Genomic DNA, 72,089 nt, shown 5'->3' on the forward strand with positions numbered 1-72,089 from the left:
GATGTTCAAAGATGTTGACCTTGTAGCTTTGCTTCTGTCACAGCCTGCAGCTGTGTGTACTGCAGTAGGGAAACCTGTCTAACTGGCTTTCCTTATGCTAAATCTTATTTCACTTCAGCCGTGGCTTTCGGCAAAAGTAAACGGTCTGTTTCTAGAGGGACCTTGCCTTGGAGAGCTGGTAACCAGCATAGCACAAAACGTGATGAGCATCAGTGACAACGCTTGCTTATCCAGTAACCTTTGAATGAGGTTCTAGCCTTCTCTTTCCCAGTTTCTCCAAAGACAAGTCAGGAAAAGTTGTCAGTTTTTTTCTCATTGTCTATGTAGAAATACTGGTCAAAAATGGTCCCTACCTGCTGGGATCACCAACTGGTGGCTTTCAAAACTGAAGCTATAGGCTGGGTTTTACAGCACTGCAGGTTGCACAGTCATTTGTAGCTATGCGATATGATCAGCATGCTGGTACTCTACTAGAGTGCTTAGAGAGCGCTTTTAACTTTTGCTTTGTATGTGACCGTGTAAGACAACATAGAACAAGACTCTGAAAGTCTCTGTTTTTCATGTAACAGACTGAGCTGCTTCTGACTTTTGGCATTTATGCAACAGAGCTGGGGAAATGCACAGCTACTGCAGGCTTCCAGGGAGGATCAAGGCCCCGGCGCTTGTGTGCCTACAGGGAATGTCCTGGAAGGTCATCTGAAAGGGTGAACGTATCGCTACAGAAACTTAACCAGAGCAGTGCCTATAGTGGTGCTATGTCCAGACACTGAAATGACTGTGACATGAGGTGAGAGTACAGAAACTGGGGATATTCAGCCATTTTGGGCATCAGGTTGAACAAAAGCTGAGGAAGAAGCTGGAAGCGCAGTCTGGGTTATTCTGGGGTCTGTCTTGTTGCAGAATTCCTTTCGTGCTCTCTGCTCCTCGGTGTGTCTCGCCCTGCGCTCCAGGGCTATCACCAAGGTCTCCCTTGTGCAATCCTGGCCTTGAAACAGTTCAGCCTCCCAACTCTTAGGGAACTAATTTCCTACTAATCTATTTGTTTAAAATTAGTATCTACAAAGTGAACTCCTTGAACAGCCCGGACTTTGATTTGGGGAGGCTGGGGACACAAGCCCTGGAAAACTGTAAATGCAGGCACTGCTTTCCTTTGCATCCAGAATTGAACAGAGCCGTCAGATAACACATGAGAGATGGTTAATAATAAATTAAAAACATTGCAGCCACAGGGAAACTGCATCTCTCCCTTCCCCCCAAACTCCCCCTCTCTCTTGCTTTTTTGTACCCCATGGGCTTAATCAGCATCAAAGAGTAACAAATCCAATAAAATGTTTCCCTGAGCCAGGAACCAGCCTGAGCTGGATACGCGCGCACACGCCAGCCTCACTCCCTCTTCCCCTGCCTGCCAGCCCCTGTGCAAAACAGCTGACAGTCGAGGTGAAGATAGAACAAAGGAAGAGACGGGGAATGGTAAATCACAGAGACACCCCCCATCTCTCATCTGGTGTTAGAGAGTCCTCCTGTGCTTTTAGGGTACCGGTTCAGAAAGAGCTTTTCCAGCTCCGACTTCATTTTTATCCCACTAAGATCAGAGATTTAGGGGGGAGAGCGAAGAGGGAAAAGCTTACGTTTATTTCTACTGATTGCCCCCTTTTAAAAGTGGAGTTCAAACAAAAGCAGTTCTGACAAATTGCAGCGGGCCGTAAGTACACCTTGATGGCTTTATGGCCGTGCTCCACAAACACCTGCCAGTGCCTGAGAGCAAGTAGTGCTGTGCGGTGGTCCCCTGCCCATGCAGCCTCTTTCTGTACAGGGACATCTCTTTTCAGAGCTGGAGGAGATGTAGGTTGCTCCTGAGCAGAACAAGAAGGTGCTGTTGGGCTGGGTCTTCAGGGGTGAAAACTGACATGGGTGTTATTTGAAGTCAGTGGGCTGACGTTGCTTTTCCGTAGCTGATGGTTCAGCCTAAGGTACCCCCTGTCTAACAGCAGTGTGTGAGTGCTCAATAGTGCTTATAGCATGAGGAGATTAAAAAAAAAAAATTAAAGGGTTAGCAGGAAGAACTAAGGAGAACGTAGGCTCAGCAAGTTCTTCATTCTGTGCTGCCCTTTGTGGATCACTGCTCTGGGTATGTCTATGTCCCCCGAAGCTGTAATATCTAAGCACTTCCTAGTTATTAATATTGTGAGTGCATCTACTCTATAGCCTTGGAGAGAGAGTTGCCGTCGTTTCTGTCTTAGAGATGAAAACTGGAGCACAGAGGAAGGAAGGTTTTGCTCATGGCCATGCAGAAAAGCCTATGGCAGAGTTAAGAAATGAATCCACATAGCTCAAACTCTGCTATATCAGATCGTAGCTGGAAGAACATCCTTGCCTTTGGCCTGTGTGAGCTGTAACACTTTGAGGTGAGCTCAGGCATCGAGTCTGCTCTGTGCTGAGTCCAACTTTCTAAACCAGCTGTTCTGTGCTGGAGTGTAACGGTGCTAAAGGCAGAGATTTCAGGTAGCTGACAGACAGCTCCATCTGCCAGTGTCACGGACATCTGGACTGTGTGCGCTTTATAACTCGGAGTTTGACTTAGCCTTCCAAGTAAGAGGGGCTGGCTGTGCATTTTGCCTGGGCACGTGTCTTTCAAGTGAGATCCCAAAGCCTTGATCCTGTTTGATGTGCATCACAAGAAAGATCCCTTGGTATTTTTCGTAAGAGTAGATATTCTTCTGCTTTTCCTGTTCTGTAATAATTCTTCCTGTGTGTTGCTGTGCTGTGAGTGCTGTCACCCTACTGAAAACCTGTCTCCCAAGAGATAGCTACTCTGTGAGTGAGAATTGCTTCGTTTGGACAGGCCAGGTGTAGGCTAAGAGGAGGCTGTGGCTCCTGTGCTGAGCCACTGTAGAGGGCTGGATCAGATCTATAGCATATATAGTATTAGTCATGAGAGGCACTGTAGGAGTCTGAGGTGGTGCTGCTGCTGAAGTCGTTCCACCATAGCACTAGAAAATATTATCTTTCTTAGAGAGAAAGTGTCTTGGATAACTTTCTCTATAAGGAGGTGCAAGTCTCCCCATGAGAGGCCGTAGCACAGCTGGCACTGTGAACTAGCTGGGCTTTAATGAATGAATTAGAAAACTACAAAAGAATTCCTATGGAAATACAGATGACATCCGCATTACGGCCATAATTAATTAACCAATCAATTATCATGATGAATGCTATTTTAATGAATCGGTTGCAAATCATTTTCGGTTCCTACGGTTTTCATTGGGAGCACATTAATCACAGCAGACTCTTTGGGTTGCACAGGAATGTGGGATGTAAATCCAAGAACTGAGTACATCCTTAACATAGGTGAGCCAAATTCTCAGTGATCAGATCCAGATGCAGGTATGGAAAGCTCTCCTGAAGGTCAGAGGCTCTTCAAATTTGGAAAAATGGTGCTGGCACGTTATAGCGATTGGCCCAGAGCATGAAAGAAGCAGATCTGAAATGACCCAGGACTGGAATGGGACTTCCAACACTGTCAGATATGGACTTCTCTGCTAATTCTGTTTGTACTGGGAAGAAGGTAAAATAATGCGTAGTAAATGGTTGTGAAATTTTGAATCAGCCATACTGGTTTTGTTTTTTTGAGTTTGTTTGGTTTGTTTTTTTTTCCTGATGTTAGATTGAGATTCTTGTATCTTTGTACAAATACGATTGACTTTGGTGGTACCTGCACAGCCGAAGTGGCTGAATGGATCCGTTAGAGGCTGGGGTTAAATCCGTAAAGGCTGTTCTTGAACGGCTGCTTGGATATTGCACTTTTTTCAGTTCAGGGTTCATTTACTCCTGCAGAGCACTTGCTTGGTTCTCCCCTCTCAGAATGCTTCCAAACAGTGTGATCAACAGAAGCACCAATTTAAGTTAATGATTAGACTTAAACCCTTGGATGTAACATTTTTATTTTGCTGAGGTGTTGCCAAAACTCACTGATTGCTCCTGGAATTAGCCCGGAGGCATACGGACTGCCTTTGGGTGTTCTGTACAGCTATGCCTAAAGCTCCTTGGAGTTGGAACTGCTACAAGGCATTGGGGTAGATACATCGCAACACTGGTAGCATTGATGTGCGATGACACAGGGAGCACAGGGGTTTCTACTGCAGGAAATAGTGGATTTGTGATGTGGCTGGGGATTTTTTTTTTTTTTAAATGAAGAGAGAGCTTAGGGAAAAAAAAAGTGGGGAGGGTTGACTTGAGGTCTTGAGGAAAAAAAAATTCTGAACTGGCTTGAGGACATTGACAGGCTCTGCATTTCAGGGCTTTGTACTGAATGAAGAGGATCAAAATGGAAAAAACCTAAACCTGTTAGAAAATATGTTAAGTAATCCACTATGTGAAGCTTGAGCCTGAGGTAGTTTTATAGCATACATAACCATATAAGCGTTAATTTAGGAATTGATCTCTCTAATGTGCCTATTATAAATGGCTTATTTAACTTGCAGCTAAGAGATACATAGATATCCCTCTTGCATAGCTGAGGGAACCTGCTCGTCACAGGATAGAGTTTGTATATTTTATTATGGAATTTCTACTGCCGTTGTTGGTGTAGCAGGTTGGAATGCAGTACGAAGTAGTATTTTTAATGAATTTAATAATATGGGTAGATAGAGATCACTGGAAACTTTTTTGTAAACACAGATATTATAGTTCACATAATATGTTTGTCTTTAGTGTTTATTATATGTTGCAGTCTAAAAGGCACAGTTTTGGCAAATGTGAGCCTAATATTTGTTTCCTAAAGCTATACAAAAGTATCTGTTGACTTTTGGAAGCCCTTGGAAACCCCTGTCTTCTGATGGGATGTGGGCACCCAGTTCATGTAACAAATACAAATGCTTGCGAGTAGTCCTGACATGGCTATATTAAAAAATGTGGGGAAATATTTGTGGGATATTTTTTGGAGTCTTTGTACTACTTTACTGGCAATCACATGAATTTTATATCTGTCATGAAATCTCCTGACATTTCCACCAATATGTTGCAAGGAGGTCATTAGAACAATTACTGAGATGTGGGAAAAGAAGTAGCATTCCATAGCATCAATTGCCAGCACTGCCATCTCTAAGCAATTAAAAACCATGAGAACAAAAATTTGACGTTTTTCTGGCGTGGGTATCAATAGGGTGCACTTGCATTTGTTTTTGAGGTTTTCTGCACTGCTATAGCACTAGACTTATGTTCTTGAAAAAGATGAAGCTGTTTTGGAAAAATTAAAGTCAATTGAAAAAAATCTCAAGGAAACTTTTTTTTCCATCCATTAGAACTCGCTGAGTTGATACATTTAAAGATTTTATAGAAACTATTCAATTTCGAGAACTTCCCGTGGGAAACAAACAAGTTTTGTTAGAAATCAGTTTGTTTTCTGAGGTTCCATGAGATTTTGTTTCAATTATTTGTGAACCTGGAGCAAAGACTCAGTCCAGTCCAATACTAACAGTTGCCCAAGCCACTGGGCCACCCAGCTCAGGTGGGCGAAAGAGGAGCGAGTGCGTCTGGGAACATCGGCCTGATGGAGGGCACTGGAGCTGGGGGGATGGTGTTTCTGGGCTCCCAGCTCCTCACCCACCCGACGTCTTGCTGGCGACCCAGGGGTTTCACAGCCTTTTGGTTCTCAGAGGTCTTTAATTGCCAAATGGCTGCGACAGATTTGAAAATGAATGTGACGCTTTTCAGTACGGGGTGGTAATGGCAAAATGACTGAGATGCTGTTTCACCCCTGCTTGGCAGTGATGGGCAATGCTGAAGCCAACAAAAATTTTGTTAGGCTTGGGCTGTAGCGACCAAAGCTGTTTCACACTCTATAGTCCTCTAGGAAGGTATTTAGACATCTGAGAGATCATAATTCATTCTGGAAATGGCATATTTCAATGTTAAAATTGAATTGCACTTCCATGACACAGAGCTGATTTCTGACTCCAGATGGAAAAAATTCCCAAACTTAAATAATTGAATGGAGCTGATATCTGGTTTCCTGACCAGCTCTATTTTTCGTGCGGCAATAAGCTAGAGTTCTTGAGAAAATCGTCAAGTGTTGAAACAGACAAGGAATGAGAGTATCGACAGGCTCAGCCAGTCTCCCACTGTCAATGCAAGTAGGATTATTTCCCTGGAGACTCAGAGCAGAGCCTGCTGACGGGGTGGCCATTAACAAAACAGGGAAAATATTAGTGAGGTTTATCCGAGACCTGCTTTGAGTTTGTGGAAACACCTTTTAGTCTTCCTGGATCCAAATATGTGATTTAATCCCCTTTTGTCCTAAATTTAGCAGAAAATAAACCAGACCAGGCTTTCCTCACTCAGGTAAAGAATTTCAGTATGTTTAGTTGCTGGACCTCGGTTTTGGACGGTAGGAACACGGATTAGTTTGTTGATCAGCAAGACTACATCTTCATGTAGTGAAGGACAGGCTGGAGAGCTGGGCGGAGAGGAACCTCATGAAATTCAATAAATGCAAGTGTAGGGTCTTACACCTGGGGAGGAATAATCCCATGTACCAGTATAGTTTGGGAGTTGACCTATTGGAAAGCAGCTCTGCAGAGAAAGACCTGGGAGTTCTGGTGGACAAGCAGCTCACCATGAGCCAACAATGTACCGTTGGGGCCAAGAAGGCCAATGGTGTCCAGGGGTGCATTAGGAAGAATGTGGGCAGCAGGTCAAGGGAGATTCTCCTCCTCCTCTACACTGCCCTGGTGAGGCCACACCTGGCGTGTAGTTCTGGGCTCCCCAGTTCAAGAAAGACAAGGAACTACTGGAGAGAGTCCAGCGGAGGGGTACAAAGATGATCAGAGGACTGGAGCATCTCTCTTACAAGGGGAAGCTGAGGGAGCTGGGTCTGTTCAGCCTGGAGAAGAGCAGACTGAGGGGGGATCATATCAATGCTCACAAATACCTTAGGGGCGGGTGTCAAGGGGATGGGGCCAGACTCTTCTCAGTGGTGCCCAGCGACAGGACACGGGACAACGGGCACAAACTGAAACATGGGAAGTTCCATCTGAAAACGAGGAAAAACTTCTTTCCTTTGAGAGTGCCAGAGCACTGGCACAGGCTGCCCAGGGAGGGTGGGGAGTCTCCTTCTCTTGAGATATTCAAACCTGCCTGGACGTGACCCTGTGCAACGTGCTCTGGGTGACCCTGCTTTGGCAGAGGTGCCTTCCAACCCCAACCAGTCTGTGATTCATTGCCCTACCTCTGCTTAAGGCCAGGTACACCCACCCTCTTACATGCCTGTTTTTTTCACTCATGTGGGAGCATTAAGTTGATAGTCTGGACAATTTATAAAACTGCATCTGTGTTGTAGAGGATGGGGTCTGCGATGGGTTTGGTGTCTCCTGTTTAGGCACAGCCAGGATGCAGGGCAGGAGGCTGATGGAGGGAGAGGGCTTTGTGGAAGCACCTGCTGGCCCTGGTTGGGGTGAGCCCCTTCTGCCTTCAACTGAGCAAATTGGTCCTGAGCCTCCAAGCCCAAACCCCTGGGGACTTCACTACTGTTGGGAGAGGTGATGGCTTGCACTTTCCCAAAGAAAGCACAGGGATGTTTCCTGTAATTTGAAACAAAGGGACAACTTGCTGCTTTGTAAGCTGTGGGTGGGGGAGGCTCTGTTGAGTCAGGAAGCCCCCAGAGGGTACTGGCTTTACTGGTTTCAGCTGTGAAATCAAAACATATGCATGAGTCAGGCCAGTGGTTAAGTTCTGCTCACTTTGAGGCCCTGGCTTTGATTAAATTCATGTGTCATTTTCAAAGGTCCATGTTTACCTTGGTTTTAGATCATGCTTGCATAATTAGTTTATTTAAACTATGTCTCATGTTAAATCACATTTTGCCTGTGGACTTAAGTACAACTATGTAATAAGATATACCTATTAAACAGATGTTTAATCTTAATGACTATGTTCTTGACAATCAATTGAAATTGAACATCTAATAACTACACTGCAACTAGACATATCTCTTTGCGTTTAATAAGATATTATAGTAATATAATTATAGTAATATAGGATATTATAAATAACATAGTCATGACAATATACCAATGTTTGTATAATACACATAATATATATAAAAATCATCTGAGAAATGAGGAGGTTTAGCTCAGCTCAACATTTCCATGATGGGAGAGAACGAAAAAAAACCCACCCCAAATGTTATCCTTTTACAGAGGAAACAATTTGTATTGGCACCCTGCAGTGTGTGTCCTGTAATAGCATGGTGTCCGCAGGTCATCACCCCAAGTAGTTACTCACCCCAAGTAATGTCTAAAAGCAGTGGTGTCGCAGAACAAAGCTCTACATTTGCTTAAAAAAAAAAAAAAAAAAGACGACAAGTTTGTGTTCATGTGTATAGTGACTGTTGGGATATTTTTGTCAGATTCAACAGAAAAAAAAGGAACTAAGAAAATTAAAGGAGGAACAAATAGAACAAATATAGGTGAGGAAATACTTGTGGAAAAAAGCGCCAGCCAGCTCTGTGTCGGTCCTTATTGCATTTGGGCTCCGAGTTGTATTTAAATATGATACTTCTGCTGTTTGACACCCGAGTCTCTGATTTGTGATTGTAACCATACCAATAAATGAGCTATTTCATTACCTTATCCCACAGAATATCTGATTGTTCCATCAATTTGATCTCATATTCCTGACTCCAGAGCTCTATATTCTGCTGTTAAGACATGTACAAATGATTTGGTTTATATCCCTTTGTTATGCTTCTGTACCGTAAGTGTATATTGGTGGCCATTTAAATAGGAAACCAAATAACAGATTCATAATGTTCTATTCAGAATTAGCAAGTGTGTGACAAATAGCCTATTGAAACTGTTGAATATTTTGGTAGATGTGCAGTATTTAAGGATTTTTTTTTAGCTTTTTTTTTTTTTTTAGGCCCTAGTTCGAGGAGACATTTAAGCCCACGCTTAAATCAACCTTCTCAGCAAATCTGTTGCACACGTGTTCATTATTAAGTGCATGGTAACTAGAAATAAGCTGATTAACTCTTGTCTTATGGTTGGACCTAGTATTCGTTGGACTCTATAGAGAATTCTCCATTGAATCCAATGAGCCATGAGCTGAACAGTTCAAAGATGTGAAGGAAAGGCAGGGAGAGAGGGTGGGAAACAGGTGGGTTGAAATTAGACTTTGGGTTATTTTGTATCTTTTGGGCAATTAAATATGTATTAGAATGGAGCTCTTGTTAATGCAAATGACCAACATGTTTCAGAATCTGTTTTATAGCACATGTACAGTACAATGATGGACTAGTAACGTATGAAAGATGTACTGATGATAGTAAACATTAGCTCAGCATTCTGTTCTCCAGCATTGCTCAAAATGGGAGGGGGGAGAAAAGAAGTCTTCAAACTTTTCATGTTCCATAGAAATAATTATCAATGTCTCTTTTCGTTCAGCCTCCCGGATTCTTCTTTATAAACTAGCTTGGTTTCTCTGAGCATCTCTTTGCCAGTGCATTATATTTTCCCCACGCATTCCTGCGTTAATTTTGTTATTGTTGTTGCTGTCTTTACACTAAAAATGCATGAAGGAGAGAGAAGTGTGTGTGTGTGTGTTTGTATTCTCCCTTCCCCCTTTCCTCATCTAACTCAGAGACTGCGGGGGTTAAAAAAAAAGACGCTTAAAATTTTTTGTTCTCTCACATGCCAGGTTTACAGTGTAAAACCAAGTGAATTCTCCAGAATGAAGGGCTATTTTGGTGGCCGCCTTCTAATTGTATTACTGAAGGGCACCTCGGGCTAACACTGCGCTGGGGTGAATTAGACCTAGAACTTGTCAAGAGATTATTTTTGCTACTGACTTTATTTAGTCCGCTTTACCCTCTATTTAGGCTGGGAGAGGATGATGCTCTGTGTTTTGTTTTAGACCTTTTTTTTTTTTCCCTTTCATTCTGTTTGGTAATTTTTCCACAGACTTTTATTGAAGACAGTGATTGCAAACACATTCGACTTGATATTCAACTCACACTTTAACTTAACAAGTAGTTCAAAGATTAATTACCATGTACCTTGCAGTTCATAGATTCTATTATGATACAGCTCAAGTAAAGAGAACAGGGGAAAAAATCCAGCTGATTAGCCTGTGATTATGTATTAGCCTGTGCTTATGGTCTTTGGTTGGTTGTCACTGCGTGGTGCAAGAACTGTTATGTGGTTATGGTTTCCTATCTATGTTAATTCTAATGTAGTTGATGAGTTTCTAGGACTTAAAAAAATATTAGTGGCAATATTTTTCAGGTTAGTACAGCTAAAATTGTTAATGCTTAAATTGGTGAAATCTCAGCAGCGGAGGGTGGGAAGTTATTATTCATGCTCCACACATGGTTATTTGGACTGTGGCTCAGCTATCAGCGGACTTGTGCACTACCCCATCACCCGGGGTACCCCGGGCAAGTTACCCCGAGCGCAGTGTGGGAACTGCACTGGTGCTCCCTTTCCCTGCCGGTTTGGTGGCTCCAGGAGGGACTGTAAGGCTTTGAACCTGCACAGTGAGACCGGAGTGCCGTGGTTGGTGGGGTTTGGTGGCAAAGGCAAGTTAAAAGGGGGTTTGCGTTACCCTAGTTCAAAAATGGGTACTTCTGAATAATTTTGGGTGAGTTCAGTGGTGTAGCTCAGCGTGGCCCTGCAAAGGAGCAGGGTGGAAAGCAGCTTGCTGTAGTGCGAGAAGTGAGGTGGGAACTGGCAGGACAAAGGTGCCCTAAGCTGGCACTGCAGCCGATGTAACGCAGGAGTACAGCCGAGTTCGTATCGTGTCTGCGGCACTGCTCATTGGGTGGTACCACACCTAGAACTAGGTTTTGCACCTCATCAGACTGTAGCGTCTGGTAAAAGAGGAGCTTAGCAATGCGCAGAAAGCCCCAGATGAAGAGTTCAAGTTCCCTCTGTCGCCCCTCTGTTAATAGCTGGAGTTCTGCATTTTAAGATATGAGGAGTGAGACCTGTCACAGATGTGATTAGAATTTGCTTCCCCCTCTGTTCTCGCTGCGAGCAACTCACTGTTCCCCTTATTCTAGAGTAAATCGATTAGGACTCAATAAAAAGCATGGGGAGAACCCGCTTGTCACTTCTTAAATGTCTCAGCCTGTTCGGAGGCTTTGCCCAAATCCCTGAGCAAGTGGAAGCTCTTTCTAGCGCGAATTCCCCGCATCTCTGGTTCCCCGGGCTAACGAGGGAAGGCAATGTACATAGGACAGAACAGGTTTCTATTCAGCCGTGGAGAAAGCACTTGTGAATGTTGCAGGAAATGAGATCTTAAGTCAGTGCATAAAACAATCTAATCCATCACAGCCCCTAGAATGGCCCCTCATAACTCAGGGGCTGTCATACCCCTTTGTGTGCACGAAGGCAGTTGTGGAAGAAGTGACGAACTGCGCACATATTCTGCTAAATCCGTTCTGGCAGCTGAGGTAATATATTTTCAATGCCAAGTCACATAATTTTACTTTAGCTCATTTGACTCCGGGCTACAGAGCTATTCCAGAAAACAAAGGGATGGTGTTTGAATAATGAATAATAATGAATTTAATTCTGTGGGCTTGTGCTGGGCTGAAGCCTCTAGGAGGTTAAATGCAGACAAAGTAATGGAAAGCAAAAGTTTCACCTTACAAAATAGTATTATTTTACTCTGGTCGTCTTGACTTCATTAGGCATTGGTACCTTTGGACAGATGCAGCTGACATCTGAATTTAAAACTGATATATCATTAAGTATGATTTACGGATTTACACTTACAAAATAGCATAGAATTACTCTCAGCGTCTCTCTTTTTTTGCCTTCTAGTTTTGTTTTTTTTCTTGTCCTGTTATTTTCTCTTGTTTTTGATAGTTGTAGACCCTCACAGTAGTTGCAAGGAAATCTGAGCGTATCCTTGCACAGTGACAGATACACACGCACTCTTTTTTGGTGTCACCCAGTATCCTCAGCTGATAATTCGGTGCTTTTCAAGAACGAAGTAAAGCAATACTGCCGTAGTTCTGGGCAAAGAGATGATGCCTGCCGCTGCCTGCACAACACCCAACATGCACTCCTGGTGCTGCTTGACACTTCTGATATTAGTTTAATATTAATGACAGGTGGGCAGGCAAGGAGAGGGATTGCCCTGTAGAGAGATCCTGGAAGGCAGCTTCAAGGATGACTTTGGATTTGTTAATTTGCCACAGACAGGAAATTAAACACCACGGTGGCATTAAAGACCTCTGAGCTCCGAGTGCTTAATTGTACTTTATCCCTTTGAAAATCCCCCTTTCCTTTAGCATTTTAAGGGAGTATGAATTTGTTTACAACCTGTTTAGGTTGTTCGTGGAATTGCTTAAGACTCTCAAAGATTCACACGGGCAAATCCTGCTGGAGCACCTCTCCTATGAATTCAGGCTGAGAGAGTTGGGGCTGATCAGCCTGGAGAAGAGAAGGCTCCAGGGAGACCTTCTAGCACCTTCCAGTACCTAAGGGGCTACAGGAAAGCTGGAGAGGGGCTTTTTACAAGGGCATGAAGTGATAGGATGAGGGGGAACGGTTTTAAACTGAAAGAGGGGAGATTTAGGTGAGATATTAGGAAGAAATTCTTTGCTGTGAGGGTGGTGAGACACTGGCCCAGGTTGCCCAGAGAAGCTGTGGCTGCCCCCTCCCTGGCAGTGTTCAAGGCCAGGTTGGATGGGGCTTGGAGCAACCTGGTCTGATGGAAAGTGTCCCTGCCTGTGGCAGGGGGGTTGGAACTAGATGGTCTTTAAGGTCCCTTCCAACCCAAACCAGTCTGTGATTCTATGATCTAGGCAAGCAGGAATGTGGAGAAGTGCTACAGATGGTTGCATGGGAGGTCTCTCCCCATCTGGAGAGGAATACATGCACAAGTCTGCCTTAACCTTTGTGTTTCTTACACAGCACGCGTACATAGTTGTGCTGGGTCAGAGATGCTATTCCAGCTCAGCTGCTGCTTCTGTAGGTGGGTCTTTTACTGCAGATGGTGTCCTCAGAGCCCTAGTGAGAGCATGCATGAAGAAGTACATGTGCAGGTCATGGTTGGTGAAGTGAAAGAGGGAAGGCAGGAGCAAAGCAGTAGTAGCAAACTGAGGCAGTAACTGTATGTGACTTCCCTGAGAGCTGTGTTAAAGCCCTAGAGAGGTCCTCCCTGGAGGAGGTGGAAAAGGCCCTTGGTCAGGGGAAGAAGGGGACTCACTGCTCCCCTGTGCTGGGGGTGTGCTAAATGGGTAACTGGCAGCCATGGGGGACGTGCGGCTCTGATCTCTCCTGTGTTTGTAACTTTACAGCATGGTGCTAGGGAAATGAGTGTGATGCCAAAGATTCAACATCATTTATTGATTCGTGGCAGAAGAAGAGCAGATGAACCAGGAAGGGGAAGTCACCTTTAGAAACAATTTTTTAAGTAGTGAACATTAAAAAGGAAAAAGTTAAGAGGCTTCATAGGCAAAGTGGGTTTATGGAGAGCAATTTATGGGAAGAGGTAAACAGTGTTTTCTGATCTTATTTAAGAAAACCGATTGATAGAACAGCTATTATGTGGGACATGCGTTCTTTGTCTGCAGTCTGAATGTGGCAATACTTTGTTAATTTGAGAGAATGAGAAGGTGAAGCTGATTATAAACAGAAATGAAACAGTCACTCAGGCACCATGTGCATGGGACTTCTAGCAAGCTCCACCGGAGGTCCAGGCACTGAATATTTGCAGGATTATGTGTCATCTCGTTGGATCTGTTTTCACGTTCCAAGCCATCTGGCATACAGGAGTAAACAAACAGCAGAAAAGATAATAAGTAAACTGGTTTTTAACTATTTTTTTCCCAGTCTTAATACTATAAGAGCAAAGGACTTTTAATTCATAGACCAGATTAATTTTAGATTACATCTAATATTACATGAAATAGCAAATGTAACATTTCCACCTTACAGGAAGGCAATGTCCCATTTCCTTTGTTCACAAGGTTGTGCATGTTTTCTCCCAGCTCTAGCTGTGGTGAGAAAAGCGATGAGCACACCCCTGCCCAAGGCTACTGTCAAGTCTCTTAACTGATGCTGATGCAGCTGGATAGAGGTGCTGTACCCAGCACTAGTGCAGGCAGCTCTGAGCATGACTCTTAGTGGCACCAGGAGAAGGTATGATGGTTTTACTGGAGAACATCCATTGGGTAACACTGCCTCATCTGACAGCAGCAATTCACAGGTATTGCCTCATACACTGAGAACAGAATTTTACTACAGTGAGGGAAATAACATTGACTCAAACTTATTTCTTTCCTAGTTTCACTGAGAAGAGTCTGGTAGAAGGGTTACAGCATCCACCTGCTTGAATTAACTATGTTGTTTCAGAGAAACAGTATCTCAGGCTAGCTAGAAAGGTTCTGAATGTCATCAAAAAGTCTTTGAAAAATTTCTGTTATGGTTGATGAACTGTGTACAGTAGATTTAAAACCATAGCTCTATTAAAATAATCCAAACCTGTGTAGTCAGGGCCCACTGATACCAATTCATACCATTTAATTGAGTACTGTGTTATTTAATGATTTTCCTTTTGGTGTAATCCCATTTTGCAAGAAACCTCACTCAAAAAAGGAAGGGAGTTTCTAGTTTTCCTGGCTATAGGAGAAACCCAGAGCACGTCAGCTACAGGCTTCCCAAAAAAGAAATGAACTTAAGTTGTCATATTTTGTGGTGGGGAAAGGAACTCCACTGCGTGCATGAAATTATACCAGACAACTATTACTCCTCACTATAGTACCGTTGGAAAGCTGTAGTCTACAAATGACTGTGCTGGGGTTATCACTTCTTCATAACTACTTCAAAATCAGCTGGTTAGTGAGAGAACTGGTTGGGTTAGCTCAGGGTGCCACTTATAAGCATGATACTCTAACCCTCAGCTCACATCAAACAAGTCAGTCCTGCCATCCTTCTTACCTCCAACTGCGCGTTCCTGCCCCATTTTTGGTATTCATTGGCATTTATGAGAGAAGCTGGGCCAAGGAGTTAAACTGGCTGAGGAAGACCACTTCAAAAAGACTAATTCTCTACCAGTTCAGCCCCTTGGATCCAAAAGAGAAAATGTATCTACCTAAAAGTATACAAAGCTAATTAAAATGGGATTTTTTTTTCTGTTTGAAGATGGAAGACTTCTAGGTAAGGTACAGTGAGAAAAACTGACAACCCTTTCTCTCTGGTCAGCCAGATTTCCAGGAACTTGTTTCATTTTTTTTAGACACTATGTGAAGTATCTTCCCATCCTAGACCACTGTGTGTCAGAGTTTAAACCTCCTCCAGAAAAGAACAAAGGCAAAGCCTTTTGAAGCTGCTTGGTGTTAACATTCTCATTTCTGAAAGGTGTATAATACCTTTTAACATTTTGAATGGAATCAGAAGTATTGAAGAGAAAGAATAGGCTCAGGGGGCAGGAATTGTCTTGATCCTCTTGGGTTCTCAGTTGCCTTGTTGGTTCCTCGTGTATGTGTAAGTTGGTGTTTGTTTATGCCTGTTTGATCTCATTTCCCAAAAGTATTTCCCAAGCTGTGCTCAGACAGAGGCTATGGGAAGGAACCTTCTGACTGAAATGGAATCCCTCATTCAAGATGAAATAGGATTATTATTTTTTTTTTGTTGGCAAGCAGTTTCCTGGCAAGGTTTTCCTGTGACATTTGCTGGGAGGGTAACCCATTAATTTGGATCCAAGCACCAGCGGGAGCTAATCTGGATGACACTAGATCATGCTTGGCATTTGTTTCCGCACTGGTTAGGTGCCATGTGAAATATTTCCAGTGTTGACCCATGCTTCTAGCTTTGGAAGCTGTGCTGGAAAGTGCAGTTGTGCTACAAGAGTTGTCTGATGATTTTTTTAATACGAATAGTCCAATGGAAACGTTAACTAGTTCACAGAAAATTCAGGTGCAAGCACAATTTCACACCTGTGTCAGTACCAAAATGAGGAGTTGGCACACAATTGTTGTCACTGTTACGTATTATGGTTATTGTGGAAATGCTTAACTTCCCAATCAAAGAGGAGGATTTCACTCTGCTACATCTACATATGCAGCTTAACCTGCTCTTGAACCTCACGGAACGCCTCACTGCAGCCTGTATCTGCACGTAAAGGGCTCCTAGAACGAGCTGTTTGAGTTATGGTCCTCGGGGAGTACTGCAGAGCTATGCCTGGAAATAGTGGGTCATGCTCAGAGCTGGCACTCCACATAGTGTTGTGTAGACTTAAGAAGTAGCCAAGATTTAAATACTGAGCAGGAAAATGTTTTGATTATGCTGTGTTCATGTCAGCAAATAGCTGCTGGTCGGCTTCCCATGGGCATTGACTGAGTTTAAGTGCTCTTCCCAATACGGAGTCGGGGTATGTGATGAGAGAAAGCTTTCAAATTACATGGTTACATACCAGTTTCATACTTAGTCTGGTACAGTGCAGACTGGTTTGTTTCTAAGGACATGAAGTTAAGTACTTTGTATGCATTTTAATTTCTATCCAAATAAATAATCATCAGAAATTTACTGGGGTGATAAAGAGGGATGGAGGAGTAAATGGCAAAAGCAAAACGTGAAAATCTTGTCTGGACGGTTTAACATGTGCTGAGATGCAAAGGTGGAGTATGAAGGTGCGATCTCTTTGGGGAGCAGATTTTCTGTTTGTTCTCTCCATTTTGCACATGGGGCTTCTACGTGCTACTGCGTTATAAGTAATGAATGACCATGAGATGGAAAAACAGAGCAAGAACAACCAGGAAGTTGAGGCAGTTACCTGAGAGGGCTGAGTTGTTCTGGTAGTTGAGCACTGTCAAAGACAGCTTTCTCACTGTGTTGGGGAGTTGCATCAGGTTAAGGATGGGACTGGTGAATACCACAGCTAGAGCAAAGGGAAGAGTGGGACCCGTCACCAGGGACAGAGAAGAGAGGCAGAAGGGATGCTTCCCTGCCTTAGTGGCTGATATTTGTGGCTGTGATTCTGGCTCATATATTTGTGGAACTGATTTATCTGGGCTAATAGAAGCAGAAACAAAGTTTTCTAACATGCAATCATTTCACTCCATCCTCTATTAAAATGCTCTCCAGCCCCCTGCCTTTAAGAGCAAGGAGAAGCTTCTTCACCCTGACTTTGGGCTGATTGGAGGAAGGACAAAACTGAAGAAAATTTCCTTGGAGGAGTGAGGCCACAACAGACCCAGGCCCACTGTAGGCATTCCTACATGGATTTTTAGGCTGCAGTTTTCAGCCCCTGAATTTTAGTGTAATTATTAAACCTAGGATGAAGAGTATTATTGTGTTCCTTGAAGTGCTATAAAGGAGAAGTGTTGGGATCCCAAGCTGTTCTTGCATCCCAGAATAATTTCAAGGCAAAGTCTTAGAATTACCCTGCTGCCAGTTCTGGGATCTGGGAATTCAACCCCCTTGGCTCTAGATGATTAGCCCAAAGTATGGTTAAGATTTTTGAGTGACAAGGTGAGCTTTAAAACATGTTAATTAGTTTTGAAAATCCCTGGAGTTTGGATATAAAAGAACCTGCTTTTGTTCAAATAAAGGGAAACACACAAACTGGTTTCCCTTGGAATTGCTCCAATTCTGAATTCATCCTCAGTTACAATCAGTTGACTCCTAACACCAGCAACTGTATTAATTGTAAATCCAAACCTCCTTGTTACCAGATTTGGTTTTCTCAGCCCTGATCTAATGCCTTTTGAGATTAGTGGGGCTTTTTCAGTTTACGTGAGTAGAAGCTGAGTCAGACCCGTATTAGATGCCTGTCACATTGGTACCTAAGTGATTTGTAATTCCAATGAGACCTTAGGTTTGATTAAGAAATCTTTAATAAGATTGCTTTTGCATTTAAACAGCCCATTCGTAAAGGCTTCTTTCCCCACAACAATAGTAATTGGATATCCTCAGTATCCAGTCGTTTCATTGCAAGATGTTTCACTTTAAGAAAATATTTTCCAACTCATGTTTCTTTTCTTCTTTTAACTTAAAAGAGCCTCTTGTCATCTTTGTGGTCAGTGCAGCCCATTTGTAACTGCCTGGTACGAACTGAAATCTGTATGTTATCTCCCTTGCTTTGTTTTTCTGTACCAAACTGTAAGCAAGCCCTGAAGTTTGTTCAGATTAGGGATCAAACACTGAATTTATTTCTATTTCTTGCCAATTCCTGGGGCGGAGGGAAATATCAATATGCTAATGCTGTTGCATCAAGCTTTCAGATTTATGCAGACATCAATATGTAGCTGTTCCGGGCTTTTCAGCATTTTGGGCCGAGTTTCTGATTTCAAACAGATTGATGTAAAACCAGAGGAACTTCATAGGAACTCCTTTGGATTTACACCAATTGCTCAGACTAGGTCAAGCTGTTAAATCAATCCAGGATCAAAATTATGATTTTTTTGTTGACTATTAATATAATAATTAGAATTTTGTTAAGAATGGGGTATCTGCACCTTCATAGCTACTCCCTAGGGAAATTAAAACCTAATTTTGTGACATTGTGTGCTGCCCAATATATATAGCTATTCTTATTTGGTAAATGTGTATGAAATAGTATTTGGTACTTCACCAATTTAATAGAAAATAAAATCTTTTCAAGTTAGAGTAATGTCCCCTGCTATATATTTGAAAAAACAAATGAGTCCCATGATACACTGTGATTTGCAATAAAGTTGATCAATGTGATCTACCTCCACAAATTGCAGAACATACCATTCACATTCTTTTGAGTAATACTGTTGTTTTGCCTTGAAGTACATTGCTGTTGTTCCTGGTGTTAAGTATAGCATCTTAAGACTTTTTAATAGAAAGAAACTAAATGAAAATTGATTGATAAAAGCTCCATCAAGGTGTTTATTGTTTTTGCCTGGGGTAAAGGAGAAACTTTTGAAAGCCATGTCATTTGTATTAGATAGTGTTTTTCAAAGTGCATGGGCAATGGAGATGTGAACATAAAGGTAGGAAATTGCTTTTAATCATTAATAACTTGCACAGGGAACTTGTAGTACAAGGTAGAGTGTCCACCTTCACGCTGGATAATGATTTGTTGCAAAAATTGGTCTACGGAGATGTAGTGGAAGATTGTGTATGCAGTCATAGTACTGAAGCTGGCATCTACAGCAGCTTCAAGCATATGCAAATGAAAGAGAAAACACCTGATTAACAAGGGACACTTATACTCCAGCTATGTTAGACAGAAGCTCGGTAGTAGAGACAGGATGTGGTTTAGCAGCAGTTGCCTGTAGGGCTTTTAAAGCTCTTAACCCTTTGGAGCAGGGCCTGAAACGACTCATCTCTCCCTAGTTCTTGGAGCATTCTGGTCTGATCAGAGCAGAAGCAAATCGATCATTATCAGTAAGAGAATTTTTGGGGGGGTAAGAACTGTAAATTGTCCTATGTATATAGGGAAATAACATCCAGTCTGAGAGCCCAGAATAAGTAATAGGAAAGATGATGATAGTGGAAGGAGTCTTAAGAGAATTGTGGGAGGACATTTGTTCTTGGCTGTTGTGATGGGACAATACCTCAAAAATGCCTACTCCAGACAGTAGTTTGCTGCATGACTGCCTTTTAACCCCAGCTGCCAAGGCAGGCTTGAGTAACCAGCTCGGCTGTGTATGAGTGAGCAGGCTTGAGCGAAACAGTTATCTCTTGGGTTAATCTTGTGCTGTAGAGAGGTTATTTTTCCCCAAAGTATCCCAAACTGAAATATCTCTAATTCTGAAGAAGTGTGAATATATATGGTTAGAAACTCATTTCCTGCTTCCCATCACCCATTGAGGCAGGGAAGCCCAGTGACTTGCCTCTTTGGCTACTCAAGTCTCCATGGGCCTTTTAGCTCTTCAGGATTGTTAAGTGATTTGAGCTGTGCCCACTCATCACATATTAAAGATAATTATTTGAAAAGACGAAGCGTAGAAGAGGGCCTGGCCTCTCTGTAATCACACGCACAGACGATAGCCATGTGGGCTGCTCATGTTGTCTCACCCTGACCATCATCCCAAGTACTGGGGCCATAGTGGAGAGCTGACCTTGCTAGTGGTAAACTCTGGGCACATAAGTCATGATATCCGGTTCTTGACTTAAAAAAACTTCCAATCTAAATGGAAAATCAAAACCAAATTGGGAAAATTTTGGGAAAATGGCAGGTGTTGTGACTTGCCTGAGACCTTGCAGCATTGATGGCAGAACCAGAACTGAGCTCTGGAGTCTGGTGCAGTGGAGATTGCAATGGATTAACCAGCAATGTTGCTTACTCAGAAGACTGTAGCTGAATTTCTCTACTAGTTCTGCTCTGTTCTCACAGATTAAGGGTGAAGAATTCTGTGTGCGGGTTCCTGGTGGTTTGAGGGATTTTTTGGTTTTTTTTGTTTTGCTTGTGCAATATAGACACCTTAGAAATGGCATACACGCCAAGACTGCTTCTTATGGCCTGTTGGGAAGGTAACTGTTCAAACTGGCTGGGAAGTGTCCCAGGTTTCCTCTCTACCTAAGATGAATTTCATTTTTTCTCTTAAGTTGAAGAAATAAAAAGCATTTTAATTTTTCTAGGGAAGAATGAAAAAATTTCTATTGAACAACATGCTACATTTTTGTTTGAATATGCCATTATTCATCAGTTAAATAATTTAGCGAAAAAATCTCCCAAGCTTTAGTTCTATAAAGGATACTTGTGGTTAGAACACAGTTTAACAAAACTCAGTAATCTAAAAGTGGAAACATGAATTCTTTGTTTCCATGCACTATATAAATCCATGTAAATGAGTAGATTTATTTCTTTTGTACTTGGAGAAGGAAGGAAGGAACTGTTTAATTGGAGAAAGTTCAAACACTATAGTGATAAAATCCATGTTACTCTGTGTGCAAGTAGTGTGTGTACTTGTAACATTATTCTATTAGCTTTACCATGTTTTGGTTTTGGCCTTTCTTACTTGTAGATAGTTTCTGTGGCCCTTACTCGGTGTGCATATGTGCTTGTTAAAAAAAGAATAAAAAGGGTTTAGCAAAACTTTGTAGCTATGTTGTACAACATATCTTTTATGATGGGATATCAGGTAAGCATTTGAGAAATAGGACTTTTCAGGCATAGTTGCTTAGTGTGTACAAACAGTTGTAGTGGCCATGGACAAGTTAAACAGGCAGAAATGCACAGTTGAGATTAAACTCTTCCAAGGTCAGACCCTACAAATACACTGCTTATCAGCTGTGCTAAGAGTTGGCAATGGGACTTGAACTAAACATATGACAAACATATGGAAAATACATTCTTTTGCTTTGTATGTTTAAAAAATAGATCATACTCAACGTGCTACTGCCTTTGAGGGCTATAAGATAAAACGCTGCAACGTTCAATGACTTTGAGATGGGAATCCTGGGTACAGCCCAGATGGAGGCCTGATACCAAAAGCTGCTCTTGTCTTTGAACATTATTGGCCCCAAAGAATTTAAATTCCTTTTAGGTTTCCTTCCACTCCCTTTAAAACAATATGAGTGCAAACAGTTTCCACTTGTTTTTGTCCCTGTGCCAACCTGCAGTTTAAGCACTGAGGAAAATGTGTTTTAGAGCAGGATTGGCTCACCAGTCCTCTTGAAGTCAACGGCATGGATTCTGAAGTTTTTTGAGGAGTGCAAAAAGTGCATCTTAAATGCTTGATGGTTGCTCCAGTGTAGCTATTCTAATGCTGGCAGAAAAGATGGTTTAAGAAGGTTGTTTGTGGATCTGATCCTTGAGTTAGATCCTTGAAGTGATTGGGAGTAATATCTGCACTTCCCTTTCCTCTTTTGATTTTACAAAGTTTATTTATACAAGGCATCATTTCGTACTGATGCCTTAGGAATACTTGTATTAGCAACTGTGGGTGGAAGCAGGTAAGGGTGTGGACAAGGGTGGTGCTGGTACCAGAATCAACCCTCAGATGATACCTCCAGTGTTTTGTGACACTTTTGCTCTTTACACTGTTTTGGAGATGCAGATCCGCTGTTAACCTTGTTAGCTAGGCTGGATTTGAACACATCATATTCCTGTATGATGATGAATGTCTCCAGGGATAAGGTGTGAGAGAGGGAGGGCGTGGGAGGAATACGCTGACCTCTGGCATCCACGGGAAGTGTCATTGTTGCAGAGAATAGGGTACCGCTGCCATTGCAGCCCAGGTGACCTAATGGCTTGTTGGCACCAAAAGGAACAGCCCTCCTCCACACCTTCTCCTGCCCCTCCTTTGTGCATTCCCACTTCCTCCATTATAATCCTGAGCTGAGCTAATTCAGGCAGGAAAATACTATTTAAGGCTTATTTTCATATTGTTTTTGCTCCCTAGACTGCTCGTTGAAGGAGTTCTGTAGTTCCTTAGAGGGTACCATGCAACTTACGGGATAGTCGGACCTCCCTTTTTAGTGTCAAGGTTAAACCACACACCGGTAGGAATAGCTCAAGCTTCTGTTCCGGTCCCAGCTAATCTGGTGGTTAGAGCACAGAAGGTGAAAAGATGCCTTAAACTTAGCTTTTCCCTTCCTTCTTGCAGTCTTGCACCAATTAGGGAATGGAGAAGTTGGCTCAAAAGCCTTTATTTTTTCCTGTTCGTCTTCTGTTGTTTGTTGTTTTTCTTTTAAAGTAGACTTCCAGGCTGAATGCGATTTTCCTGTGGGAGTAGATGCTGAGTTCTGTCCGCGTTTTTATCTCCGTAGTTGACAATAATAAAAATTCCAAACAACTTCCCCCGCATTCCCTGCGTTGCTGTTGTCATGTTTTCTGCTGGTTGACAAAGTCACCTCTGCGGCCTTAATATTTGGGTACATTCATTTTGCAAAGTGCTGGGAGCTGCATGACTTGTTGATGTTTTCAAAAGCTTTCACAAAAGCTGTTGAAACACCGCGTGTTGCACAGTTAAGAACTTAGGAATTTTCCACTCCCACTCCCCAACTGTTTTTTAGATTAGTGTTTGTGTTTCTCTAAAGTGCCCTGCAAACACCTCCTGTCAATAGGGGATGGGAGAGAGCCTGAGGGAATCAGTCATGCAGCCTTTCTTTCTGTCAAATCTTACTTGTCCACTGGGATCCTGTAAGAAAGTCCTGGAAAGATTAGGTACATCTTCTCTCCTTTGCGTGCACAATGCTTTCAATGAAAGCGAATCACAAAACACTTGGAAGGGTTTGTTTTGTGGAGTTGAATCTTATTCTTTTCCCATTCCTCCCTTGCCCATTTCCTACTTCCACCCCCAGGTATTTCAAAGTATTACTTGTCTAATGAGTAACTTTGCTTTACGTGTTTGAAAATGGAAAGAAATACCCAACAACAAAGCGAGAGTAGCTGGAGAGATGCTGATTTTGGGAACAACTGAGACAACAGGATTTGGCTTAGCTTTAGCCTGCGGTTCGTGTGTGGCTAGGAGGAGCAAAGTCTCTTCTGGCCAGAGGAAGGAAGGAACGAGAGATGATTCTCATGCTCTTTTACAGACGCGTTGCTGATGCTATTGAATCTGTGGCTTAGGGTCTAAGTGATGTTTAAAACAGTTTATTGAAAGACAAGGACTTTTTAGGGCATAACCATCTGACAAACGTTGCAGTCTTTCCCTTCTAAAAGGTCTTTCCACTGTTAAATGATACAGCAATGATACAGCATCCTTTCTACTCGGTTTTCAGCTGACAAATCAACAATTTCAAACCTTATTAAGAAGCTAATGCAACTTACTCCTCGAAAACAAGACGAATACCAACATGAAGTTGAACTTCAGAATTAAACCTAGGTCAGAAGGAGTTTTTATTCCTCTTCCAGTGCCCACCCCTTTCCCAGGCAAAGGGAGACATCACAAACTGTACTTGTGATTTTGTTGTAACTGTTTATTCTAAGTGGTATTGCTTGGACGCTGTGGTAGCAAGTACCTCTGAATAAGAAGGAAAATGAAGACAAATAACTTCTTACTTCAGAACACCGTCATATTTTTAATGCAGGCTTTGTTTATTCGACTGTAAATGTTAGCTTTTTCACAGATAATGGTCGCCTTGTGCCCGTAGTGTTATGTGTAAGCTATTCATCTTGGTCATCTGTTCTTACAACATGGTGTAAGACGGTTCTGATGCTGGAAGAGGGAAGAGAAGCCACTCTTTGCATCTTGAGGAAGTCCGCGGGAGCCAAACAGCATAGCTCCCTCCAAGCATTAACTTCTCCTGTGCTACAGAGTCCTGATTTTAAAAGATTGCATCTTGCAGAACTGCCAGACCATGAACCTTGGCAAGCATGAGCTTCTACACATTTCCAAAATGACATGAAAAATAAAATTGACTAAATTAGCCACTGAACCCACTTCCCCTTTTCTACATCTTCAGTAATAACAGTAAACATCATTAAGGCCATTCACTTTTTAGTCAAATATTAAGTGTGACTAAAAGATACTTTACACCAAGAAAAAAAAATTTCTAATAAATGAAATTCCGGACTGGATGCGTATAATGTAGTAGTTCAGAAATTCCCTGCCCTTCATTTCAACCGTGTGTTGTACAAATCAAATTGCAAATGAAGCCTGCTTCTGTTGGATGGTGCCAACCATCTGATAGGGAGATCTTGGCTGGCTGCTCCTCATGTGTCTTAAGGGGGATATAAGAAATTAGTATTTGTAATTTTTATTACTTTTGAAAATACCGTTTTTTAATGACTTACAAAAACTACTTTATCAACTTTCATCTTAGATCAATCTTCTCTTTCTGCAGACTGTTAAGCTTTTGTCTCTCTGAGTTTATTTTAATAACCACAAAACCAAAAAGCACAATGACCCATAACAGGATTCACTTTGTTCCTTTTTATGTTTTACTCTGTGTACAGTTTGGAAATATCTGATTCTGAATGGAGCTGTGATTGAGAGTCTTTTAGGATGGTCAGGGGCACACAGAATATGAGCAGAAAGCCAGTGGTACCTCTTAATTTCCAATGAGGTCAGCATTTTTCCTTGCATCCGGACCCTAGGCTGCAGTTTCATTTTAAGTTTCCTTTGCTGGGTGTACTGCTTGGACTTCTGTTGTAAAAGCAAATAAATAAGTAGAAAGTGGTTATTTTAAACTTAGACTGGGTCCTTATCTGGTTGATAGTGCACCACTGCAGGCTGTTACTCCTGGGGAGAGAGGGACGACGGGTGATGGTGGGCATGGGAATGTGGGTGCTGTGTGTGCCAGCTGCGCCCCTGAGGAATGGAGCGTGAAACTGGGGCTTTCATGCCTCCAAATATTCTTACTTTTCATGCTTCTAGGCTCAAAAAAGTGGTCTCAGTTGGAAGTCAACATCATTCATACTGCATTGATTTCTGTGCAGTGTTAATGAATGGGGATTAGCACAACGATGAAACAGGTATGTAGTTTTTATCGTATGTTTGTTAAATTTTTACTCAGCTTATATCAGGAAGAGAGGTTGTTTGGTAAAAGTCCCTTAATTTTTAAAATTTTGTTGTTTTAGAACCAAATATATAATTTCCATAAATGGATAGTTACACTAATTGTTGAATGTTTGCTTAGTGTAAAAAGTTTTCTCAGCGTGTGTGCCTGCATATGCTAATGGCAAGGTGGTTAATATTATTTATTCCAGCCTACATGTTTTCTAGCAATATGAATTTGTAGAAAGAATTTTGCGTGCATGAATAGTGATGTGTGTTCATAGCAAGTAATTTTTCAGTTTTCCATCATCTGTTGGAACCTGATTTGAAGAGCTGTTTGCTCATTGTGCCAGTAATCCCTGTTTACTGAGTTTATTACCCTAACTCCAGAAGCCTGGGTTATGTATAGGTTTATGGATAAAACCTTCAGTCAAGCAGAGCTTGGTCCTTTAGGCGTTTTACACCACGCTTCCTAGCACGAGGAGTCGAGTGAGAAGGGTACGCAGCAAGCAGGAGTACTGAACTACAGGACAGGATGCCACAATTATATCTTTATTATCAAAGTGTAATTTATGCAATTAGATGATTCCATTAAACAGGTTCGATTGGCTCTTTTTCTCCTGCCACATTTTAATGTGTTTATATCTTGAACGAGTGAAGGATGTATTGTTTGACATGACAGCTTTCTTTGTGTCTAGCTACCTCTTTATTTCAATCCAATGACTGACAAAAGATAGTAGTGGGTCTTTTTGATGTAGCATAGGGAATTATTTCCTGATTTGACATCCTAATTGGCTGGGGATTTCTTACTATATTAAAGAATTTTCATCCTGCATTGCTCAGCAAAGCAGCATTGGTGCGTTGCAACAGGAGGATAAAAATGAAGATGTCAGGATGAATGAAAAAAGGAGAACTACTAAGCATGCTTTTCTGCTCTGTGATTGTTACACATGACTAATAATCTTTTTCCCTCTTCTCTTATTAGCTTCAACCCTACACTTCTGTTTTCTGAAGTGGCTTCAGAGCTTCTTTTTGAAGATAGTGGTTCCTTTTTAAAGAATTTTCAGATAGTGCTAGTTGAAAAATATGAAGCAAAAAAGTTAACAATCTGCATATTTTCACTACAAAACTAAAGGGATTTTGCCCTCTCTTTTCAGTGGCAAATGGAAAAGAAAAAAAGGTTGGTAAATGATAGGGGGCAGAAGGAAGAGAGGGGAAGGACGCTGGAGAAGGTCTTTAGTAGTGAAGGAAAGATACTGTGCAAAGAAAACTTCACCCTGCTCGGCTGAGCAAAATCTGGTTTAGTAGCATTCCTGTGGGTCTAAGCTCTCTACATGATGTGGACAATCCTGAACATCAGCTTTTCCTAAAAACTGTGAGAAGTCCCAGCAGCCTCCAATCAGACCAGAAAGCATTTGGTTGATGAGATGCGATGTGCTGCTATGGTTGGCTTTCACGTGCCTGTTTTTGGCACTGGTGCCCACCCCACTGCTGCCCCTTCGGCTGTGCCAGGCTGGCTGCTGAGACTGGCTGGGGGAAAACCAGCTCGGCTAAAGCAATTGGCTATTTGTATCAGTGCTCCCTTCTTGCCCGGCCACTCAGACTTTCGTGGTGTTGGAGCTGGCATTGCCATCAGAAGAAATATTTGGGGAATTACATCCTTAACCTTGAAGTGAAGATGCAGCCAATGTATTTTACTGTTGGGCAGAAATAGTAATATTGACAAGCACTAGGGCTGGTGAGATGCAGGCAGAGGGGAAGCACAGGCTCAGTGCAATGGCATCTCAAAAAATATGAACGTATTTGAAGTGAATTGGTTCTTTTTACAGAGAATTTTCTTTAGGGAGAAAGTTGCTCTGACTTCTGGAAGGTGCTTGGCTATTCCATCACATTCCTGTGTTTCAAGAAATGGAAAATACAGTGATGATGATGCTGATTGTTTTAAAAATGAAACTGTCTGTAGTTATCTCTAGAGATAATAATCCCCTGCTGGTTTAGTGCTTCCTTGATTTTGTTCGTATAAATCTGGAGAATGAGGCATCGCAAGGCTGCATCAGCTCCCCCGCGCCACCTCCAAGTAACAGTGTCTCATCGCAGCCACGTTCTATAAAATCGGTTCTATAAGGCTTTGCTGGGATGCTTTTACTCTTTTTTTTTTTTTTTTTTTTAATACTGGACCAAAGGCTTCAATATAGCAATTTTTTCCCCCTTTGATTTTACCTTTTTATTGGAAGCTAATTAACTTTCACCCCCTGATTTGCATCGCACATGAGACTCTATGGCGTGTTTGTATGTTGGGGTGTTTTAGCACTCGTGGGACAGAAGGGATGCTGCCTGGCACCCAGGTATTCAATTACTGCTGTGCAAAGGGGGTGTGAGTAGACGGATGGTGCTGATTTCATAGCTTTTTTTCATTTGCCTGAGTGCAAATGGCTACATGTGAAGGATAACATTCAGGATTTGTAGGCTTATGTTGTTTTTGCATATAGGAAGCTGGGTAAAGCAGCTTTTGATGACTGATTTGGCAATTACTCCTTCTTAGGGCCAGTTTGGTCTTGTATCTACCTTTTAATTTTTTTTATCCAAAGACCTTTGGATAATTTAGGTTTATTATTTACTTTTTAACAATATAGAAAATGGAAAAGAATGTGGAGAGGTGCTAAACATGCAAGTGTCTGTTGCTTATAATGACACCAGGATCTAAACCAAGCTTGCCTAGTTCTCACTCTTGCATAGTTACTTTGAGACAATTGTTTACATGAGATTTTTGTGTATTTATTTCAGGCATGCCTCATTGTTACCCCAGTTTGTGGATTTTGGAAATCAGTATCAGCTGAATGTGCTGTTAAAAAATAACATATAGAGCTGCTTTTCAAAAGATAGATTTCTCTTTGATCCCCACAATTTCATGTAAAAAAAAAATCCGTCTGTGTTTGTTCACGATTGGACATTTCTAATATTGGCAGTAGGAGACCTAACGTAGTGTGATGGGCATTGCGTTAGCAAAATGTGCATTGTCACCCCTGTTAGGGGCTGGGCCAGCTGAGCATAACAATTTGCTGCTGCCACCAGCTGATGGAGTTGGTCCTTCAGCTGAAGTGATGGATGTCAGCAAAGCTGTGCTCAAACTGTGCATTCACAGATTTCTAGTGAGGCGATGTGTATGTGAAAATGAAAATTAGGTGTAAAAGTGCAGCCATGGATAGGATGGGTTAGATATGCTCTGGAATTGTATTTGTAGAGTTCAGTAGGCTGCTTTTCTCTATTTCAGTATATTTTCAGTATTATTTCAGTATAACACAGCTGACTTCAGAGCCTGAATATGACAGTGCTTCGTCGGAAGAAGCATTTTCTCCAAATATCAAGTTAAAAAGAGTTTAAAGTGCAATAGGGGGGACAGTCATGAGGAGGAAACCCCAGGGGAACCTGATGCGTGATCTCCCCAGGGTATGAAAAGCCACCAAGGGGTTAAACATCTCCCACTGCATATGAAATGACAACAAGCTCTTGGCAGCTTTCCCCATTCTTTATATAACACTTCCAAGCGCTGAAGCTTGTATCCTCCTAGTAATGCTTTTAATTTGTGCTCTGTTGGGGAGAGGCCAAGATTTAATCGAAATCATTAGAATGTCTTCGCTTGAAGTAGCTGAGGGCTTGTAGTGAGCTGGAGGAGGTTACTGCAGAATAATTAAAAGAAATACATAAGGTCGTCATTGGTGTCTGAGCTATTCCAGACACCAGGTTCAAGGGGGAAAGGTTGAGTTTAATGACAACTCCTCTTAACTTAAGTAGGGTGCTTGCACGGCCGCGTAGTTTTAATAATTAAACTTTGCTTTTTTTTCTTCCCACACACCTACCCAAGTGGACTTTGTTTCTAGCTTTATCTCAGTACAGTAAAGATGGGCTTGAACCACAGCCCGGGAGCCAGATTTCTCAGGGCTTTAGGGGCTCTACCGCCTAGATCCAAATCTAAATTTTGTGGTTTATCCTTATCTCTAAGATGGGATGAATTTCAATGTGCCTATAAGCGTGCACGTGTGTATGTGTGAGAATATGATTACGTGTGTGTGAGCACATGGTTGTTTACAGTCTCAGCTGAGGTCTGGTCTTGAATTTTGACTCTGTTTATTTAAATGGGACTATCAGAATGCTGGTGCTGTTGCTTTCAGTGCGATATTGATGTCCATGTATGGATTTTGGTCCTGTATGTGCCTGAAAGGCAATGCTATGCTCTGGGTGTGAGCACAGGAAAATAAACTGCTGAGGTAATTTTGGGGCATGATACATATGTTAACTGCTCAGTGTAAATTAGAATGTGCATTTTCTTTTGTTGTTTGTATATTAAACAAAAAGGTTTTCAACTGAAAGTTTAAAAAGAAATTAATTTCATATCTTTTGCGCTGTACAGTCCCAATGTTGTGTAGACAGTGATGGAGCGGACTGGCAAGCGATGAATTTGTGTGAGAAACTATCTTTCTTGAAAGACTTTTTATGCCCACATTTGAATACAGCCTCTTACAGCAGAGTAGGTTCAAATAATGAACTAATAGCGAATGTTAAAGATTTAGGGAATTGGCTGTGAACTTTTGACCCTGGGAATATAAGGAGGCTTGCTTTTCAGGAGAATTAGTCTAGCTGGGCTAATGGGTGCCAATAAGGGCTGTAAGCAGTGTGTCAGGGACCAAATCTTTTAATTAACCGCTGAGTGAAAAGTAGTTTGGGAAATGCAATAAGTCAGATTCAGGTCAGATCAAGCAGAATAATATGTGGGCAATGATGAAATTAACATACTAGGAAATGCAAGCTGAAAATCTCCAAACTTGCCTTATTAGACTGATAGAAAATAGGATTTACTTTGATTGTTTCAAGAAAACATTGCACCTACTTCTACTGACTCATTCTAGCAAGGTTTAGACTGTCCTGGCCAACATCATCTGCAGATGAAAAAGATTAAACTGGAGACATACCATGCTTCAGCTTTGGAAAACGCTGTGACCTGTAGTACAAGCTGGCTCGGAAACATTGGTTGTGCTCCAGTGGTTTTGCTCAAGGCTGTGATGCCCACAAAGTTACGTCAAGAATTAAACTGGTGGTACGCTACTACTTCTTGTCTTCCTTGACAAATAATATTGTCTCTGAGTTTTTTTTGCACTCTGAATTTTTCTAAGTCTGCTTTTGTCTGTTGCTCTGACAGTGGCATTGTAACTTTTCAGGGAACGGAGTTTGTCTTTTTTTCCTGTGCTTGTATCATACCTGTCACAGTTATGTCCTGGTCTGACAGATGAATATCACTAAACATTAACACAACATGAATGATTACATTGAGTATTGTCCGTGTAGATGTAAGGATCTCAATTTTAATTATACCTTATTAACAAAATGAGTAGGATCAGAACTACATCTAGATTTTAGAAGCTACACCAGTGCCTGTCAATGTATCATTACAGAGTAAGGTTTAAATTATTAGTGTAGTTCACATCTGATAGGATTTTAATTCTGTTCTGATTGTTCTCTGTGCACATCAAAAAAGTGTGATTTTAAAAAGGCCCATGCCCTAAAGTTTGGTCCAGAGGGCTTTGAAATTAATGGAAAAACTCCAGCTAAGCTTAGTGGGCTTTGAATCAATCAGTTTTGAGTCTTTTTCATCAACACTGAAATTTAAATATGCTTTGAAAACTTTGATTGTGGGTCCCTAATTTCCTAAGAATTATTATCAACAATGACAACGTGGTATCTGATCTGCCAAATAACTTATTCAAACCTCTACTAATGTCTCAGCTGCTGCTAACTACTCAAGTCATTTACTTAATTAGAAAGTGCACTAACTGCAGTGTTAGATACAATGCAGAGTAGTGAAGGATTCCATAAGATCAGAAACAACTTCCCAATGCCCCATTGCATTTCCTCCTTGCTTTCTGACTGGCTAGACAGTTGCAGTAGCTAGAATAATATTTTCTTCCTTTGTAATTGTTGCAGGATGCACTTCTTGCCAAAAATCAAAGGGCTAAATTGCATTCACTGACTTAAAATCAGTCCTGCTGTCAACTACGATGCATGTTTAATTGTTCTGCCAGTATGTTGTTGGGCTGGAACAGTTTCAAACAATCTACCAATCATGAGCAGAAAAAAAAATCATTAGAAAATCAATTTTTGCTTAATTGAAGATCCTTCTCCCAAATGGGAATGAAGCAAGATTTATAACCTCGGACTCACTGACTGTATAATGATGGCACTTGAGCTTGTCAAGGTTTTTGTTTGGTAGCTGTGGCATGGACAGCATTTACTTTTTCCACCTGCTGTGGCTCAACAAAGCGTGGGCCCTGGGGAGCAAAGGACTATAGTATGTACTAGGTGGAGTACAAGAGGCCAAGTTAACAAATCAAGGGTGGAAGAAATGCCATTATATAGGGAGGAGGCAAAGTAGTAGAAGGGAATTTCAAATGCATTGTTTGTTTATACATTTCTTCTGAATCCTGTGAGTGGAAATTGCAATGACTGACTCCTGGGGACATCCCTTTGGCACCTGGTTATTGATGCCAACATTGATAAAATCCTATATCCCAGAGCCCCTTGGGTAGTTTGCTCTCTGCTCCCAGAACAAGGGTTCCCAAAGGTAAAATCCTGTCTCTACTCAAGACAAATACAGCTTTGCTATTGATTTCAATAGGGTCACAATTTCACTTCAGCTCTTTTGAAAACTTGTAACCTGATTTTTTTCTGTTGAAAATTGAGCAAATCTGCTGAATCATGATGTGGTTAAATGGTAGCAGGCAAGGAAAGCATAGTAAATGGGAAACTGATAGGAAAATCAGAGTTGCTATGGTTATAGTCCCTTCCCCTTTCCTGGTTTCTCATGTGCTGAGAAAATGCAGCACCATTCTCCTTTAAGCTCAAAACAAGTAGAAGAGGGAGTCATGGTGTAAATATCAAGCAATAGCTAAAAGTGAATTTACCAAAGTTCAATAAACATAAAAATGATGAATTTAGATGTCATGTAATTAACTCAGAATTACATGAGCAATAATCAAGTAATTACACCTTTAATAATGCATTAAACTTGTCAGGAATACTTAGTCATTCAACTAGAATTTAACAAGATCGCCTATAGCAAGTTACAGTAATTAGATATCACTACTGAAAACATTGACAGTTCCTAATTGATACCTTTTATTATAAAGTTAAATGCCAAACATTTCTTTTGAGTGGATTAAGGAATAATATTAGCTGTGTTTAAGACCATACTGCCTACTCTTATAAATTGCAGGCAGGTATAAAAAAAGCAGCAACAAGAAAACCCTAAGAAAAAAAATGTGTACCAGGTAAACCCATCAATCACTTACCTAAATTTGGTTCAAGTTCTCACTCCTGTGATTTAAATTATAACCTAAGAGTCTGCTCCCTGGCAGGTCTGTCAGCAGCAGAGGAGAAAGGGAGGTGGAAGAGAAAACTTTGTGAAATGGGTAAAGAGAATAACAATCGCATGATCTGGAGGATGAAGGCCTGCGGTGTGAGTAAGGCACGGTGCAGCCTTTGCAAGGGTACAGCAGGAAACATAAACAAGTCAGGAGTTTGTAAATTAGATATTACGGCAGCATTTGGGCTTGCTAACATCTAAATCGGATTGTTTAGACTACAAGAGAAAGTTATTTTTTTGAGAAAGAGGTGGAATAGAATTGAAACTATGTGTTTACTTGCTGTTTCTAAATGTGGGAGAAATTTCTGCTGGATTTATGTTCAGTCTAATTATTTTTCTATTTTTTTTTTTCTTCCTTGTAACCAAACTGAAAAGTAAAGTTCATTCCAGGGAAAACTAAAAGAATAATGTAAAAAAAAAAAAAAGTCTTTTTGATCAACTCAAAATGTAGTTTTTCTGAAATAAAAATGTTTTGTTTAATTATTTTTTTAAAAAAAATTTTAAAACATTTTCTTCTTATTTACAACAACAATTCCCATATTTGTCCTGACTTCACAAATATTTTTGTTTTTCTAAAGTTCATCTTCTTAGCAGATTTCTTGGGGACGAAAGTATGCAATCCTATTCTGGATATGTACTGGAATCTCTGCTTAGTGGAACCATCTGTACTTTGAACAAAACTAAACAGAGATTAACACTGTCTGTATGTGACAGTAGAGATCAGCCGGAATGATCACATACATCTTTGGCTTTTTTTTTTTTTTTCATCTGTATAATTACAAGTCTTATCAGGCTGCATGCTGAGCTGTGTCTGATTGACAATAAGACCTCCCTTGATTGCATTTTATATAAATATTCTATGTCAATCTGCAGGATGCAATTCCAGGGTCCAAACAACTATGCTTCAGTTCACAGATGCAAGGTCCCTGGCCTTTTTTTGGTAGACTTAATAATCAAATTAATGCCTAAAATGTAGGCTCCCAGCTACCAAGTGGTTAATTCCCTTGCACCTTTAATGCTACTCCTCTGCTCTGATGTATGGTGGCTCTGCTTAGCCCTTCTCTCCAGATACATGATTATTCATGAAAATGAAGCTACTTCATTTATGTTGACATGATTCTCAGCCAGTTGCATGGCAACTGGAATTGTCTTTACTTTTATGCATATTAAAACTCAATAGATACCCTTTCAATAATTAATTGGTAATGAACATAGAGGCTGTAGAATGCTTTATCCGGTGGGTTTAGGCTTTATCCAGTGGTTAAACTGAATAAAAAAGCCTTGTTTTTGTGTGTTAGGACATCTTTAACAGGAGATGCCATGCACTGTTCTTAAAAATAACAGGCAGTAAACAAAACCCTCGAGGAGCTGACTGACCTGAACAGCGTCAAGGCCAGCCAAGTGCGTGTGTGTTGCAATGCACAGGACAGAAACTGTGTGTGTTGCAGAGCAGATTGCAAAATCTATGCTGTGATGTGGACAGCAGCAATTTCCAATCCACTTTCAACACCTCTGATGCTTTTGACGCTCACCCAGCACGCTGCATCTCTCTTTGGATCCCCCAGGTTGCTCCTCCAGTGTGCAGCTTTCTCCTCAAAACGGTCCACATCAGAGCAGCAATGCTGTGGTTTGAAATAGCTCTGCAGGACTTACTCCTCTCTCAGCTGAATATGAAATACAGGGTTTCTATTACTTATAGAAAGTGAGCGTTAGTAGATTCAGGAAATCTCTCTCTTATTCCTTCTAGCCTTTTTTCCTGGCATGCTCCAGAAAAAACAAGAGAAGGTCATCTCAGCTGTGGCTAGACTTCCCCATTTAACTGCATCGCTTTGGCCAAAGAGAACACCTTTGGGCTTCTCTTGAAGTTTTGGACTTGGGATTTCAAAAACTGTGCTGGCTGGGACTGGCCACCCTTTCCTCCTTGTTGGAAATGTGAACAGGACTTTTTCTAAAGAAAAGGCAAGGAGGCAGATCTCAGTTTGCTGCATGGTTTTTGTCATTGTTTTAACACAAAATGGAGTAAGAGGTTTCTTCACTCTCCAAAAGTCTCCTTCTGACTCATTTAATTAGACCTGAGCACTAATGGGTTCTCATGCTTTGTAGAAAAGTTGTATAGGAGCTTGTTTGGCCTTGCTCTGGTTAGCACTAGCTTTGCATGGATGTTGATGCAGCTGAGCTCATCAGTGAAGTCACGTGCTGCATTGCTTCTCCCCTTGCCTGGAGCACATCTGGAGTTTGTCACCACTTTGTCCCTATGCATATCTGCTTATATCTATGTATGTGATGAATGGATGCCCAGCAGTGTCCCCACTGACCCTGTATGCAACATGTTCAAGGTATTTTATTGATCCTTCTTCCTTACTGTTACCACTGATGTAATAGATTGTCATAGAATCATAGAATTGTTTCACTGGAAAGGACCTTTAAGATCATCGAGTCCAACCCTTAACCCAGCACTACCAAGCCCACCACTAACCCATGTCCCTCAGCACCACATCTACTCGTCTTTTACGTACCTCCAGGGATGGTGACTGCACCACTTCCCTGGGTAGCCTGTTCCAATGCTTGAACACACCTTTCCTTAACACACCCCTTGAATTTCAGGATGTAAGAAACCCTCTTAGACAAGGCCCAAACCTAGTGTGGGAGATCTGGGCTTCAGCCCCTGCTTGTCCTCTGTTTTCCTTTAAATTTGTCTCTGAATTCCAGCTCAGTCTCAATTCCTTGTCTTTAGAAAGGTCGATTTTCCCATTTCCAAATTCCATAATGAGTTTTAGTCTCTGACCACCTGTGGGAGGTGGAAAAGACCCTGACCCTTTGGTATAATCAGCCACAGAGCTGCGTGTTCAAAGTCATGTTGTTTTGTTTACTTATGGATGCATGTGTGTGGGTATTTACACACAGGTAATGTACTCAAACCAGGTTTCTGCTCTGAAGGCTGTTCTGTAGAACATGACTTTGTCATTCAGAGTTACTTGAGACAAGGTATTCTCAGCAGCTGGGATGGGAACTTGCCCAGCAGATGCATATCTGCATATCTGTTCATGCAGTTCCTCAGGTGGGTGCACGGTTACCATGGCTGCAAGATGCAATCATGGTAAGTCATATAAATGAAAGATACTATTGATTGTTCATTTTTGCACACACCATTACATGCACTCACTTTTGAAAATAAGGCTCGGGGCGTAATTGGTTGCCAATGGAGCTTCACCAAGCTGGCTGCATACATTTGGTTTCCCTTATTGTTACATTTTAGAGAGGTGGTAGTCATGCTGATTCTCCAAACCTGTCTTCGGCTTTGAATTTCCTTCTAGATGTGTCTCTCTGAGTTGCTTATGTGTTATGCACCTAAAATAGATGATGTGTTTAACCTTACAGATATTCTAGTTGTGTTCCTCTTTATCTCTGCAAAACAAGGAATTAAGTGTTCCCTAAAAGGCTTCCCAAGTTTGTTCCCAGAAGCAAAAGTATAGGAGTTTGTTGAAAGTCTGAGACAAGAAATGTGTGGAGGCAGATTTGACAAAGTAGTTGATGAGTGTACTACTGAGCAAGCTGCTCGGGAAAATCAGACAAATTCCCTCTTGAGATCCAAAGCTTACACAGTGTATTGAGGACTCTCAATGTTGGTCCTAAGGATGGGCAGCTGCAGGTAGGTGCTTTCCTGGGCTCTCCACCAATGTGAGCAGCCTCACTCTGCTGAGCATGGAGTAGGCACTTGTGTTCTTCCAGGCTGCCAACTAATGAAGTGACAATGGGGTGTGATAACTCACCAACCAGTGCTGGATTATATGGAGTCACTGCAGCCCATTAACACTTCGTAAAAATCCTGTATGGCTTAGCTTCGCTGAACCTGAAAGGCATTAGAATAAGGACGGAAAAGCTGAAGCCCATATGAAGTCATGAATGTTCTTGGGACAGCAGAACTAGAGGCTTTCAGGAGATTTTTTTGAGCCAGTTTGAGAGTGAGGGACATCTCTCTGAACAATTCTCTGCAGGAATGCCCAGCATGTTGTATGTGGGTGTGTACATGAGGGCAGATCCTCGGGGCTGCTACATGAGTGTCCTGCCCATCTCCCCTGGTGTAGGCAGGAGAAGGGGCACCGTGAATTATCACCTGAATATATTTGTACTAACTTTCACCTTTCCTGGAGAATGTGGAGTCCAGCCTGTCCTTGCAGGTCTTGATCCTGCAATGGATCTGAACCTGATTTGCCTTTCCTCTGAATTTCCTTTAGACTCTACTTCAGGGTCATGGACTTAGGGAACAGTTACTGAAAGGTGGATCTGATCTGTTTGCTATTAGGAGGAATAGGTTCCTCAGAACAGGTTGTTTGGGGCTAGTTAGCTGCTAGCTCCTGAGTAGGTGCGCTCAAATAGCTCAGAGAAAGGTCCCATGAGCAGCAGAGCTGGTGCAAGGGCAGGGCTGGAGCTGTGCAGCTGGGAGTGGGGAAAATGGGGGGACAGTAAAATTCCTGCCCTTTTAGTGACAGTGGGGTATCCGATTTTGCGGGCTGAGTAAGGTCATGCACAGACCCCTCTCCCACACCAGCAGGCAGTCTTTGCTCTAGGTGCTGCAAGCTCTCAGGTCTGTCCTTTTCTTGAAGTAACAATTCTGTTAAAAAGTCATAGTTTAGCGATACTTTTTTAAAAAATATTTTTAAACTAATATGCTGTTCACTCAGAAATAATCATAGGTAACGTCTCTCCTGATTCCTACGTGCAGGCCTACTCAAAGCTCTACAGTGGGGGCTGTGGTGCCATGAGAGGAAGGCTTTGGTGGTTGCACTGGGAAATGTCACATTCCCCCAGTCTACTGTTTGTTTCCAGGCATTTGCTGCAGTGTGCTGACCCTTTGAGCTTTGGTGATACATCTGCGTGACTGTGCTGTGAATGAGGTGAGTAAACATATTTGAGTTGAAAATAACTTTGCAAAAAGGCTTGGTTTTAGTCCATACTAATCAGTTGCAGGCAATTAAAGGGTCAACATGAAGAAGGGAACGATCCAAAGGAAGTAAGATAAATGGGGAAAGAACATCTTAATTAAGACATTCTACCACTTCCATCATTGCAATCATGAAAATGGTGTAGAGAGGAGTTTCTCTAGAGCTACAAAAGTTAGTCCATAATTTTTGTCATATATTAACTGTATTCTAGTTCTGCATAAATTATCCTTTACTGATGTGCACCGTATAATAACCTAGACAGATAGATACACCTTAACTATTATCTTTCCCAAATGGTGCAGGAGCACTGGACCGGTGTGTTACACCACAACTGCAAGCAGTCACCCCATAGATGTTTAGTCTGAAAAGGTCTAGAGAATATATTTCTCATACTGCCTACTTGCCACAAAATGTTTTCCAATGACTTATTCAAGATCTAATGAAAAAGACCAAAAGGCTATAACACACTAGAGAAAGACAGACGGAGAACTCAAAGACATCATCAGTGTCCTAAGGTCAGGGAACTGCAGGTAACTTACTGAAATTCCCAGGTAGTCCTAGGATGCCAACGGTGCAGGCAGAAAATCTCCAGTGATCGCTGTCAACATGGCTTGGAGGAAAGCTCTTTCCTTCTTAATGCAGTATCTTGTGATGGGTTGAATTGCGTGTACACGAGATATACCAAACGTGATGTCCTGTTCTAGTTAAGTCAATCTTCAGTGAATCAGGGGAAAGCAGTAAAAATCCTCAGAGTCAATTTTTTTCCCTCTTTTGATAGATAAGGTCTTTGTGATCCTTGCAGCAAACTAGTGGCAGCCCTGAAATATGGGATTAACACAATATAAAGATGAGGTGGGCATGCTGTGAAAAGATTTGAAGTAACGTATTTATTATGTCCTTATTGAAAGTATTAACCTTCTGTGACAGGTTGAGGGGAAATGAAGTTAAGATGACCTAGCTGTTCTATAACTATGTAAGTACACAGTCTGCACAGATATCTCTGTTCCAGATAGCAATGGGAGTTTTCAGTGGCCATCAAAATCTAAATTTCAGTCTTTGTCTTATTAAAGCCCTGACTCAGCATGCTGATCCCTTCAGCATCGTTTTGCTTTCAATTACAGTGTGCACAAACTGGCTTAAATGCTTTGGACTCCCCAGTTTGATTCCAAGTGTGATAGAAAAAGGCAAAATTCAGAACATAGAACCAATAGGTGCACTAATCCCCTGACGTCCTTGGTGCCAAGGTGTGTTTCAAGTCTGGCCCATGTGCAAAAGATCCTCTTCCTTTTTTATAGTTCCTTTAATCAGGGGTGGTTTTGATAGAAACCAGCAAAATATCCTGGAACTACCTAACGTGCTCCAAGTGATTGTCCGATGGTTTGTGTAGTGTTCCCAGGCAGAGGTTATATAAAAATGCTCTGTTGCTATGTGAACTGGAGGTTTGTTTTGATGTAGCATCAATACCCAGGAGGGGAGAAAGGGGTGGGGGGAGGGAGGAGAAGACAAGACACTGGCATAGTGCCAACCTCTGAAGTTTTTTCCGATGATAAATGGTTCACAAGGAGTCAGCGTGACCCGCCAAGTAAACCCAAATGCTCTCAAAGAGCCGTGGGCTTCAGATACTGCTGACAGACAAGTACTCCTTATCAGCTTTTGTGTTTAAACATCCACGCAGAGCATGCACACGTAGGATATCTGCTATAGCAAGAGAGGAGGCATGCCAGCAAAGTGGACTGCACTGGCAGATAATGTCCACCCAGATGCCCAGGTCTGATGCTTCCCCCCGACTTTGACTTCTGTAGAAACTTTAGATTTCCTCTCAGCTAGAGGCACAGGTCACTTTGCGGTTGCTTGCAATGGATGAGTTGCAGACTACAGCGAAGGCCTCGTTGGTCTCTAAAGGGAGGAATTCACATTCAAAAATTTTGACTGAGCTGGAGGGGCCCATGTTTCTGATGTAGCTGGTTCAGAGGTAGAGCTTCTCTTCATTTGGTTTGGTTTTTGTTTTGTCCTGCTTTTTGGTTTTTGTTGTATTCGACTCAGGTGAAAGTTTGGGGAATTATAGCTTTGAAAATGAATTTCATATTTATTTCCCATATTTTTTTTCCTTACCCACTCTCTCCTAGAAAGGTGTCATTCTTGTTCTGGTGGGCAGGTCAAGGTATGAGCTCAGTGGTGGTTTGGGGAATGCTTGTGTGCTGCTTAGAAATCCTGACTGGTTTCATGGAAATCCGTCAGTAACTCTAGTCCCTGTGGTGCATCAAGCAGCCATTTGCTAACAGACACTGTAATACACACAACTGACTCTTGCAGGAAACAACTACAGGACAATCAAAGATATAATTAGTGTGAAATAAATATTCCCTGGCAGAACAGACTTAGAGAATTGACCAAGCTGAAGAAAACTGTTTTTCTCCAGTTACTCTCAGAGGGCAATTTTGAAGCAATGGAAAATCTTGAGGAGAGTATTCAAATGGAAGAAGGCATGTTAGAAAGATCCTGCCTTTAACTGAAGGGGGACCATTCAAATCCTCTAAACCTAAAGAGAATGAAAAAAAAAAAATGAAACAAGATTGAGAAATTACAGATGTAAACCAGAGAGAAAAGATAAAGCGATTGAATCATGAGTCTTCCACTGTGTGGGTGAGTTGAATCATCTCTCTCTTATCCACTTTCCCTGTGTACACAAAGGGCAGGCGACAGAAGAAATAAGAAGGACATTATGAAGCATAAGCAGTCACAGGACATTTGAAAATACAAAGTGTTTTAATAGTAGTAACTGTGAGCAGAGTGGATTAAATAGGTGCTTTGGTGAATATCTGAGTTAAATGACCTGCAAGTCATGACTGTGAAGATAGAGCCTGATGTCCGTGGCAGTAAGGCTGGTGGTGAGGGAGCAGGAGATGTTTCTTAGGGGAGCAAAGGGAACAGAAGAAACACTTGGAACAAGCTGTGCGGTGTGTCCCTGAGCTCAGAGTGAGCAGGGAGCGTCTGCACTGTACAATGAAGCGTTGGGAAGAAATACTGGTGTGGGCTTCAGGAGCGGTGTAGCTACATTTGCTTTGTGCCTGAGATTAATAGCCCAACAAGCTAGTGGGGCTGATGAGCACCACGCTGGTGAGGCTCTTCTTCTGCACTGGAATCAGCTTTGTCAGTGTTGGTGCAGGGTTTTCTGTGCTGTGCTTTGCTGTAAGGTGTTGATGAGCTCTGAGGGCTTGATCATGAACTTATTTGATCAAGCTGAAGCCTCTGTGGTTCCCATAAAGCACATGGAGTTAGTGGAATAATACCATAAGCACAATGCAGACATAAGAGTTAACGCCTGCAGTCCATACCTGGCTTTCAACTTGATTGACTTTGTTGTGACACTTTATTTATCGCTTTGTGCATCTGTAAAATGAGGAGAGGTGGCAGTAGGTATCACTTTTCTGTTAGGATTGGAGAGAAATGGAAATGAGATATTGAAAAGGAGAGTCTAGGAGATAGGTTGACACAAGTGGGTGAGGCTTCCAGGGATAAGGAGGTGGATTATCTGATAGGGTAACCAGTTGCTCCCTCTCTATTTTGTTACTGTTGCCATCAACCTGAAGACCCAATTTCTGCCATACATATTTGATTTTGTGAGTGGGACTTAAGTAGACAGAAAATCAAATTGGAGCCAAGATCTAGCCTGAAGGCAGGCACATTCTAATGCAAAATCTTTTAAAAATGGGATTTGAACATTCCCTATGGAACAGCTTCCCTGTCCTGCTGCCCCTGATGCAGCATGGACTGGTTTTCCCCAATTTCCAGGAGACCAAAGAAATAAAATACTCTTCTGTCAAAACCAAAGTGCCTCTGGGAAGCAGATGAGGAGGGTTTTGGAGTTCTCCTCTATCTTTTATTGTTTTAATTTTTTTTCCTTTTCCATCCTGCGTTTGCACTTTAAGAAATTGTCATGGGGAGGAAGAAGGCAAACAAAAGTTGACTTTTGCTAAGCGGCTGAGACTTGGCAGTTGTGTGGAGGTCATGATGCTCAGTCAGTGTCAGTCTCCATTCCCCAGAGTTGTATCCTGTAATGTATTTATTTATCATTACAGACGGCCAAAATTTTTTTTTTCCCTTTTAGTTTGTTCTGTCCAAGGCCGCAGGGTTCCGACAGAGATCAACAGCATTCCCGCAGTGATGAAGCAGCTCGTCAAAAGCTGAATTAGATGTTAAATCTTTCTGAAGTGGGGAGGAGGTGGAAGGAGGGGAATCACATTGTGCTAAGAATTTATCATGTGTTGTTTCCTGTGAGATAATGTATAGGAGAAGATTTGTTATGGTGCAAGTTTCAAACTGCTGTTTCAGGGCTACAGTGTCTGCCAAGCTTATGATGTATTTGATCTTTTCTGAAAGTCCTTCTTTTCCTTTTCTACCTTTTGTTAAGCAGTCTGTCTTCCAGGTAGGTAAATACTTAAAATACTCTGCCTACTGAAATATGTACAGGCAAGCACCAAAATCTGCATGGATAAGAGGAATAAGCAGAAATCTGCTAGATTAAACTGTGAGATTCAGTGAGGCTCCAGCTCCCAGACAGAAGGTTAGACACTCATATTGTCTCTTAGCTTTGCAATTGGGTACGTTAGACAAGTTGTGTTGGCGTGCCTTTTTGTAGAAACTGTTACGAATTTTGGTACAGACCTTGAAGAAAACAAGGCCTTGCTTTTCAAATGTGCTGCGTGTGCCCAGCATTATTTAAAGCCGAAAAAAGCAACAGCTTGACAGTGCTTCTGAAAACGTTTAGCAAACCATTCTGCATCAGTGACCATCTTTTATGGTACAGGTCACTGTCTCGAGCTTGAGCACTTGTAGCATGGTGGGAATACTCTTTGTGTTCTTCTTTTGCTCTTTCATCACACTCCTTTTTTCCTCAGAAGGAAGTATAGATGAGTCTCGTATTCATCTATGCTTTCTGATACAACTGTGTTTGCTATCCACAGTCATTGAAAGGGGCCCATAGGCAACTAATGTACCTTATTAACGAACTATAAAATACACCTGTTTTCAATCTGACTTGAGAGAGGGAAAGTGTCAGAAAGATTTTTCTCTCTCATCCACTGAATAAATATGCTGGTGTAAGAACCTTTGAGGTAGAATAGTTTTGCTCCGATTCTTTAGTAAAACCTCAAGTGCAATGACAGATGAACTGGCAATCCTGAAGTTTACTCAGCATTGTTTTGTTCTCGGTATCTAGGTCAAGATATTTCTGGTTTGCTTGGATCAGACAAAATTTCCACAGGTCTTAAATAACACTGTTAATATTATAAGTGGTTTGGTTATCAGGCAGGAAGGAAGCTTATTGATCAGCAGGATAAGCACTGTGTGCATATGAGCCATCCTTTCCTGCCTGCCTGTAATGAATCTGAAGACCAAAAGCAGGCATGGCAAGTCCCCTCTGCTGAGGGGTGCAGGAAGGAAGGTTGTAACATACTTGTCTCCCTGCCTTAGCCTCTTCCATGGTCTTCTTTACTAGAGGCATCTGAATAACCTTTAGTATAACTTTTCCTTAAAGAAATCCTGGAAGTAAATGCTACTGTGTATTTTGCAGAGGAGGAAGTGAAGTGTAGAGGGGAAGTCACAAATTCACCCACTGTTGAGTGAATTTGAGCCTTGACTTTGAACTTGAACCCGACCTACCTACTGTCTAAGTGTTGGTTTGGCCTCTGGACTGGGTCAACATGCTTGTCAGATGGTTCCCACCTGAGTGTCCTCATGGGGAAAAGACATGACTGGTTCAAACCGCTCAGATCAGAAGACATGAGCAGGTACCAAATATGTCATGGGTGAATGATGACTTTGGCACTGCAACCCCTAACTTCATCCAGGGTTTAGGAGCTCAATCAGCTACTAACGTTGCCTGATTTGAGTACAAGGGACTTAGAGGTCAAATCTTGTCTCTTCCAGAAAAAAAAAATGATCCGACTTTTCTAGGTTGTCCTAAAAGGCGCTTTTGTCCATCCTTCTTTTTGGAGGTTTGCAATGTTGCCAAAGAAATCCAAGGTAGAGAAATCCAAGCAGAAAGGTACATAAGTAGCGACATCATCTTTCTTAAGAATGGCTCCCATCTTTCACATTACATTATTTACAGAAAACAGCTCGTAGGGCAGTAGCAGAAATACCTGAGTGAGCATCGTCGTCATGAGATATGAAAGGTAAAATCACGGTGTTTCCTCTGCCCATTCACTCAATGAAACTTGAACTCTTTCTGTGAAGTAGCTAGGCTTTGACAAGAGGAGTAGAGAGCACCTTCAAGAAGAGTGGGTAGCCAGGGAATTAAAGCATCATTCTGGGACATGGGAGATGTTTATTTGAAGCCCTCTGGTTGAGAAATGGAGCTTCTGCAGAGTGCAGGAGCTGCTGAGTAATTCAGTGAAGCAGCAGTGGCACCTATGTGGTGTGGTTTGGCCTGAAAGGAGGCCCAGACAGCCTGCTTTGGGAGGAGCACGCCCCACCTAGGAGTGCTTGGCACTCACCTGCAGGTCCTCCAAGGGATTAGATAGATGAAAGCCTGTTTTGTGGAGTCCAGTCAGGGCTAGGCGTGAGCTTGGTGTGCAGCCCAGCTCAAGCGGTGACATGTGCAGATGCTGAGCTGTGTAGGGAGTGCTACTGCTGGAAACAAAGATGCATAAAGAGTTAGGGATTAGGCACATCACCTTCTTCAATGAAGGCGCCCAAAGGGCAGGTTGTGCAAGGTGGCTGAGCTGGTCTAACAGTTCACTCCTGCCAAAAGAGGGAAGTCTTTCTTTACCGCCCAGCTCTTGTTAGATCTTTGCTGAACCAGTTCCCCACACTGACTGCAGCAGTGGTGAGCTATCAGAGCAAGTATCTCATGGGACTTCATCCGGTCAGGTGTTTGCAGAAGTCCACACTGAAGCAGAAAATTGAATCCTTGCATCTGGGGTACTATGCTAGCACCTTCTCTGCCAAGCAATTTTATTTACCGCACGTTGCTGTTTACAGTTTCGGAGGGATCTGGAAGAAATTATAAGAGTGACGGTTATGAGAGGGGACGTACTCCAGGTTGGCGATACTTGTTTGTGCTCTTCCCAGCAAAATGGACGTGCCGCTGGTATTCCCTGACTTCCTTGAGCTCTCGTGTTAACTCTGGTAAGTGTGTATAAATGGAAGGATGAACATCGTACAGCAAATAACACTTTAGTTTCCAGTTTTTTTGTAGAAGGCCTGTGTTTCAGGCTGGAAATGCCTCTGCAGCCCACTTAGATGGGAGTGTTGCTGCATTGCTTTTCCTGGTTCGTTATTTGCTCCACATTCCTTATGTTGTATCAAGCTGTCCAGCCTGTGTTTTGGGGAGGATCTGATCCTCACTCTGATGCTGCAGGTGACATAGCAAAGCCCCCTGGTAAAGCAGTGTGTCTGTCACAATAATATGCTTCCAGTGCACAGAAAAGAAATCCAATAGAAAAGTGACATGATAAAAGATAAGCGGTGTGAAACAAAGACGTTTTCTGTGTATCACGCTAAAACATGGTGTATTTCATAACACAGCAGAGCACACTTCATCAGAATCCCAGGGAAGAAGCAGACCTGCTAAAAGAATAACATTTTGGTGCCAGGGAAGTTATGCATTTAATAGATCTCCGCTGTATTTTGCAGAGAGATTTGCAGCTACATTCAGCCTTGGCTAAAATGTAATGGCAACATGTTGTAGAAGCCAGTTCTCCTTAGGGCTTCATATTGCAACAATGGAGCTATAAATGATGTTATTGAAGTGGTAAGTGTCAGAAGACAAGAAGGATGTAATTTCAATTGGGAGGTGCTTTTGATTAATCGGCCTGTTTAAATGCTGAGCTGTCCAGGAGAAAATCCGGTCAGGTTGCTTTTTAGACACTTGAAGGGGAAGAATTTTGACTTTGCTCTACGTGCCTGGTTGCAATGGATCCTACTCTTTATCCAGATCCACTCTGGCTAGAGCAGAAACTCAGGGAGAGAGTTCATTTTCCAGCATGCAGCCTCCCGTAACCGCTGGCAGCTGCTGAGGTTATGCACGCCTTGCTGAGGGGCAGGGCGGGTGGATGGGACAGGGATGGTTGGTCTTTGCTCAGCCTCTCTCCTACTGGCACTTCTTGCCCAAGAGAAACCTCAGCTCAATGTTTTAAATGGAAACCTTTCCTCACGTTGTCAGTCTCTCGTGTAAAAAAAAAAAAATGAACGTGATGTTTCGTGTTTGCATAGTGGGCTTGGAAAATATAACCTGCTGTGTGTCGGAGAGTGACAATCTCTTGCAACCTTTTTTATGGGCACTTCCTCTCTGCAGCATTCAAAAGAGCAGAGAGCTGATCCTCTGTTACTTTTGTGTTTACTTTGGAAGGGATCTTTCTATAGCAGAACTGGAGACCAAGCTGTAATTAAGTGTCTCGTGTATTCTGACTGTATGAGGAGAAAAGCCAATTTTTAAAGATACACCTCCCTGCTCTACCCTTGCCTCCCCGCATCTACCTGTCCCTGCTCCAAAAGGAGATTGAAAGGGAAGAGGAGGGCTGAGTGGGACAGTAAATAGTGCTCTTGGCTGGCACCAGAAGGGACCGTGCCAGCAGCAGAAGGACAGGGCTTGGTCTGCAGGACCCTTCTACCTTGCTATAGAAAATCCTAATAGGGATTTGTTTTGTTTTATACTTTGAAGTCAATAGGTTGGTTTTCTCTTCCCTTTCCTATTTTTTGAGTCATAAATATACTATTTTCTCACCATGGAAGGAGGAACTGGTTGAATGCAACTACTCTGTAATGCACAAGAGCGGGAGACCTCCCTGGGCCTGGGGGGACGTATGTGCAGCATGTGGAGGGGAACATGGGCAGCAGCGGGACGTTGGTCTGCACGGTGCTGTCCATGTGCATGGGGTGATGGGTGGGAGTTTTCGCCGTCGGCATTTAACACTGGTGCTCCAGGACCTACAGTGTGTCTGCGGGCTTGCGGGGGAGGCTAAAATAGATTCTTGGCAGAAGGTCTTGGATCTTGGATCCTCTTTGCTTAATAGATTGCTCTGTCTCCCTGGTGATACCACTGCAGCTGCAAGCCACAGAGGCATTTTGGCTGAAGTCCTCTCGGTTTAAAGGAGAGAACACTGGATAGATCTCCTCAGCAGGAGCATGACTGAATGCTCTTTTTCCACTCCAGCCTGGGAGAGTCCAATTCTGCTGACCTGAGGGACACATCTCCTCATGTCCCAGGCTCTGGAGAAGAGAGAAATAGTGTGTGCAAAAGTTTTCAGTTTATATAGAAAGATTTGAGGTCTCTGGCCAAGAGGCTTTTTTGTGCCGCCTTTGGCTTTTGGAAGTTGCTGAGTTTATTTTTGTCTGTGTGAGTTGGCCTGTTTTTTTAATATATGGCAAAGGTGGCTAGAGTCCTGGATAGAAACTTTTTTATATTTCATATAAACCTAAACAAATACATTAAATAAAGGTCCTTTCACCTCCAGGTTAGTGGTTCAAATCCAGTCGTGCTTGGGAACAGAACTGTTCAAGCAGTAAAAATAAAATGTCTGCTGATTTATGAATAGAAGTGTCAAGTTTTGACTTGTTCTGATTACTGGCATCACGTTATTTGTGAACATTCAGACAACTGCCAGAAATTCATGAAACACGTTTGTGAATCCCAGAAGTTACATAAACTTCAGCCTGAGTGATTATTTGCTTTCTGGTGAATAAGTGGGCTGGCTAAAGCGGTATAAAAAGAACAGCTAACTAATGCTCAGGTCCCATAGTAATAATAATGAGATGCAAAGGCTCTTGTTTCTGTTACACAGAAGAGAGTGGCAATTCTGCTCCAGTTTACACCACGCAGTTGCTATTTGCTCTGGGGAACTGTTGTTACTGGTTTGAGAAAGCCAAGAAGAAGGGATCCAGCCTGACTTTCAAATCTTACATTGTTCGCTGCGCCAGCTGTTGGAAAAAAAAAAATATATTTTTTACTTGAAAGCTGCATTGTTATATTGGAGAAACTGTAGCAATATTAAAGCCAGGTAGTGCTTGTAGAGTACGGGAGGTGAGGAAAAAGCGGGGCTGTGGTTCAGAGCTCTGTGCAAGGTAAGACAGAGAGCTGCTCCCTGACACATGAGCAGATCAGCAGCTCTGTGAATTTATACTAGTGTCGAAGTGCCTTAAAAAGCATGGGGATTTGGCAAATCCATGTGGACTTCACACCAGGAGTAGCGATGCCACAATTAGAGCCTAAAATCAAGGCGTGGCTGTGCTAAGATGACTCTATCCCTAGCAGACCCTGCCATACACCTATTAGTTGGGCATTCAAAAGCTATCAGTGCATATCAGGCTGTGGGAAACTTGGCTAAAAGCAATGGCAATATAGTACTTCAGAGCTACTCTGGGACTAATTGTAAATGACATTTTAAATTTTTTTTAATGCTCTTTTCCTTCCTCTGTGTGAGTCTGTATATTCTCTCGCTGCTTTCTCTCCATCTGCAGAAAGTAAAATTTAGAAAAGGTTATTGTAGCTGCTTTGTCACAATATGTGGTACTTGTGTGGGGAAGTTGCAGGATGGGGATAATATGTCATGGTTTGCTTCTGCTGCCACTTTGCATAAGTGTGACTTTAAGATATTACTTGTAATTTCTATTGGTATTATAAATGATAGATCAGGTCCACAATTTATTTGCTAGAAGTTCCAACAGATGCAGTGTAATTAACAGACTGTAATCATTAGGTTTTGGAGAGAGGGTCACATATCAATTTTTAACTGCTTTTCCGCTTAGAAATACATCCAAGTAGTGATGCCTCCAGAGGGATGTGCACATGGATGAATGTACTTTGTGCATGCCATTTTATATACATTCTCACTTTGCTTTCCAAGTATTAACACGTGTAAATCCCTTTGGCATGTGCAGATTCGTGCAAGTGGGTTGTGCATCTGTAGCATTTATTTGCATATGGAAGAAAGCATACGTGGAATTGCGCACACTGAGTTACGCTTGCACTGAAGACCTTTGAATGTTTGACCTTATGTAGTATCTCTTCAAATCTGCAACTCAGTGATTCAGTTCCTTTTGCCTTAAAAATAAAGGCAGGGTGATTTGGGTGGAGTAAATAAGGATATTATTTTAGGAAATAAACTTTTGAGGCACGTTGCCCAGTTAAGTCTCCTTTAATCTAGTAACATGAAAACCACAGAGATGGAGAAAACAGTTTTGGTGGACGAATACAGCTGTAGCTCAGTGGTGCAGCTGCGGAGCTCATACCCAAGCCTCCAGTGAGCACAACCCATTACTATCAGGGAGATTGTTCTTTCTACCCACAAAAACCCATAACCCTGTGGCTGCAGCATGACACCACAACCTCCTCACTGTTGTAAGTCCCATCTGTTCGACTGACTTGTCCAACAAGTTGTATTTAGCTCATGAGGTCTTGGGGCAGGAGGGAGACTGTGGTGCTGTGATGCCCGTTCCTCAGAGGAGTGTGGGATGTGGCCCAGGGGAGTGAGTCTTGTGCAGGTAATTCAGGATAGTAATTGTAATTAGCTGCTGGGAATGTTAATGCATGCATTTGAGTTTTGAGGGTGGTTGAAATACAGCAAAAAAAGTTCTGGGGAGAACTGCTTTTCCCCTTACATTTGGGAGGGCTTTTAATGTTTTTGTACAGTAGCTCCTAATTTCTGCCAATAAACTCTATTCTTTGTGCATGGAAGTAAAGACGATGGCAATATTTGAAAGCATTTCCTTGCTATGCCAGTTAAAACCTAAGAAATTTTACGAGCGAAGCAGGTGAGAGCCTCGCGGCAAACTGTCAGGTTGTCCACCTCTAAGCAGCTACCCTTGGTTATTTAAATTATTTAAAAAAAAATAAGTAAATGAGAGTACTCTTGATCTCCCCCATGCAGACAATCGTGCCTGTATGGATTTTTTTTTTTTTTTTTTCCCCCCTCTTTTGGAAGAATTGGAAGCTTCATTTTGTGTCTTTTAGCTGCTCTTAATTCAGGTTTCCTACTGTTATATCGCTTTACTTAGGGACAGTGCAGAAGGCAGGAATCTGAACTGACTGCTTGATGCTTAAGAAGGTGAATAATGACTTGGAGAAGACCTTGTGTGTATCTTTGATCTTTGGGCTTCAGACACCCATTCACCCATAATTAACTTGTGTGTTGACTGATCACCTGAGTGATCAAGGGAGACTTAGTATGTCAGTGGAAACCAGGAAACTATTACTCTGTGGCAAAACAGCAATCAAGCCAACCTGTCTATGATACAAATCAGATACCTGCAAGAACAAGTCACGTAATGGCAAGCTGTAGTGGAGATGGATGATATCCTAAATCATTATCTTCAATAGCACCAATTGTGTTTATAGGGTGAGTAAGACCATGGTATCTTCATGGCAGGCGCTCCATCCAGATGACAGCAGCAGCAGCAACAACAAAAAAATAAAATTACAGCATGAATTTCAGGAGGGGCAGTGCACTATACACGACTAGCCAATAAATCAAGACCATCAGTGGATTAGATGGTAATGGTTAATGTTCTGTTGTATAAAATGCACAGCTTAGGGTATATAGATCATTTAAAATATATATGAAGTTCAAATCAGCCAAAATATATGTCAGGCATTTTTCTTCTTAGACTTATGGTATGTTTTTAAAGTGTAAGTGCTTTTCAGGACAAATTTTAGCATGTTTTGCATTCAAATGAAACATCTACTGTACATGTGAAGCCCAGGCATACACTGCCTGTGAAAGTGGAGGGAATCGTTGGATTTATAGGTTCTTTTGCACATTCAGTCAAAGTCAACCTTTCTGCCTAATGTATATAGCACATGGAATAGGAAAGACTTTCATTGCACAACTTCCCATAAGAGAGATAGTGTTTACTGTCTGCCTCATCGCAACGTGCAAACAGAGACTCAAAATAAGTCTGTATCAGAAGAAGGGACTCCAACTGGGAAGGGATTAAGTTAATAACATTTTCTGCAATCTCTTTATCAGCATTTCTGTGGCCAGTTTATGATAATAAACAGGCAAAAAAAAGACATGTTTGAGATGGAAGTAAATTTCAGTCTGATATGAGTGATGTGCCTCATAACCAGTTATAATTAGAAGGGAGGCTTCTTACAGCACTGTTCCTCTATAAATCATAGCAGATATTACTCCAACTTGTACAACAACTATGAAATATGCTATGAAATGTGAAACTCATGAAATAGGTTCTTTTGTTGCAATTTCATTCTCAGGAAAGATCTAATTTGACACAAGCTCATGCTTTTTTTTTTTTTTTTTTTGAAGGGTTACTTAAAAATAGGGTAAACATCCCTGATTCCCTAGAAAACTCTATTAAATTTCCATTTAGTAATGACTGGTTTGCTTTTTATAATCACAATTTGTACAAACTGAAAGGATTGCATTTTTTGGTACACAGCATCCTTTTTTGGAAGTGTTGATCAAAAAAACCTGAACAAAACTTGTCAATGCCACAAGCTTCATATTGAGCAAAATTTTACACTGAACAAGAACTAAGAAATACAGGATGATAACTAAACAGATGCGTATTTTCCTTTCCTCTTCTGACAGAGTCAGCTTTGACCTGGCTTAGTGCCAACCCACTTTATTCCAGATATGATCATGGAAAGTCCATAGAAGAGGCAACCATAGGGAAGAAGATCTTGCTGGCTTGATGCCTAAAAACAAAACAAAGAACAAATAGTAAGATTCCTTGAGTCTTTTTCTTGTGTTAAGGTCTAAGTCTTTTTCCGATGATATTTGATTATATTTTTAATAGAAAACGGATGGGTTTATTTCAGAAGTGTGCTCTCTGAAAACCTATGAACCTCTCAGGACCGTTGGTATGGTAGGGCTGTAGCTGCCTCTATTGATCCTAATTTAAAGCTGTAATTGTAAATAAAAACATCATTATATCCCCCAGCTACTGTAATTGAAAGGATTGATTCACAGGAGCAAAGCACAATAAGAACTTCTACATAGGCCAAGTGCTTATGGACATTTTAACACCTTCATTTGGGCATGGCCTGGGTTTATTCTTGTCTGGAAGAGTATCTTAGGCATTGGGAGAAACCTTCACTCTTCTGACATCTGACCTCATTTCTTGGGCTCCACTTAAAATAAGGCAGGGGACCTACCTAGGACTCTGTAGGCAGCAGGAGGGTCACTAGCTTGGTCTTCCAGGTGGCACATTTGTCTAGAGAAGCCACATGTACATCAATGTGTTAAGGATATGTGCTCTAGTTGTGTGAAAGTACTAATGTTGGTTCCTATAAGCATAGGATGAATATTATGACTATGAATCAACTTTCTAGTCCAAAGTGGATTAATTATTTACATCTTCACAAACGGTTTTTCTTTCAATCATCTCCCAATAGATAGAATTTGAGACTTTTTTACCTTACAGTGTGGTTTTCTCTTGGTACAATGTAGAGTAGGATAATGTCAGGTAATTTTCTTCACAGCATCAAACCTGCTGTATTCCAGAATTACTCATTATATTCTATAATATTTCAGGTTCAGGCCTGAAACCCATGTAGTCTGCAGAATCATTCTCTACACCTTTTAACTCTATGAGATGATCCTGTTAGTCCATATGCCGGCCTCGTAGCTCTAGCTTACCTGCTATCTCATGCCGGAACTTTTCTGGTCTTAATTGATATTTCAGTTCATTAAATAGGTCCTTCAATTATTAAACAGCATAAACAGATGGAGTATTTTGCAAAGTCTGTGTCTGAACAAATATATAAATGAATCTAGGCAAATCTGACTGAGGTGAATATAGCCCTGATACAAATGGATCGAGCAGGGGATGTCATAGTGATGTAGTAAGCCCTACGCAGGCTGGTGCTATAGGTGTTGCAGCTACAGAGCTGCATCTCTCTGCCCCCTTTAAATCCCTTTGTAAATGTCTGTTTGATAGAGCAGTTGATGTGAGAGATTTGGGGAAGACTTAGAAGAACATGTTTCCCCTCTTCTCAGTGCAGTTTTTGTGAATGAATGTGTTTAGAGGATCTGAGGAGGAATAAAAATAGAAGATTGTTCCATCATAGTTTCTCCTTGCGTCTGTCCATATTACAGGATTAGGGCATACAAAAAGCATATTAAGTATGCCAAGGTCTTTTATTGTGACTGGTCCTCAGAGAAGATGAAAAAACCCCCTTTCCTTAAAGGAAGTGGTGGAGGCTTAAGATACTGAATTACTCTTTCAGAACAGGAACCTGAAATAGAGCAGAGGGCACTCCTGGCACTGGCATTCTCTCAACCCACAAGAACATGACTATTTCATAACAGCTCGGGGAGGTGAACACCCAAGACCTTCAAGGTACCAAAGTGCTTCCAGGGATCTCAGCCCAAGAGATGAACAACTTCTTTAGCAACTCAGATCATTTTATCTTCAGAGCCAAGTAACTCTACTTATGGTACGCTGTAACAAGCCAGTCACGTCTGCTTAATGTACTCAACTTGGAGGGGTAAATCTGTAGGGCAAGAAATATTTTTATAAGTCTTAGATTAAGATCAGTGTGGCGGGGGGGAAGAAGGTTTACCACTACGATTGGCTGGAAACAAGAGTAAGATGTTGTTACTCAAGGGAACGTATTCTGTCAGGCAGCGTTCAAATATGTGGGACAAACTTAGCTCCTTTAAAAATAAATTAGTATTTTTAAAGAATTCAACAAAACTCTTGTTTATTAGATGAAATTATCAGTTGTTTTGTCTTCCAGAGGTAAACAAAGAACTGAGGCAGTCTCAATCACTCAGTCTTATGACCTTGTGGTCACTGTCCAAAATACCAGTGGTAATGTTTCACACTGTAGAACTAAGAAGAAAAGCAGATACTCAGCAGGGTTAGCCCAGTGTCTTTCCAAGTAATCCCTTGTTTTTGCAAAACATTTCCATATGGGAAACTCGATCACTGAGCAGAAGCACTGAAAATAGTGTGGCCAGTTCTTTGTGTGGATACCGATATCGGCTGTTGAATACCTAAAAGAGTTGACAGGCTTTAGCAGTGCTGCTCTGCATGTCTAAATGTAAAACTGATGCCTGGGGCTGAAAATTGATCTACAGCATTAAACTCCAGCCGCAAAATGGGTATCACTGTTTGGAAGGGAAGCAGATAGCTGGTATTAGCTTGTCTGGTGAAGACGAGTAGCTAGAAAGGGTCTGAAGAGCAGTTGCAGCTATGAAACCCTTACCCTGAACTTTGTGAAAAATTTGTTCAAAACACAAGTTTGCAGCATATACTTATTTATGTAATGGGACTGAGATGTAACCTTGAATCTAAATCCTTTCCTGTGGGGCAAAGTTGGGATCTGGCTCTTCGCTGACCCTGCAGGCAGGCCTATCTACAGTTAACTAATCCTGGAAAGCAAAGAGACTTCTCTTAAGAAAAAGTCTCTCTCTGGCTTTTTTTCTCCCCTTTTTTTTTTTTTTTTTTTTTTTTTTTAAAGGGAAAATGTGTTGCAATAATACAGAACCATCATGCTCTCTCTGGTTACAGCTGAGTGACACTACATCAGCAGCAGAATATGTACAAATTAAACTGTAACAATGTACCAAGGAGAGGCACAGCAATATCATAAAAATTATCCACAGTACAATATGACTAATGTTGTGTGAAATGCATTCATTGGCGAAATGATGTCTAGGTGTATCTTAAGGAGTTATGCTGATGGAGATAATGGTTATAGAAGAGAGATAAAGGAAGGAAAGGCGAGTGAAAGACAAAAGGTTGCAGCAAGGGCAGCATGGCTGGGGAGGGTGCTCGGGTAGGCGTGTTTGAGTGGGGGAAAGCTGTGTCCCTACAGGATAGAGAAGGGTGTGATAAGAACTCAGTCGCACCTTTCCTACTCGCACGCCTGCCATGGAGGTGTGCTGGCTGTGTCAGGCACACGCATTCCTGTGTTCTTTCTCACCTCCTTTCATGTGGACTTCTTGCAGTCAAACAATTATCTAGAAACACAGGCTGCATGTGTTAAACGTGCTCTAGCAGTGTTACTTACAGAAATGTCTTTTGTTTTCCCTTTCTAAGTACAAAAGCAAACAAAAATCCCAAAGAGAAGGGATGATATTTTATTAGCATGTCTAAAACCAAGAAATCAGCTCAAACTTACCCAGAGAGGGAGGGGATGGCTAGAGCAAACACTTCATTAAGGTGCGTTCAGAAGTCGTCAGCTCCTTCCGTAGTCTGGGAGTCTTTCTGAAGTGAGTAAATATTTTGCCTGAATAAGGAACTTATGTATTGGTAAATTAATTTGATTTTCCTCTCTCTCTGTTTAACGTAAATTTGAAAAAAAATCTATCCAACGACCCATCGTGCCATCATGCTTATCCACAGGTGTTTAATCTAGTAAGTGAACATTTTGTTTTCAAAGAAATTTACAGATTACCCAAGTAAGTCTCTTTTTAATAGCTAAATTCCATTTTCTAAAACAGCTGAGGTGCTCGAGAGCTCATAGCTTACCGAGTGTCTCTTAAAAACCTCTCTGAGTACTTTTTCAAATCGAAGCGCTGGACAGCAAAGTGGACCTGCCTGAAATAAAATCAGTCTTTGTGCAGTGTGCTGCTGGAGTGCAGGGCTTGGTCTCTGATGCAGTCAGAAACTCTCAAATTACTAGAAAAATGAAGTGGGTTTATGGTGTTCTTGATTAGTTTGCTACCTGGTTGGTTACAAAGAGAAAACTTAGGCCAGAATCGTGCAACAGTTCTTGTTTCTGATGTGTTGGAGCCATGTTAGCTAGTTTTTTCCCCTCATTTATTGATATGTACAAGAATGGGAGCTAGCCCCAGCCAAAAATGTTAGGATCCAACTATTTTCGAAGTCCTAAGATATCCAGAGGTGGGAGTTCGTTTTGTTTCCTAGTGAAGAAAGGGTCCCCTAGGAACATTTCCATGGGAGGCAAAGCTCTCCATAGACGTCGAGTGTGCTGGACTGAACGTTTCTGTTGTGCTCCAAAGGCAAAGGAGGAGGGAGCGATGTGATAAAATCAGTGTTTTGAGCCCTGAATCTGACTTGGATCTGGGGGCTCTTTGGGAATCTCAAAGCTTTTTCTCCAACCAACCACCTCCACTCGCCGCTGAGCACGTGCCAGGAATCCCCTGCCGCAGGAAGGTGCCCAAACTCACGGAGCGGCGATAACCCTCTGCTGTGGCGGGGCAGAAAGCTCCCCGTCAGCACTGCGCTTTCCCCCGGGCAGGCAGGGGCATGGCGTGGCCCAACAGGAACATCCTGAGCGCGTAGCCCAGGCTCAGTGATTTTGCTCCCTCTCCATGCTGCAGTTTCCCACTGTTACGGGTCCGTGATGGTTCTGTGCAGCAGAATTTCTGCCTGCCCCTCTTCAGCTGGGAAATAAACTTCAGCCGTTTACTCTCGGTACGGGAGAGCACGCTTCTGCTTCGCTTTGACAAGAGTGTGTGCAGTAACACAGCAAGCTCAACCTTGAGAAGGGGGAGAGGCACTCTGGGATCTGGGCTGGTTTATATCTCAGCTGATTCTCTTCGTTCTCTCTTCCATATCCACTTAATAGCTTGACAGGAGAAATATAGGGAAGATACAACCATCTGATTAACAGCGCCGGGGGCTGGGGGGGCCAGGGATGGATGACAGGGAAAGGGAGCGCAGTGTGGCTACCAGCCAAGTTCCAGCAAGAAACAGAATATCTGGCTTCGTCTAATCTCCAGAGGAAAATTAAGTTACAAAAACCTTTAGTGGAAACTTTGCATACGTTCAGTACCATTGCCATGCCTGACAGAAAAAAGCTGATATATTATTTAGTTTATAGTTGTAGAATTAAAGGCATAAGCTTTCCCACCAGGAATGAAGAAAAAAAATATACTCTCAAAAACCAAAGACAAACCCCCTTAAAACCTGCTGAGTGTTTTGTGCTATCAGAGTTCTTGAGAAATTCTCCTTTTTGTGTTGATGGATGGTCGTGTGTGAATTGTGCATGTGAACGTGTTCCCCGGTGAGTAAGATGAATTTTTGCACTTGCCCAGAGAGCCCTTCTTGTTTTCCCAGCCTTTTGCGCCGCCTTCTGCGGGAGCACAGCAGGGCAGGTGAGGGTGGAGGTGGGGAGGAGGCTCTGAATTGCCACAGGCAGACACCCCTGGCCAAAGAAGGAGCTTCGGCTCCTCACGCTGCCACCGAGCCAGAGAGCCAAGGCCATCGCCTCGGACGAGCACTCCTATCTTGGCGTTCGTCAGAAACGCGCGTGTTACACAGAGGAGTTTCTCGCCCTCTTCCATATCTGTCATCAATGTGTTGATGAAAAATAGCGCAGTTTGATTTTAAAAAAAAAAAGCGTAAAGTGTTAAGCGAGCAACAAGTTGGGACTTATGCGTATGAGAGAAATCGCTGATTAAAATTAAATCGCCTGCTTGTTGAATGTTATATCTAAAGCAGTTGCAGTAACCATGATGAAATTATTGCTTACATGTTATTCAGTTTTAATAGAAGAAGAAAAGAAGCTAGATTGGCTGGTTAGATCTTTCCTTCATTTATTCTTATGTCACATTCATGTGATATGTGTGAAGTGAGATTTCTTTCATGTCTGAAATGGCATCGCGTGGTTCAGCGGCGTGCGTTCCCCGGCTGGCTCTGCTCTCCTCTTGCTGGTTGCTCAGGCTGGTAGGAGACTGGCTCTGTTTGTTCAGAGAGGAGAAAATACAGATGCATTTTGCAATATTTCCCTCCACTTGGTTGCAAGCAGGCTTGCTCCCAACCTGCACGATGGCAGGCACTTTCTCACGGGATTCATTCACCAGCCTCGTCTGAATGGAACATTTTCCATGCGGGCGAACATAAGAGCCATGTTTACATGCTGTTTCCCCTCCGAGAGCTTTATTTCTCTTCAGCCTCAGGGACCTCAACACCAGCCAAAACTCAATATGGGTCTGAAATTATACACTGGCCATCCCCAGCCCCGGCCATCCCTGCAGCAGGAGAGAGGGTTGTGTTTGTGTAAGCGGGCACGTGCGTGTGCGCACACACAAGAACAGATGTGTGCTGTCCGGAATAAATGAGGCTATTCAGAATGTCACAAAATGGGCAATTTATGGCTGGTTTCAGCAATTAGTCAGACCAAAGAAGTGAGGTGGGTCAGTATGAAAACCTGACTGTTTTGTTTACTTTAAAAGAAAGCAACAGGGAGTTCCAGCTGATGCGCAAAGATACTGCGAGAGGGTAATTAAAGAGAAACAATCTTTGATGTTTATCCTATTACGTTTTCTCCTCATTTTGTTGTGCTCCCCTCACCCGGTCTTGAGAAACAGAGCTGGTGCTTTCTTTTCGGGAGGGCGGTGCGGGGGTGGCTGCCTGGGCAGTTCTGGAGCAGTAATTCTTTACTTGCTTCCTGCTGGGCTCTTGCACCTTGCAGTGAATTAAAGTCCTTTGTACAGAAGTGCTGGCACCTGGCAGAGCTTCTCTAGGTATCAGGCTATAGGGAATCCACCTGTGTGACTATTTTTATTGTGCTAATGGGGTGAAAAAATTCCCCTGAAAAATATTGATAGCTTTTAAAATATCCCCCAGCCAAAGAGTAACGTCAACTATATAAGTTAAACCTTGAGAGTGACCCATGCCCCATAGTTAAGCACCTTATTTTAGTATAAATATTCTGTTCCATTTGGACTAACTTGGATTAACATTTGGATTATTTTGTCTACTCAGGTCCCAGTTCTTCTGCTTCCAGCACTTGATTTTGTGTCACAGTCATAAGATTATGGATTTCAAATATGTTCTTAAAAATTTGTGAGCAGGCTCTAGCCCTTTTAATTGCAGGATGTATGTGTACAGTAGGAAAGTAAACTTCTTTGCCTGACTTTTTATGTTTCCTGGTCCTTGGGTAGCCTTACCTGACTGGTTGGCTACACAGCATGGATTGGGAAACCCACTTCTTGTTTGCTATTTATTAGCTGTTCATCTAGTATGTCTGGGGTGTAGGAGGGGGCACCGTCTTTTTTTTTTTGTGGCTCACCATGATGGGTGGACCCTCTGAAGCAATATAAAAAGCAGGGAGGCCTTTTCTGACTTGTGCATCGTGGATGTGCTTGGTGAAGCTGGCTCTTGCTCATGGATGCTCTCTTATGGGTGAGGATGAGAGATGGAAAGTGGAATTGGAATGGTTGGGAGATATTTAGTGAGAGTGTTTTAATGAAACAAAAGATATTTAAATATGTGGTTTGTTTCACTGCAAATTTTTGGCAGTAGATGGGGCCCTTACTGTAATAAAATTCCATCGAGTTGGGAAGCCTTTTGGAGATCCTGCCCAGATGCAGTATATTGGCGCTGACTCCTGCAAGATCAGCTCTGACTTGACTCAGGCACTTTGTTGTTTTCATGTAACTGCCCAGCATGAAAAAAAAAAAGGGGGGAGGGAGAGGGGGGAACCAATGTGCATACACCTCTGTACCCCTATGCTTTCACTTCACTCTGTTGTAATGCTTTTTTTTACTGTCTTTCTTTCCAAAAGGCTGCAAACTCACATCTTCAGTTTGCCCAGGCTCCCTGCCTCTGGTCCTGCTGACTACGGTCAGGACCGGGTGTGATCAAGGATGAGCAGGAAGGGAAACCTACCCCTGAAACGGGATGGGGACAGAACCAGAACCTCAACGTGACACTGTGGATTTAACGTTTCATTCATGCAAATGTCCATTTCCTGGCAGTGCTGGGGCTGGCCTGGAACCCAGACCCGGTCTGCTCGGTCTGCTCGAGGGAGAGCCATTATCCTAAAGTGCTTTTATTGATCTGTTGACTCTCTGTCTCCCTCTTTCTCTTCCTCTCTTCACCCTGTCAGCCTTCTGAAGACTCATATCTTGTCTCATACAACCAAGGTATTTTAAGGGGCGAACAATGATTTTGAAGTCAGATCAGACAAACTGTACTTGACCAGTGAAACCAGATATCCCCTGAATGACATCTGAAGAAGGATCTGTCTACATTTAGAAACAGTCCCTCTTTCTTTTCCCCTCTTATTTTTTCCCTTCTGTGTATGGCCTGGTGATCTTGAAAAATTTGGAAAATATCAACAATTGATTTCGAGGCCAAGTACATCTTCTTTGTAGCAGCCTATTCCCCAGAGTGGCAATGCCATATTGTCACGCTTTATTTTTGGTTGGTTAAAGAGAGCCATTAGTAGTAAATCTATATATGTGCTGTGATATCCAACAGTATTAAAGGCTGAGATTTAAAGAGAGGCCTGAAAGACTTAGTAGTTGATGCCTGTAGAAAGCCAAAAAGAGCTGTGTGCCTTACCGGAAATTTCCGGTGAAATGTGTTAGAGTGCAGTATATTACAGTGACCTGAGCTACAAATCCATTTGAGCTGGAGATAAAGGGAGAAAGAATAATACTGGAGAAAATGTTTACAATCCTGTGTATTAACAAATACTAAGAGAGGGTTTTGAAGCTGATTGATTTATTTTGGTTTGTTATTTCAGTGTTCACAGTTTCTCAGGTTGCTGGAAAATTGCATTTCCTTCCTAATAATATTGCTCATTAACTAATGGGTTAATGCGTGGACATTTAATGGTCTCAAAAATATACAGGTAAATACAGAACAGTTAAAAAAGGCTACATTTGGTTGTAAGAGTGCGTTTAATTTTTAAAAATCTAAATTCCAACGTCTTTCATATAGCTGAATACATCACTATTCATGAATGCAGTATTTGACAGATAAAGAAGTTATCAATAGTTTATAGTCAGGTACACATAAATATGCATAAGTTCTTTATCAGAGAGTAACTCTCTAACTTTTAAATGTGAAAACAATATAAATAAAAATCTATTTGAGTAAAAAAACATAAATTCACATTGAGTTCTCTTTTGTTAGGCTGGATAGTACTTTACGCTGTGAGGAATGCCAGTGAAAATAGTGTTTTCACTGGAAAATATTCATGAGATTAAGGACAAAAACTTCTATAGTCACATTTATTCCTTATCCAGTTCATTCGTATCACCATTAGTTTTCTTTTTATGGAAATTCATGGAAAAGAAGATAAATTGGTCAGCAATACTAATGAAAATGTTGTGCACTACTGAACCCCTCCTTTCAAGTATATGCTATCACTCTTGCAAGCCAGGAACAGAGACAGCTCTGTGTGACTTACGTGAGCAGTCGTGCAGGACAGGTCATGGATCACAACTGGTGCTTCAGTCGATAATCAATGTGAAGAGCTTGCAAGCAATCTGCTGCCTGAAATACGTTCATGTAAAGCACTTATCAAAGAAATTTGAATATAACCAAATGTAAAAATAAAAAAGAAAATCCAAGCCTTTTTCTATATTACTGGAGAAATGAAAAAAAATTGGTGCTAAGTTTCTCAGGCCATGGGATGCCCTGTTAGGTGCTGAAGACAATGGACCTTGTTTGGTTTGGGGCTTCATGGAATGAAAAGCAGTTAACAGTTCCCTGCATTGCAGATGATTTAGCTAATTCTAATACTATGTCAGTAACAGTAAACTTTCTTTTTGAGATCACGGACAGAGAGAAGGGAATGGAAGTCCTGGAGAAAGAGAATCTTGAAAGATCGAGGCTTGGCAGATGCCCCTCAGTCATTTAATTTCTTGGAGAAACTACAGCAGGACCACAGCTACAGCTCAATGTGTGCTGAACTGCATCGCTTGGGAGGAAACCGCATAAGCTTCGTGTCATGCAATGAGCTAGTAGGTAAGAGCCAGAATTGTCTTTCCTTCCAGACAATAATAGTTCACATTGATGCTGCTGAGGAAGAAAACACAATTCAGTGTATTTCAAGCTAGACCCAAATTTGCATTTATTTGTCAAAACCCACACTTACAGTTTTTGAGGCAATATGTGTGGCCAGTTCTGTAGAAATCTTGATCAAAGCACCGGCTCAACCTGCGAGATGCTCCTAACTCCTGCTATAAGTAGATTGAGGAGTTTGTTTCTGTGTTTCAAAATGATTTGCTAAGTGAGACTACCTGAGTAAACAGGTTTCAGGGCCAGAAAATGTTCATAATCATGCTTGTCTGGTAAGAGATCTTACAAAGATAATGCAGATGTTAATTGTAACAAGTAAATATCTCTTTATACAGAGCAAGGTGAATTTGTGGACTTCCCTCTGCAAGATCCTATCAGGACAAGCCATGAAGTTGGATATCTGAAACAGATCAAGATGGTTTTCTGAACATCAGTACACAAATAAGCACTGTAAGTAATTTGCAAGCTAGGGACAGCGAGCCAAAAATCACATTTCAAGACATAAACGGTGCTTGAGCAGAATTATGTAAAACTGTCTCCTCAGACAGTAACGCTGAGCATTGACAAATGCATTTTGTGATGTGGCACCGCCGACGTGAGCCAGCGCAGAGGCAGGAGCTTGGGCAGGTGAGCTGATCCGCTGTGGGAAATCCTGTATTGACAGCACTGCTCCCCTTGTAGTCTCTAGGGCTTTACATAAAAGAAATTTCGTGTGTATTAGAATGCAGCGTTTGGTATTTTCAATCACACAGGATTAAAGGCAGTCTCAGTGAAAAGGATTATGAGCTGGGAACCGCTTGGCTATTTTCAGTGAGTATCTGCCAGCCAGGTGAGCCAGGCAGCTCCACGTCTGGTCTGTGGGACGTAAGATAAAATAAGAGGAAGAAGGAAGGGAAATATTCTCCGGTAATTCGGGGGGAGGAGGGAGGCGGGAGGAACGCCACGCGCTTTCCAGCTCGCACCGAATCTGATTGCCAGCGGAGCAGTTGTGAGCTGTTAGGTGCGAATCCCCCGAGAACCCGCTGTAATTAAGCATCCTGTAAGGTGAGGAGGGGTGTGAGCTCTGCGATAACTTCAGCAGCAGCGTCTGAGTCAGCTCCCCACCCCTCTTGGATACCCTTTGGAAATCTTCAGCGTGTTTTGTGTTTGTTTCAGAGCCAGGAACAAATGCTGGCACATGCAAAGGTGTTAAATGTTGGCCAACCTATCCCAACATGCCCTACAAGGCACTGAAGGGAGCATTACTCTAAGTGGATGATGAGCTCAGTTAAGAGGCTGTTAAGTTAAAGCTTATTACCCTCATTAAGAGATGCATGTAATGTGGTTTCGGGCTTCTGATATGGGAAAACCAACATTTTCCAAGTGTTTTGTTGTCCTGTCTGTTACGCTTGGAGGGGAATTCAGTTTCTGTTTTGCACTGGGTCAGATTCAGCCCAGAGATAAGATCTCTTCACAAAGTTTAGAGTTTGGGATTGCATCTGTAAGGCAGAGGTTGAGTCTAGGGCAGTGTGCTTTGTCGGAACCAGGAGGGGTTTCCCTGTGAACAGAAGGAAAACAAGGAGCAGGGTACAGAGATGTTCGTGTGCCTCTGCTGGGAACCAGTCCTGCGCCGAAAGCACTGGGGCTAAAGCGCAGAGCCACGCAGGTGTCCCAGCTCCGTGCTCGCCGGAGCTCTGCGTGCGGGAGATCAGGTTGTGTTGCTCCCAGCAGGGTGTAAATGCAGCGAGCCAGCTCGGGTTTAGCTTTCTGTGCAATTTAATAAGCCCTGCAGAACCAGGAGTGCCAGGGTGGGCGGTGCAGGATCAGGAAGCAATTTAGAGTCACCAGGCATTGTTAGCTCGAGCTCAGGACTGGGCTAGTTCGCACAAGACGACTGGAGTGTCTCTGCCACGTGCTCCTCATCATCTCCATTATCTGTGTTTTTCGTTTATCTGGGGTACCTCAGCTCCTCCCGATGATGGAGCATTGGCTCTCTAGTCAGCTTTAATCTCTAGCTGTCTTTGGAGGGTCAGGTCAGGAGAGGTTTGAGGTCCTTAGCCCTGAAGTGAAGCCCTCCCTGCTTCAGACAGGGCTGCAATTGAAACCAGCTGATCCCAAGTCCCTTGCAAACATTTCCATTTCAAACCACTGAAGTTTTATGTCTTCCTAGTAAAATTTTTTTCTTAAGCCTCATAAATCTCATAAAAATCTGGAACAGCTAGTAAATTTGGCCATTCAGATACACGTTTTCCAGTAAAGAAGGATAATGATTGCTGTTTCTGATGCCACCTCCCCTCCCCACCCCCTCAGCCGCAGGAGTTCACCTCTTGCCGTCTGGCTGCTGCTTGCACGCCAGTTGGGCCGTGCTGAGGAAGGCAACACTTACAGGTCCCATTTGCACGAAGGATGGAGGAGTTGCTGGACCTCTGCTGGCTTTGCCACTGCCTCTGTGTGTGACCTGAGCAAAATCATTTGTCCTCTTCACATCTCAGAACAAACAGGTTGATGCTCGCCTGCTCGGGGGGTTGGCAATCCTGCTCGATTCAGGCTGCGACATGCAGTCGCGGTGGGAAGCTGCAGAACTCCAGGCTAGGGACCCCCCTCCCAAAGTCCCCACCGAACGCAGAACACGAGAGGTCTGCGCTGTCAGCAGGGCCACAGGCTCAGTGCCTCCTGCTCCTTGCCCTCCGTACGGGTTTGCTGGTGACAGCGCCCAGGAGGGCTGCAGAGCTGTGGTTGTCTCTGGGCCCTGGGATAATCCAGAGAGGAAGCTTTCTGCATCCTCCCCAATGCACCGATGGCAGGTCCAGCCAAGTCTCTTAGGCTTGGATTTCCAGATAGGCTTGAAAGAACACGAACCCAAGGACAATATAAACCCAAGACTTCTCAGACTTGCATTGCAAATACCAGGCAGAAGTGCTGAAGGTGTTTAGGAAAGCATACTATAGAAACAGAAAACTGCAAGAGTATTTTCCCCTTTATTTGTTGTCTTCCCAAATCCAAACAAGCTTATTTCCTTTCCTGCAATGCTGCTTTTGATAATCCTGTGCCAAAGGCACTGAGTCTGTTCTTATTGCTGTCAATAGCAAGCTGCCTGTTGCTTTTAATGCTTCAGCTGTTAAAGCACCGCATCCCAGTTGTCTGGCTGTGAGCTATCCCAAGATATTCCAGTGACAATATGGAACCTTTTTTCCTCTCTGAATGTTTCTCTGCAAAGTTTGACCATTTTGGCTGGGGTAAAACATGTGTCTATCTGGGATTCTTTCCAAGGATGAGATTTTGACAGCTGTGCTCGTGTTGGCAAAAATCCTGACATCTTGTGCTTCGTTGAAATAGCAGATTCTTAGTGGAGAGGGGTGGGAATCCGATTTCATAGATGAACACTTATGAATTGAAGACTGTGAGCCTGGCTTAGCTCTTTTCACTTGGGGGAAGAGGTTGAACCCATCCTCTGGGAACAGGGTGGAGCTTTTTCTTTCTTCCCATCTCCACCTGCGGGCACAGATGGCTGATGGGCACTGGGGCTGCTGGGAGCCCTCTGTGCCTCTGCCAACTTCGTGCAGCAGTTTGGGACATGCCTTGGACTGCGCCCATGAAAGTGGGCGTCAGCCTGTTTGGAGTACATGCCTAATGATTTTCATTTACATATTAGATGTTTGGGCAGGAATGGTGGGTGGTGGTAGTGCACTTTCAATGAAGATTCACCTTTGTGGCCGTGATCAGAGCTTGGCCTGTTATTTATGCCAGATAGCTTGTAAAAAACCAAAGCCTTGTTATGGTTTAAAATAACCTGTTTTGGGGGTTTTATTAATACTATTTTGGTTATGATGATTGAGTGGTTTTTTGTTTGTTTCTTGCTGTAATCTCTCTGTCTTGGAGAAGTATATCCCACAAAAGCTGTAATTATTCAAAGCCGATATATAACCTTCAATCAGATGAACTGTCATTTTTTCTGATGAAAAATCACTTGTTTGGAGACTAGAATTCCTATTATCTTGACACATAGGGAATGGTGGCACAGAAAATAGTGTCACAAGGTCACCCAGGAGCTCCATGTCAGAGCCAAGCATAAACTGGAACAGGTCTGGTGGAAGGTCACCAAAAAGTTTTCAGAAGGTATTTTGCAAATATTATATTTATTTCACACTTTCCAGTGGCCAGATAGTTCCTTTATATTTTACCAAGAAAAATAAAAAATCAGGAGGTTTTAAAACCATGTCAATAATAATTTTCCATTTCTGGTATTTCACCAAAAAACGGAAAAAAGTATTTTTTAACACACAAACAAGATAGCAGCTAAACAACAAAACCCCAAACAAAACATGCCTCCTGATGAAAACAATTCAAACAGTTTTGCTCAGGAAAGATTGTAGCTTAGGGTTAGACATGCAAAATCAGACATTCGTGGCTTGCATCCATGGCAAATGTGAGGTCTTTTATGTTACTTTAACATTCAAGGAAAAACAGCTAAACTGGCTCAAATTCATACTTGCTGTGCGTTAAGTGATGTATACAGATGTTTGCTGCACATCAGCAAGCACTTGGGTAACTTCTTCATGTGTTCAAGCCCTCAAGCTTCTTTTAAGGACGTGGGTGGCTGTAGGTCCCCGTTGTGTGGTGGATGAGTCAGATTTGAAATGATCAAATTTGGGACAGTCCCAGGACAAGAAATTGTGCACGCACGGGGTGACTGCACACGACGCTGTGGTTGCAGTCAGGCGAGCTAAAGGTGAGCTCTAAGCATATATTATTTATCCGCACGTAGCCTAGTGTCAGCCGAGTGGCCAGAAAAATGACCAGTAACTACAAAATCATAGGGGAAAAAGCCATACCCCATATACTTTGCTTATGGGAGATGGAGTATAATAAAGGACGTTCTGTATTAAATGGGACGTTTGGCGAGCGTGGCCCTGACCGATGGCCTTAGAGGCCCTTTCAAAGTCGTGCCTTAATGACAAGCTCTCCCTTCCTCTCCCACAGTTTCTTGAAAACTAGGGCAAATATTAGCACATCTGTGAGTGTTGGGCTGCTGTGTTTAGAGTGCTTCTAGTACCCGTGTTAGCTTGATTAAAACTAACATGACCGTTTCTACACTGAGAATGCCAGTGGCATGTCCTCCATAAATTAAACTGAAATTCCAACTTTAAGTTGTCTTACAGTTCTGCAGCAGATCTGTTTACTCTGGAATAGCATAAGGCAGATGTCTTCATCTTTGCTGATTCTTAACAGGTCACAGGCATTGACTTTAAATAACTGAAAGCCTTTAAAATAATTTAAAAACATGCTTTCCCCTGCTCTACAGACCTTAACCTTTAGTTGGCCTTAACCAGAAACACCCAGGATAATGTGATTCTAAACCAGACTATCATAAACCAAGCAACAGCTTTAAATATATAGTGTGATCATTACCTGAAACCAGTGAAGAGGTTGGAACAATTATTGCTCATGTTTACCCTTCTTTATCTCAGTAGGTTTTGTTCAATCCCTTAATGATGGTGATTAAAAATATACTGGAAACACGTAGTAATTAGAGAGAGCACTTACCGTGATTCTGAAAGCACAGAGGTAGCTTTGAAGTGGAACTGGGCAGAGTGACTGCTGCCAAAACATTGCGAGAGTCAGGAGCTCTGTGCAGCAGGTCGTTGGGAACTGTACGAACGATAACGTGTCTGTTTTGGCACATGCAACATCTGCCTTTAGCACCAACCGTATAATCGCTTCTTGTACCTCAGTGGGACTTTTGCAACTCGCAAAAGGAGCAGGTTGAAGGATCATAGAAATGCTCTGCTTTTTAATTTACATAAAGCCAAAGTTGAGCTTTGGTTTGTTTCTCCGTGGGGGACTTTTTGGAGGGTGCGGCGGTATTTAGGAAGAGGGAAGGAGGAGGAAGTTTGGGGTGGCAGCAGAGAGCGGGCACTGGTTCAGGCGCTTTGCGCTGCCAAGGTTTCAATGTGGGTACTGACATGAAAGGCAGTTCTCAAGCAGCAAGCTGGAAACCTCGTGTTTTAGGAGTGTTTCTGTGGGTGAGGGATAAGGGCATGTATTGCAGAATGTATTCCTTTGTTTGTTTTTCCCATTTAAACAAACAAAAATACCCTTATTATAATAAAAGAAGAAGGGAGGAATGATGAGGCTTGTGCTGTAAAATCATGTTTGCTGGAAAAGTTGTCCTGTTTTGCATTGCTTAATTTCAGCTGAGAAGGAAGGCTGTGAAGGCTGGAGGTAACACAGCTACTTTCTTGGGAGTATTTTTATGAGCACTAGAGACCAGCCCTCTCAGGAGGGAGCAATTTAGCAGCATGTAAAGAAAGCAGAGGTAGAAACAGGCACTCACCGGCGTTCCCTAGTGTTCCTTTGAGGCTCAAAGGGGCTCACTTTTGGCCATTGTCCTTTAATTTTCTACACCATATCTCTTGGTACTTTTCTCTGCAAACCCAAATTCAGCTTTGGTCCCTGTGCTGATGCCATGGGACCTACCTGCTTACACCACATGTGTCTCCATTTCAGCAGTGTTCCTGTCCCCCCGATGTCCCCTTGCAGATGACTGGCTGTCAGCTAATACTCAACACACCTAAAACAAGGCTTTTCCCCACAGATCTGCTCTTTCTTAAGCACCGTGGACAATATTACAGTCCTGCCTGTCACTTGGACTTATGGACGTTATCTTTGACTCAGATGTCTCTATTGATTCACACCTCCAGGCGATGTTGAACCCTTGCCACTTGTTTCTTCGTAGCCTCTCTAAAATACTGCCACTTTTGTGTCACCCTCATGGCTCACATGCTTGCTCAGGCTGTTGTTGTCATGCTCCTTAATCCCTATTACAACATTGCTAATTCTCACCTTGGCAAATCCAGTCTCACCCTGTTCACGGATGTTCTTTATGCTTCTTTTGTGGTTAAGCTGTCAGTTTTGGTCTCTGGTCAGCCCACTATGTCCCTCTCTGTTGCCCAGTTTTTAAAATTTGAAAGCACCCTCACGTGTTTTCCTATGTTTCATTAGTCTATTCCAAGTTTCTCTTTAAAACTCCTTTTCTAAGATGGCTATAAAACCCTCACAGCAGTGAAGTTGCTGGTGTGCTGAGCTCTGTGATGACTATGCGAACTTTGGCGGTTTCCACGGACTCCCCTTGTCTGTAACATCATATGTTGGCTTTTGGCTTGGAGTGAAGACTCCCTGGTTCAAGAACCGTCTGTGATGGCTTTGCATGGTGTCTTCCACTGTGGATTACTGTCCCACAAAGGGAATCCACAGGTGCTATGGTAATACAAAATAATAGCAATAATTTAAAACACAAGCATTAATAGCGCCACGTGTTTCTTGTCACTGGACTGTTGTTACCCCTGTGACACTGAACAAGCACTGATTCTGGAGAAGGTTGATGGGTTTCACTTGCTTCTGGAAAACTGTGGAGGAGTGGATTCCTCTCTCTGCTCCATGCCACTTGCACAGGGCCCTTTTACTGCTCCATCATCCACTAAAATGAAGGTGGAAGACTGAAAAAGCAGGATGGCAAGTGGTGAGACCAGCATTATGCAATTCCACTCTTGGGTCTTCCATCCACTCTGTTCAGAAATCATTGCCAGTTGGTAGATAGTTTGGGGGACTTGCAGAAGATGAGCTGGAGTTTGTTTATGAGGAGAGGCAGAGCAATGTCATGGGACTGCATCTGATTCTACTCTTTATTCTTGTTGGGATGTTCATTGGAGAAGCCTGTCATTGTACATGGGGTCCACGGTGCCCTCTCTCTGGTCCTGGCCTGGGCAGGATAGGATCAAATGCATACTGATAGGGCTTTGCAGCACGCTCTGCTGCTGTATTCCAGCCCACAGCCTCCTGAAGCTGCCAGCCACGTGAAACCAGTAGGAACAAGGGGCTAAAATCCATTTTCGAACTAGAGTTTTGCCTGCAAAAAAAAAAAAAAAATCGGATGCCAAAATGTCAGGCTGCAACCCCCAATTGCTGAGCAGTTCTTTTTCCTGTGAGAAGGAAGAACTCTGGCGAAAACCAAAAAAAATAATAATCCAGCCCTGTGTCGGGAACAAAGGTCACTGCCTCTGCGGCAGCCAAGTGTGTAGCCCAAGGCCAGTCAACATCTTGAGCCTTCCACCGTGGCTTTGGGACCTTTTACAAAAGCTGGGCACGTTTCCAGCGCTGAGCTGTAAGAGGGGCGGTTGACCCATGTTGCACCTGGGGCATCTCCGCCTTTTTTCAGTTTCACATAAGGCTTTGTCTAGGTTTATTTTATTTAATGGGATTTTTTTTTTTCCTGGTTATACTGTCACAGGAAATTCTCACTGTTCTATTACTTTTTTCCTGTTGGAACTAGCCTTAAAATAAAATGAATAAATAAATATATATATATACGTATAAAAATATGCAGACAGGAAAGCCATTCATCTCTGGAGAGGCCTTGATAACGCTGCTGATGAGGTTGCCAGCTCTCCCCGAGTCTGAGCTGAACAATTCCCCACCACCTCCCCAACCCCTGGGAACTTAAGCAGTGGTAGTTGTGAAGCTTCTAATTCTGACTACAGGTGTTTGGTTTGAAAGACACCACATGCCATGTTGTAATCTCATTTAGGAAAAAGGTAATTAAATAAAAATACAGATGTGTTACAGTCACAGTTCCTGAACATCTGAAATGCTTGTCGATTTTTAAAAAAAGTAGAGAATAAATCTCTCTAAAGGAGCACTATCCTCTTGTCTTTTGTAATATTATCCAGTATTAGTATTTTAAATTAAAAAATAAAAAGAGGTTTGAATGCCAACATCTGCTCTTTACCATCTCTTTACAGCAGGAACATTGTGTTTAAAAACAAACAAGATAGGAACGCCTAAACTCCCCTCATTCTGCTGTTCTGCATATCCAAATATTCGTGCTAGTGTCTACTAGTTGTACATTCTGCTCCATCATTTGGTGTTTAGCACCATTTTCTTAAGGTGCCGTAGATCCTGGTGTGCGAAATAGTAGCTAGACTGCTCTGCTTTGTCATAACAAATTGTATAGTTGCTGATCTTGCTCTTTTGAGTCTTTAACTTGAAATGTGTAAATGCCAGTATATTCTGGATAAATTGCATGAAAACATTTTAGTGAAAAAAGTTATCCAGCTTTAACACGGACCATTCTCTGTTCAGTAGTAATGATGATCGTAGTAATGATAACAACTAAACTAACTATGGAATTAATCTGGCCTCAATCTAGCAAAATATTTAATCCCATGCTTGACTTTTTAAGCATGTGGGTGTTCCCGTTCATCAGAGTTCAGCATACGCTTTAGCTCTTTGCTCTGTTGCTGCTTGATTCCAGCCTGTGCTGCTCCTGTTGTTTGTTTGAGATGTGCTATTTCTGGCTTTGACGGGCCAGAATAAACCTTTGGAATTAGTGAATGCTGAAGAATGGCTACTGCATTAATTACCCAGTATGGTTTTGGGGAGTTGCAGCAATAGCTGCGTGGTGTTAGCCTGCTTGTTTACTGCGTATTTTACAAGCTTGTTGGTCTCTCCTTGCTGCTGTTTAACCCTTTTTCTCTAGTGCTACCTGAGGGAAGGAGATCCTCAGCTCCAACAGAGACTGTTGGCCTTGGAGGATGAGTATGAAGGTGTCAACCCTGGTAACATTATTGTGAATCTTTCTAGTAATGCTTGGGGGTTCGCTTAAAGCCTGAGTTCTTCTAATGCTACTATTTCTTTGAATTCTCACTTTTAATATACAAAAAATAAACCCTAGCACATTTCTTCTTTATACAGGTGCAAACCCACGCATTTCTAGTCTTCATGATGTGGTAGAAGAGAGCATGAAACATGATGTGGTTGTTATGTTCTAGGCTCCAAAATCAAAAAGCAAATAAAAAGTACCCTACATTTCTTATTATTTTTTCATGATTTTCAAGCCTTTCTGAGACCTTACAGGTTTTGATCACTTAGTCTTGGCAATTCCTTGAGCTCCTGAAGCCTAGCGTATGGGCAATCAGATTTTTACTGAACCTTTTAGAAAATTCAGCTTTCCTTGCTGTGCTGAGCATTATAGAAACACCACATGAGAGAAGGATGGAGCTTTAAAGTCTGTACCATCTAAAATGATCACCAAAGGGTAGGAACGACAACTGCAACAAATTTCATCATCTTGGAGCCCATTTTGCAGTATTCATGTAGGAGCAGAGCCCTGAGGCAGCACCCAGTGTCCCCCACATGCAGGGATGCCACACGTGTGAGAGCACCGGCGAGTAGGGGGAGCGCAGATTCCCAGCAGGCCCCTGAGAGCGCTGACTTACCAACTGGACTCGTTAGGTTATTATTAAATACCTACAAAACACATGAGAATCCTGCCATTGTCTCAGCTGGTCTTTGAATCAGGGGCTCTTAAACAGAGGATATGCTATTCTTCTTTTGTTCCACATTCCTATAATGCTTTTAAAAGAAAGAAAAAAAAACAAAAACAAAAACCAAAAAACCCTGAACCGTGATGTCAGTTTTACGCTGAAAGCCAGAGGTGGAAGGGATGGTTAGCCAAGATTAAAGGCCTAGGCTTTGCAATTTCTTTATGTAAGTTATGGCTTTATGTCAGTACCAGTAAGCAAAGCGAAGTGCAGTAGCTAGACCAGTGTTCTGTTCAATTGCCTGGGGCCCCAACTGAAATTTAATAAGCAAATGTAAGATTTTAGTGCTTTGGAATGGAAACTTTATGGTA

This window comes from Nyctibius grandis, chromosome 28 (genome assembly GCF_013368605.1).
Source record: "Nyctibius grandis isolate bNycGra1 chromosome 28, bNycGra1.pri, whole genome shotgun sequence".
NCBI lineage: Eukaryota > Metazoa > Chordata > Aves > Nyctibiiformes > Nyctibiidae > Nyctibius > Nyctibius grandis.